The sequence below is a fragment of the Lolium perenne genome, chromosome 6 (genome assembly GCF_019359855.2).
Source record: "Lolium perenne isolate Kyuss_39 chromosome 6, Kyuss_2.0, whole genome shotgun sequence".
In the NCBI taxonomy this organism is placed as follows: Eukaryota; Viridiplantae; Streptophyta; class Magnoliopsida; order Poales; family Poaceae; genus Lolium; species Lolium perenne.
The window spans coordinates 63,199,041-63,271,129 of NC_067249.2; the positions used below are offsets into that span (position 1 = coordinate 63,199,041).

General features: G+C 44.1%; 1 protein-coding gene and 2 long non-coding RNA genes across 3 annotated transcripts; 2 read left to right on the top strand and 1 right to left on the bottom strand.

The window, feature by feature from the left end:
• The first annotated feature begins 34,036 nt into the window (after window positions 1-34,036).
• Window positions 34,037-36,519, top strand: LOC127308174 (uncharacterized). Its single transcript, XR_007856315.2, has 2 exons — window positions 34,037-34,938; window positions 35,322-36,519. It is a non-coding gene; the product is annotated as an uncharacterized lncRNA (long non-coding RNA).
• Window positions 36,520-67,280: 30,761 nt separating this feature from the next.
• LOC127308176 (uncharacterized) lies at window positions 67,281-68,555 on the top strand. Its single transcript, XR_007856316.2, has 2 exons — window positions 67,281-67,667; window positions 67,766-68,555. It is a non-coding gene; the product is annotated as an uncharacterized lncRNA (long non-coding RNA).
• Window positions 68,556-68,847: 292 nt separating this feature from the next.
• On the bottom strand, window positions 68,848-71,394 carry LOC127308175 (uncharacterized). The gene is made up of 5 exons (XM_051338943.1): window positions 71,033-71,394; window positions 70,778-70,877; window positions 70,449-70,548; window positions 69,453-69,532; window positions 68,848-69,371 (listed from the first exon to the last, which is right to left on the bottom strand). The coding sequence occupies exons 1-5, from the start codon at window positions 71,331-71,333 to the stop codon at window positions 69,041-69,043; spliced, it is 912 nt and encodes a 303-aa protein (XP_051194903.1). The 5' UTR covers window positions 71,334-71,394; the 3' UTR covers window positions 68,848-69,040.
• Between the last annotated feature and the right edge of the window lie 695 nt (window positions 71,395-72,089).

A 72,089-nucleotide genomic window follows, 5' to 3' on the forward strand; every position in this document is an offset into this window, starting at 1 on the left:
GTGATAGAAACAATCATGCATCTTCCTTGTAAGCACAAACAGTTTTAACTTCAGAATAAAAAGCTATGAGCTAACAAGAAAGAAAAACAATGAAACATCTACATGTATTTCTCTTTTCTACTTAAACCTCAAAGTGTTGTTGCTATTGACCAATGCTAAGTTTGCCAAAACCAAATAGATTTATTCAATGCTCCCAAAGTGATACCAATACTAACAACAAGGTAAATCATATGATAGAGATTGCAACCTAGAATAAGATGTGCAATATGTAAATGATAAGACTTCTCATTAATATTCCATAACGATAACTCACACCAAGGGATACATAGATAACCAACTAAAGGAGAGATACTTCCAAACTGCAACCCATCTTATATGATAACTTCCCTACTCATGATATGACACTACTTGACAATAAAAGTAAAAGGTAGTGATGATGTGATACCGCGGCACTCCCCCAAGCTTGGAACAAACCAAGGGGATGCCAATACCGATGATGAATTACTCCTGCGGCGATGGTGGTGATGAACTCCCGTCATCAAACTTCCAAGGAAGAGGCTCTCCATCAAGAAACGACATCTTGGTCTCGGGAATCCTGAAACTAGCAGCACGGCTTATGTATTTAAACCTGTTTTCATACTCACAGTTCTGATTCTGAACGTCATAGAGTTGTGCTTGGAGTTTGTTGGTGGTGTCGTGAAGTGAGAGGATGTCGCTCCAAAGCTTTGCAGTTTCCTTCTCATGTTCAGCAATGAGTTCAGACACAATCCTGTGGAAAATATCCACCTCACGCTCAGCCATCTTCTTATATTTGAAAACCTCTTGTTCTAGCTTCTCCATCCTGTCTTCCAAGCTTCCTTCTCCTTTAGGACCCTGGACATCCTTGACCCGCAGTTCTCCTTCAACAAGCAGCAACTCCTTGGGGTGCATCCTCAGCTCCTCCATGTACAAGTTGCCAACATCCTTGCAGGAGCTGTCCTTCGGAGTTTCCGACGAAGACATGATGGCTCTAGATCCGAAGCAAATCCTGGCAGAAACAGCTCGAAACAAAACACGTCGAGAAAACGATATACGGACCTCCAGGGGTCCGGGGAATTATATAGCAAAAAATTTCACGACAAAAGGAAAGTACCAGATCGAACCAGAGTCGGAAAGGGGCGACGAGGCGGCCAAACCATAGGTCGGCGCGGGCCCAGGTCAGGCCGCGTTGCCCTATGGTGGCACCCCCTCGTGCGTCCTTTCCACTCCGTTTCGAACTCGTAATTTTTCATATTTTCCAAAAACAGCAAAAATATTGTTCGGAAAGTAAATTGCGTACTTTTCATTACCGGTACTGTTACCTATTCAAAGTCGAGTTCGGGCGGACTATCAATTTTCCCTTTGATAAAAGCCTCCGGTGTTTCCACTTGAATAATATCAACATCAACATTATAGGAATCACCTGAGATATAATGCTTGAGTCTTTGTCCATTCACCACTTGCGTAGCATTGCCTTGGAGAGAGCTAATTTTGATTGCTCCTGAACGATACACCTCCTCGACAACATATGGTCCTTCCCATTTCGAGAGTAATTTCCCTGCAAAGAATCTGAGACGAGACCGATACAATAGGACTTTATCCCCAATATTAAATTCTCTTTTGATAATCCTTCTATCATGCCATTTTTTAACTTTCTCTTTAAAGAGTTTAGCATTTTCATAAGCTTCACTTCTCCATTCATCTAGAGAACTTAATTGCAACAACCTCTTATCACCGGCAAGTTTAGGATCTTTATTTAATTCTCTAACAGCCCAATAAGCTTTGTGCTCTAGTTCTAAAGGTAAATGGCAAGCTTTCCCATAAACCATTTTATAAGGTGACTTTCCCATGGGATTTTTATAAGCAGTTCTATAAGCCCATAGTGCATCCTTCAATTTACTAGCCCAATTCTTTCTAGTTTTATTAACAGTCTTTCCCAAAATAGATTTAATCTCTCTATTTGATAATTCTACTTGACCACTAGTTTGAGGATGATAAGCGGAAGCAATTCTATGATTAATACCATACTTAGCAAGAGTTTTTCTAAAACCTCCATGAATAAAATGAGAACCTCCATCAGTCATAATATATCTAGGCACTCCAAATCTAGGAAAAATAATGTCTAAAAGCATTCTTAAAGAGGTCTCACCATCAGCACTTTTTGTAGGTATTGCTTCCACCCATTTAGTAACATAATCAACAGCAACAAGTATGTGAGTGTTACCTTCTGAAGACGGAAAAGGTCCCATGAAGTCAAATCCCCAACAATCAAATGGTTCAATAACAAGAGTATAATTCATAGGCATTTCATTACGTCTGGAGATATTACCAACCCTTTGGCATTCATCACAAGATAAAATAAACTTTCGCGAATCCTTGAAGAGAGTTGGCCAATAAAAACCTGATTGTAGAACCTTTTGCGCGGTTCTTTCTCCGGCGTGATGTCCTCCATAAGCACTACCATGACATTTACTCAATATCTCTTGTTGTTCATATTCGGGAACACATCTTCGCATAATACCATCCACTCCTTCTTTATATAAGTGTGGGTCATCCCAGAAATAATGCCTCAAGTCATAAAAGAATTTCCTCCTTTGCTGAGCTGAAAAGGTTGGAGGCAAGTACTTGGAAACAATAAAGTTAGCATAATCAGCATACCAAGGACTGTCTCGCGAGCTCACCTTTATTACAGCCAATTGTTCATTTGGAAAACTATCATTAACAGGAACAGGATCATAAGCAATATTTTCCAATCTAGACAAATTATCAGCAACAGGATTATCAGCACCTTTCCTATCTACAATATGTAAATCAAATTCTTGCAAAAGAAGTACCCATCTAATAAGCCTCGGCTTAGCATCTTTCTTTGTCATAAGGTATCTAATTGCAGCATGATCAGTATGAATAGTAACTTTTGAATCAACAATATAAGATCTAAATTTATCACAAGCAAAGACTATAGCTAATAATTCTTTTTCAGTTGTAGCATAATTTCTTTGAGCAGCATCAAGAGTTTTACTAGCATAATGAATAACATTCAGTTTTTTATCTACTCGCTGTCCAAGAACAGCGCCTACAGCAAAATCACTAGCATCACATATAATTTCAAATGGTAAGTTCCAATCAGGAGGTTCAACTATAGGAGCAGTTGTTAAGGCTTTCTTTAGAGTTTCAAAAGCTTCCTTACAATCATCATCAAAAACAAATGGTACATCTTTTTGAAGAAGATTAGTAAAAGGTTTTGAAATCTTGGAGAAATCTTTAATAAATCTCCCATAAAACCTAGCATGACCAAGAACACTACGAATACCTTTAACATCCCTAGGATAGGGCATCTTCTCAATTGCTTCAACTTTAGCTCTATCAACTTCAATACCTCTCTCAGAAATTTTATGTCCCAATACAATTCCTTCATTGACCATAAAGTGGCATTTCTCCCAATTAAGAACAAGGTTAGTTTCTTCACATCTCTGCAAAAATTTATCAAGGTTTCGCAAGCAACTATCAAAAGAATTCCCATAGACGGAAAAATCATCCATGAATACCTCTACAATACTCTCGCAAAAACCATGAAAAATAGCAGACATGCATCTTTGAAAAGTAGCAGGAGCATTACATAAACCAAAAGGCATGCGTCTATAAGCATAAGTTCCATAGGGACAAGTAAAAGTGGTTTTCTCTTGATCTTTAGTTTTAACAGCAATTTGTGAAAATCCAGAATAACCATCAAGAAAGCAAAAATGAGTATTTTTAGACAATCTTTCTAGCATTTGATCAATAAATGGTAAAGGGTAATGATCTTTCTTAGTAACTTTATTAACTTTTCGAAAATCAATGCACATTCTATACCCTACAACTACTCTTTGAGGGATGAGCTCATCATTATCATTAGGCACAACAGTCATTCCTCCTTTCTTGGGAACGCAATGCACAGGACTAACCCATCTACTATCAGCAATAGGATATATAATACCAGCTTCAAGAAGTCTTAATACCTCATTCCTTACCACTTCCTTCATCTTCGGAATTAGACGACGCTGATGTTCAACAACAGGCTTTGCATCATCTTCCATATTAATAGCATGTTGGCAAATAGATGGAGAAATCCCTTTCAAATCATCAAGAGTGTAGGCAATAGCGCCTCGGTGCTTCTTCAATATTTCCAATAACCTTTCTTCCTCAATCTCTGAAAGCTTAGAACTAATAATAACATGATATATTTTCTTATCATCAATATGAGCATATTTAAGATTATCAGGCAAAGGCTTTAAATCAAAAACAGGATCTTCCTTTGGTGGCGGTGTTGTACCCAAATCTTCCACCGGTAAATCATGCTTGAGAATAGGTTGGCGAAGAAAAATTTCCTCAAGCTCATCTCTTTCTTTCCTAAAAACTTCACTCTCGCTATCCTCCAAATGTTGCTGCAAAGGATTATTAGGAACAAGAACAATAGATGCACACTGTTCCATTTTAAAATCATCACTAGGCAAATCAGCTTTATAAGGAGTTTTGGTAAATTTAGAGAAGTTAAACTCATAAGATTCACCAGCAAATTTAGTCAAAATTTTCACTTTCTTGCAATCTATAATAGCTCCACAAGTATTTAGAAAAGGTCTACCAAAAATAATAGGACAATAATCACTAGCAGCAGAACCAAGTACCAAAAAGTCAGCAGGATATTTAATCTTACCGCATAAAACTTCCACATCTCGAACAATACCAATTGGAGAAATAGTTTCTCTATTAGCCAGCTGAATGATCACATCAATATCTTCAAGTTCACAAGAATCAATTTCGTGCATAATCTCCGTGTAAAGCTCATAAGGAATAGCACTAACACTTGCACCAATATCACATAATCCATAATAGCAATGATCACCAATTCTAACAGATAGCATAGGAACACTAGCTTGTTTGGGTTTATTAGGATGTGAAACAATATTAGAAGCATCTTCACAGAAAATAATATGACCATCCTCCACATTTTCAGTCACAAGATCTTTAACTATTGCAACAGCAGGTTCAACTTTTATTTGTTCTTCAGGTTCTACGGGTTTCTTTTCACTTTTATGAACCGCACTATTTATAACAGAGTACTCCTTCATTTTAGCAGGGAAAGGAGTTTTTTCAATATAAGCTTCAGGAATAACATGATCAGCAGTTTCAACTACAACGCATTTATTAATAGATGAATCAATTTTATCTTTATACGGTTCATGATACTTATCAAAATTCTTCTTTGGCAATTCATAATGAGAGGCAAAAGCTTTATAAAGATTTACAGCAACTTGAGAATCAAGACCATATGTAGCACTCATATTACGAAATTTATCAGTATCCATAAAAGCTTCAATGCATTTATAATCATAAATTATACCTGATTCTCTATCCTTGTCGTTCTCCCAACCTTCAGTATTTTCTTGGATCCGATCAAGAAGGTCCCTTTTAAACTCTTCTTTGTTGCGTGTAAATGATCCAGAACAAGAAGTATCCAGCAAGGTCTTGTCTTGAAAAGAAAGTCTTGCATAGAAATTATCAATAATAACATTACCAGGAAGCTCATGAATGGGGCATTTGAGCATTAAAGACTTCAATCTCCCCCAAGCTTGGGCAATACTCTCTCCATCATGAGGCCAAAAATTATATATGCGATTCCGATCCTTGTGAATTTCACTTGGAGGATAGAACTTAGAATAAAACCGGGGCACAATATCATTCCATTCAAGAGAATCCCCATTATCCAGTAATTTATACCAATGCGCCGCTTTACCAGACAGCGATAAAGAGAATAGTTTCTTCCTCACTTCATCCATAGCAATACATGCACACTTGAATAAACCGCATAATTCATGTAAGAACAATAAATGATCTCCAGGGTGGACAGTTCCATCCCCTTCATAGCGGTTATCCATGACACGTTCAATAATTTTCATAGGTATTTTATATGGTATTACTTCCTCACCTGGCACCTCATCCACTACCATTGCAGTAGTAGTAGATTTCCCAAATAGAAATTGAAGAGAAGATCTCTCCATAGTAACTTATAGCAGCAGGCAGAAATAAAATCAGCACAAACAGTAAAGGGTTTCCTTACCAATTCCACTTACCAATAGCGCTTCACTCCCCGGCAACGGCGCCAGAAAATAGTCTTGATGACCCACAAGTATAGGGGGTGTATCGTAGTATTTTAGATAAGTAAGAATGTCGATCCCAACGAGGAGCAGAAGGTGTTGACAAGCAGTTTCGATGAAGGATTCACTGTAAATGCTCACAGACAAGTATTCAGGGGGTTTTGATGTAACAGTTGAATAAAGTACGAGTAAGTAAAGTGCGAGAGTAACAATTGCAGCGAGTGGCCCAATCCTTTTTAGCACAAAGGACAAACCGGTTTGTTTACTTATAATGACCAAACGTTCTCGAGGACACACGGGATTTTAGTCTAGTGCTTTCGCTACATACGGCTAAATAATCTTCATTGTTATGATAAGTGTTGTGTGGGTGAACCTATGCTAATGTACCGCCCTTCCTAGGACTAATACATACTTGTGATTATACCCCTTGCAAGCATCCGCAACTACAAGAAAGTAATTAAGAATAAATCTAACCACAGCCTTAAACTCTGAGATCCTGCTATCCCTCCTGCATCGATATACCAACGGGGGTTTAGGTTTCTGTCACTCCGGCAACCCCGCAATTGGCAAACGAATACAAGATGCATTCCCCTAGGCCCATAAATGGTGAAGTGTCATGTAGTCGATGTTCACATGACACCACTAGAAGAATAACACCACAACTTAAATATCATACCATTGAATATTACTCAACCATAGTTCACTACTAGCATTTAGACTTCACCCATGTCCTCAAGAACTAAACGAAATACTCACGAGACATCATATGGAACATGATCAGAGGTGATATGATGATAAATAACAATCTGAACATAAACTTGGTTCAATGGTTTCACTCAATAGCATCAACAACAAGTAGAGATCGATACCGGGAGAGTTTCCCCTATCAAACAATCAAGATCAAACCCAAATTGCTACGGCGGTGACGGTGTCCAGCGGTGGAGACGGCGGTGATGATGGTGGAGATGATGATGATGGTGATGGTGATGATGTCCAGCTCGATGACGATGACGATGGCGTCGATTTCCCCCTCCCGGAGGGAATTTCCCCGGCGGATTCCTGCCCGCCGGAGAGCTCTTTTCTCTCTGGTGTTCTCCGCCCCGCAGAGGCGGCTGTAACTCTTCGCGAGGTACCCTCTGTGGCTTACGTTTTCGGGACGAAGGGTTTCGCGAAGAAAAGGAGGCGAAAGGGGCTGTGGGGCCCCCACACCACATGGTGGCGCGGCCAGGCCATGGGCCGCGCCGCCCTATGGTGTGGGCCCACCCTGAGTCCACCTGGCTCCTCCTTCTGGCTTCCTTCGTCATCTTGAAAAATAGGATTTTTGGTATAATTTCCTTCCACAGTTGATCTTCCGAAATATTGCGTTCTGACGGTGCTTTTTCCAGCAGAATCCTGGCTCCGGTGCTTGATCCTCCAATAATGATGAAACATGCAAAAATAGATGAAATAACATAAGTATTGTGTCCCAATATGAAATATATCAATGAATAATAGCAAATTATGATATAAAATAGTGATGCAAATTGGACGTATCAACTGGTTAGGACGAAATTAATAAGCATAAGTCTATCTCTGTATGAGAGAAGCTTCCCTTGCCAGCAACCAAACTTTCGTTCAAAGCGGTTTTCTACTGGATTCCATTCCCTATTGAGAAGTTTTCTATAATGGACCGGGACCCCCATGTAACGTAAGGGGAGAGAACCAGCTTCATAACCAAAGATTTTCTTATATTGGTTCTCCTCATTCTTCGCCTTTCCAAAACAGAAAATCTCACTCTTATGGAAATTGATCTTAAGTCCAGATAATTGCTCAAAGATGCAAATGATTAACTTGATGTTAACAGCCTTCTGAAGTTCATGTTCGATGAAGAAGATAGTATCGTTTGCATATTGTAGAATGGATACTCCCCCACCCCCTCAACTAAATGTGGGGTAAGACCACCTACCTGGCCATACTATTTTGCTCTTGCAATTAGGATTGCCAGCATATCAACAACTATATTGAAAAGGATAGGTGATAGAGGATCTCCTATTCTCCTTGCCTCAACCCCTTCCTATTTTGGAAGTAATGGCCAATGGCATCATTGACCTTTACCCCCACTGACCCTCCCTGAACAAAGCTAGCCACTAACTTATACCAAACAGGTGAAAATTCTTTCATGCGCATAGTTTGTTGAAGGAAAGGCCAATTAACTTTATCATAAGCATTTTCAAAATAAATTTTGAAGTACTCCATCCATTTTCTTCCTATGAAGTTCATGAATGGTCTCGTGAAGGACAACTACTCCTTCAAGTATATGTCGTTCTGGCATAAAGGCAGATTGTGTAGGCTTAATAACCTTGTGGGCTATCCCGGTTATTCTATTTGTACCTACCTTAGTGAAAATCTTGAAATTCACATTTAGTAAGCATATAGGTCTATACTGTTGGATCTGGACAGTGTCTTCTTTCTTAGGGATTAAAGTAATTACCCCGAATTTAAGCTTAAATAACTCAAGATCCCCTTGTTGTAATTGCGTAAAAAGTTTCATGAGATCGTGCTTGATAATCTCCAGAAATGCTTGTAAACTCGGCTGGAAACCCGTCTGGTCCAGGAGCTTTATTGTGTTCCATTCGAGAAATAGCTTCAAATACTTCTTCCTCAGTGAACTTAGATGTGAGGAAAGAGTTTTCCTCAGGGGAGATTTGGGGTATATCCATACCAATATCTTTTCTCATATAAAAATTGTTTTTTGTTGGTTTCCCAAACAGTTTCTTATAATACTCAGTGATGAACACTTTAAGATTTTCCTCACCAACTATTATCCCTTCGTCTTACTCTAACTGAAATTTTTCTTCTTCCTATGTTTTCCATTAGCAATCAGGTGAAAATCCCTCATGTTATTTCCCCTTCTTGTACGTGCTTTACTTTTGCACGTTGGGCCCATTTAGCTTCCTCGTCACGTCTGAGTTTAGCTAGGCTATCATCAGCCTTTCGTAGGGCAGCACACTCGGCTTCCATCAGGGGAACCGTTTCCACCTTAATGTCTAGAGCATCAATACGTGCAATTAATCTCTCTTTTTCTTTTTTATACACCCCGCTACGATTTTTTGCCCAACCCCTTTAGAATCGTCTAAAGTTTTGCCATATTTCAATAGGGCTATTTCCCCAAACAACCACACCCCATTCTCTTTTAATCATATCTTGAAAACCATCATCGCTCAGCCAAGATTGTTCAAAAGAAAGAAAAAAAGCCTTATTGCCAAGGCGAGCTTGTTCACCAGAATCAATAAGGAGGGGAGTATGATACAAGAGGAAATTTCTGCTCCCACTCCTTAAAAATGGGGAGAATTTCAGTTCCCAGCCTCTCCTCCAACTAGGGATGAACACAACCATTAATCATGAGTACTAAGATTTTTAATCTAGGTGAAGATTAAAGCATAGTCCTTAAGATAAATTGCATAAGTAGCAAGTCTAGTCTGGACCTTAAGTATAAATAGGAATCTTAATTCGCGTCCGTGAGATTTTGAACTCGGGTGTTGGGTTTGGAACACGGATGCTTAAGCTATCAAGGCCTCAATGTGCTTCAAGTGATGCAAAGGCGGAGGATACTTCTGGACATACGTTCTTGTATGGTGATTTTGAACGCAGGTTTAAGCTACCACGGTTTCAATGTCCAAATCACCATGTGAAGTAGCAGAGTGAGCATCGGGTTGGGCTGATTTTTCGGGTATAAACTGGGTCTAGTTACAGTTGTGTGCTAGTATGCCCTTGGATAATAGATATATAACACTCTAAGCGGCCAAGACATGGTTTGTCATTGGTGGCATGAAGGTGTTATGGACGTGGTTGCCATGACGGTCATCAGTTGTGAGGTTAGAGTGCACCGTTATCTTCGATCCAAATGGTGACACGAGGAAATCCAAATGCCCGAGGCCCTAAACGCGTGAACAATTGGTGCTAAGAACTCTTAGCACCGACACTAGCCATTGCAGCACGGTAACGCTAAAGAAAAATTCTTAGATTCACCTATGGTCTAAGAATCAGGAATACCTTATGCCAAAGCTAGCTTCCCATATTGGTTCACTACCTTTCCTCATGCATCTCCACTCTACCACAAGAATATTAATATAAAAAATTGGTAAAGTTATAGGTAAAAGACTACATTTCTTCAGACAGATAAGCATCACTAAGAATGAACTGCAACAGAGGTCACTCAGTCAGACTTGCTTCTAGGAATTTTGTTAGAACCATCTCACGTTGCTCGTGGCCTTTAGGTCAACACTGATTCATGATTGTACTCTAGAAGTTTACTTGCCGCGCTTGTAAACCGATGATGGTGCATATTTTTCCATGACGTGGCGTTTTTGCTCCAGCTCCAGATTTTTAAAATGGCTTTTAAACATATTTTAAAATGTAGAAAAAATTCGACACAAAATGCGGCACATACATCTTTATGTTCTTTTGTTCTCGCAAAGTTGTTTCACAGAAAAATCGACATTTTTTGTGCCATGTGTAAGAAAAAGATAGACTTTGGTACTAAGAAAGCTCTTCACAAGAATATTTTTTATCTTTTTTTGCACAGCACATAAAAAATGTCGATCTTTTGCGCAACTTGGCGTGCGGGTACAGAATGTCGTCATGTACGAGCGAAATGTTTGTTCAGAATTTTTATTGACATTTTAGAATGTATTTTTAGATAGCAGGAGCATATGCACCTTAGATCAAGTTTGGATTTCCGTTTTCCACGGTCTAATATGTTGCTTTAGTCGGTACTTGTTGCACCTTAGATCATCAAACATTATGATATTAGGTCCTGTCAAGCTAAGCATCGTTTGGTAAATTACAAGTGAAAGTTAAGAACGTTCAGTTGCACACTTGTAGGAAGTCGTATGTATTTTCCTATTTGGAGTACAGGGCTATAATATATCGAAAAAATGCCAAAGGATAATATATCAATATTTAACCTTTGCAAATTCCAGTCTCTTGAAATTACACACAACTGACCTAATTAAAGTCGTAATCTTAAAACAATGCCAAAACTACTGACCCTAATATCGTTATTAGTCTAAAGAAATTTCCAGTTTAGAACTCACTGCCGCAATTTTAGTTCATATGTCACATACACAGAGTGGGTGAGAATATAATTAATGACGATGCTTGGCTGTTGATCCATCCAAATGCCAGCTAAAAACTGAACAGTATACAATCACCTCAAAAAGATATAAGTATATGCCTAGCTTATTCTATGTAGTCCAGCGTTACGATATACCGGAAGGTGCAGGCATTATCGTACATCAATACATCCACCTAGGTCATAAGTATTAGCCGAGGAGGCAGGTCGGTGCACGTGGCAGGTTATATTGGCCTTAGGGGGGGGGGGGGGGGGGGATGGAATGTGCAAGTCGATGATGCACATTATAATTACTTATTGGCCTCGCTTTTTCTCAAGATTAAGAGAAAGCTATGCCTCTAAGTATCTGTATTTCAGTGCGATGAAATGCTGAATGTACACGTGTTTTTTTTACCCAACTCCGACGTAGAGAATATTAGCCTCAGAGAACAATACGGTGTTCGTGGCAGGATCAGCTAGGATTAGCGTGCGAGAAATCGAACAATGCATAATAATACTAAGAAATCAACTAAGATGTACCTGAATCAATAAAATTGGCGCAACTCTACCGTTAGAAGATTATACACCTCCACTATCCATATGGTGATTCATCTGGTTTAAGCTATCAAGGCCTCAATTTGCATCGATTGATGCAAAGACGAAGAAATAACACAACTGCATTTTACAAATAAGGTTGCTGCCATTAGAGACCAGCGATAGAACACTATGATTGCCCCAAGACATGGTTTGACATTGGTGGCATGAAGGTGTTTTGTGATGCGGTTGCCAAGACGGTCATGAGTTGTGAGGCTAGAGCGCACCATGTTCTTCGATACAAATGGTGACATGATGAAGTCCAAACTCCAGAGGCCCTAAGAGTGAAAAATGTTCATTAAAATTGGGTGTAAGAACTCTTAACACCGACACTAGCTACTCCAACGCGGCAACGAGGCAAGACTACCCCATGCTAAAGCTAGATGGCCATATGCATATTGCTTCACTACCTTTTCTCATGCATCTCCCCTCTACCACAAGAATATTAAAGATCAGGGAAGTTATGTGTAGAAAAAATGTCCAATTTAGTAGACACTGACGCAAGTTAAGACAGTTTGGTTGCACCACTTGTAGGAAGTCGTGTGCATTTGGAGTTAAGAGGTATAATATATCAGATTTTGTGGTTACCCCAATGTCGTTAGTCTATAAAAAGTATAACTTAGTACTCAATGACACAATTTTAGATCGTATGTCATACACGGAGTGGGTGTGAGAATATAATGATGCTTGGTTGTTGATCCAAATGGCAATAATAAAATTTGGGACTAAAATTTTTCAGTCACTGAAAAATAAATTCTACTGTACTATACAATCCCTCAAAAGGACATCAGTACATGCCTAGCTTATATCCTACTTGAAATTCGATACCAATGCGCCAAGCTAGGTGCGTGCATGTTGGTTAGTTGTGCACCACACGCTGGCTGCTCCATTTTGTGCTAGCATTTGACAGTGCACGACATGTTGGCTGTTCCGTTTTTGCCAATCTTTTGCCTTCCTGTTTCGGGATCATGTGAGCCGTTGGCTACCGTATGGTAGACAAGGATGCCAACGCCAACAGCTTCTTACTATCGTAGATACTAGATAGGGGATATTGTTTTCCATTATCTAGTTTCAGAAAACCATATGGTTTTGCGTGTATGCCAGAATAAATTCTGCCCCAAAAAGTGCATGATAACTCGCTTGAAAGAGGATACAAATGGTGACATGATGAAGTCCAAACTTCAGAGAGGCCCTAAGAGCGTGAACAATGTTCATCAAAATTGGGTGCTAAGAACTCTTAGCATTGAAACTAGCCATTACAACATGGCAACGCTAAGAATTTTTTTTTCTCAGACTCGGTTAATTATGGTCCAAGAACCATGTTCAATCTAGGGTTGACCAGGGCCGGAGACAAGAATACACCATGCCAAAGCTAGATGCCCTTGCATATTGCTTCACTACCTTTCCTCATGTATCCCCCCTCTACCTTTAGAATAGGAAAGATTGGGAAAGCTATGTGTAAACAAAAATCTCCAATTTAGTACACACTGACGCAAGTTAAGACAGTTTGGTTGCACTTCTTATAGGAAGTTGTATGTATTTGGAGTAAAGGAGTATATATATCAGATTTTATGGTGACCCCAATGTCGTTAGTCTACAAAAAATGTCCAACAATGACGCAGTTTTAGTCGTATGTCATACACAGAGTGGGTGTGAGAATATAAAATGACGATGCTGGTTGTTGATCAAAATGCTAAGAATAAAATTTGGGACTAAAACTTCTCAGTCAAGTAAGAAATGAACAATATGGAATCACACCTAGCTAGGTATATGCCTAGCTTATATCCTATTTCAAGTTCGATACCAATGCGCCTAGCTAGGTGCGTGCATGTTGGTTAGTTGTGCACCACATGCTGGCTGCTCCGTTTTATGCTAGCATTTGACCGTACACCACATGTTGGTTCTTCCGTTTTGGCCGATCTTTTGCCTTGTTTTGGGAGCATGCGAGCCGTTGGCTACCGTATGGTAGACAGTATGCCAACACCAGCAGCTTACTATCGTAGATACTAGATAGGGGATATCGTTTCCCGTTATCTAGTTTCCGAAAACTGTATGGCTTTGCATGTGATGCGTCTATGCCAGAATAAATGTCAACACAAAAAGTGCATGATAACTCGCTTTACAAAGATATGATAAAATGTCTCCGCACTTGCCCCTTGTGCATGCTGTGGGCACTCGCTCCTGTTCACTGATAATTCGCACTCGTCCTCTCCATATATGTACAGCTCAAATCAGTTCGGAGATGACGCCGCGGCAGAGCTGAACCCCGACAAAGAACACACAAGAGCAGAGCTGAACCCCGATAAAGAACACACGAGAGCTCAGGCTCCTAAAATACGAGAGATAATGAGAGGATTATGTTATTCCATTTCCATCCTATTGCTGGAATCGAACTCTCGCAATCGCAACAAACAGCGTGGACACGCCATAGATGTAAAGCTCAAATCAGTTGGGAGATGACGCCGCCCGACCGAGGATCGCTGGATCGGCTTTGCGGCTGCCGGCGCGGTGCGGCCGGTCCATCTCGCGGTGACCGGAGCAATGACGAACCCACGGCTTTGGCCGCTAGCTCACGGGCAGGTTCCTTGCCCGATCCGAAGACTCGCCGAGGTGGCCTCCGTGTCTCACGCTTCGTCGCCATACATGCTTGTCCGTTTCGGCAGCGACGAAGATCAGTGATTCTGGAACACATCGCGAGATAGCTGTGGAGACCGGCTAACCAGCTAGAGCTAGCTCGTCGGTGTCGACCTTCTAGATGGATGGAGGGGATCCCAGTTGGATACTTGGATATGCTTGGCTTGGTCGACCGCGACGCTGGCCTTGTCCTGTAACCAGCTAGTTGCCTGGCTAGGTGTAGCACGGGATTTTGCCATTTGGGCGGTTAGCGCGAGAAAGCAGATGTTGAGAGCCTTCCATCTGAGATTACCGGATCACAATACAACACAGAGAATACATGAAAAACTGATGTTGATAACTGCTCATCTGTTCACAACAAAATATAGAAAAGACATGAAGAAAACACAGTGAAGCTTTCCTGGCCTGGTTGTCCAGAAGAGTAACCTAGTCCACTTAGGGATGTAAGCAGAATGAATAATTTCCGCCCAAATACGATACATGATATAGTATATCAAAAAGGATCCAATGGGTTTCCAAGAACTAAATAGAATTATCCAATGGTTTTAAACAAAATGTTCTAATTTGAGGCAGAAAAATGTCTAAGCTAATCTATCACAATTAGTAGATAGTAAGTTGCGGAGTTCGTCTCTTAAACAATTGAGAACAATTTTGTTAGGCTACTGGGATATTGGAGCATGTTTGTACGGTACATTAGCTCCTGTGTTTGCATTGGTGCATTCATATGAACCTATTTTTGTAAATGTGGCCATGCTATATTTGCTCATTTCATTGTTATATCATTATTTGTTCTACGAATGCTAGTTTGATACTCAATTTTATTTATTATTTTTTCTTGTATGATTTTCTGATCTATTATTCCCGTACATGTCCGATTACTTTTGTTTTTGTTACAAGTCTACTCTGGTTTTCTTTGGAATCTGGAGCCCGATATATCCTCATTCGATTGTGCAACGATATCTCCACCAATAGCCAAAAAATTATGTTCAGAGTTTACATATCAATCATGCTATTGGGGCTGCCGGCATGTGTTGCTTGCCAAATTTGGTGGAATGCCCTAGTGGCAGCCCCCAATAGAGTGGCCCATGGGTGGGAAGAGAAAAAGACTACACCGGGAGAGAAAGCATCGGTTGAGATGCCGGCTAAATTATTAAGAGCGTCAAAAAAGCTTTGAAAAAATTGAAACCGCCGATGGAAGCAATTTTTCGTCTGTTGCCCAATAGCCTACTAGGAGGACTATTTAGGAGGACCAATGGAGATGTCTTTACATGTTATTACTTGCTTTGGTCTGAATCTCATGAGAAAATCTAACCTGATTAGATCTCTACATCCAGCCATGTGGTGCCAAAGAAACCTCAACTTGTCCATCGAAAAGCAGTGTCACTATCAGTGGCCTGAATAGTGCTTTCATACGTCGGCCAATGCTAGAAGAGAGACGATGGGAATTGGTCCATTTGCATCTAGTAGCCTCGTTACATTTCTACGTCTAACAAACTTTTTTAAACAGTGCATCTCGGGGCGTTGCTTTCTCTCTCTCTTCCGGATACGACAGTGGAGAAAACATTGCTTGTGTTTCTCCTGCTGCCTGGCGGGGTATAGCACGGAACTCGGGCGCGCGGTTAGCCACGAAAGCAACACTACTACTACACTGGAAATTTGAGGTTTCTTCTGGCTGTCCACAACATTGATCCATGTCGTGCGATCAGAAGACATCATGTGCCAACATATACTATCATATATCGCCTTGGACACAAGCAGCGCGCCAGCGTAATTATGCGCTGATTTGTTGGCAACAGATAGTAGAAGAGAAACCATGTAGAATTGGCCCCGACGCAGCTCGGGCATTCCGCTTTATCAGCTCGGCCACTTCCTTGCTGGGTCAATTAAAGCATACGCTTTGATTTTAGGTCGAAAACTTAGTAAGTGGACGAACTTATAGGTGGAGACCTTTTTAAAGAATTCTCTAGTCTTATGATATTACGGTTTAGGGTTTATGGATCCGTGTCAAAACATAAATTGTTTAAGATTTGTTTCAACTGTTGTTAGTGGCCCAAATTAGATTTCAGTTTTTCCTATAAATCTCAAAGCCCACATAGTGGCAGCCTTGTGAGTTTGAGCCCAAGTTGGTGGCAGCTCACTAGGGAGTGGCAAGAGGTGGGAAGTTTAGTCCCACATGGAAAGTTGGGAGGAAGTTAGACCACCTTATAAGGTGGGTTGTTCCACCACTAGTAAGTGAGTGAGAATAGGAGTGCTACACGCGCGCTCCTCCTCCTCCTCGCTCGACTCGACTCGACTCGACTCGACTCGACTCGACACGTCCCGACGCGCGCCGCGCTCGTGGTGAGTGGATTGAGCCTCGAGCCGAGACTTTCCTTACTTTTTGTAGCTCAGGAAAACGAACAGAGTCCTAGACGGACGCGTCGCAGTTAGTCGGTTCGGGTCGCTCCAGGATCGTGGGCTATCTGTAACCGACTCGAAACGTTCGTGCGACGTGGGCGTGGCCCACGCACGTTGCCTAGGGTTTCCCGAGCCTATATAATCTCCTGCCCGGCTACCGCAGAAACACATCCAATACACGAGTTAGAGTTTCCACCTCTCTCTGCTTGTGCCGCCATCGTAGCCTACTCCATCCCGCTCGCCGACGTGCATCGGTGAACGGGAGAGCAGGTCTCCGGAACCACTCGTCCTTGCGATCCTGTACGGGAGAGGGCGAATTAGGTTTTTGGGAAGCGCTCTGCGCGACTGCTCAAGTTCTTCATCACGGGTCGCCTTCCGTCCAAGTCGGGCGGTGCTGCCTACCGTCGTCTTCAACGCCATCTACTTCGACCCGTCGTCAACAACGTTGTCATCAACAACGTTACTGCAGCGACATCATCTGCTACACCTCCACCGCCACCTCCACCAGATCGGTACGTGCGACATATCTCGATCTGTTTAGCGATGGATGTTGTACTGTTTGCTATGCTACTGTTCATGTTGATCACTACATCTAGTATGTTCGAGTTTCACATGTTAGTAGTTACTGTCGTCATGCTTAATATTCTGGAATTAATCATGGAAATTGTGCCTAATTATCCAACAATCCAAAAACCTAATTGTAGGCAATTTCCTGAGTTAACAATGGCTGGTTTTTCCGATGCACTGAGGCCGGATAAGTTTACCGGTGTGCACTTTAAGAGATGGCAGTATAAGGCCATGCTCTGGCTTACTCATCTGAAAGTGTTCGATGTTACTGATGGTTTACCTGAAGGAACTATATCTGACCAAGATCAGAACAAGTTCAAGGAAAACAATACTCTCTTTGTCGGATGCGTTCTGAGTATTCTTGCTGATCGTCTGTGTGATGTGTACATGCACATAACAGACGGTAAAGAGCTCTGGGAGGCACTGAATGCTAAGTTCGGTGCAACCGATGCAGGCAGTGAACTGTACATCATGGAGAACTTCCATGACATCAGGATGGTTAACAACCGTTCTGTAGTCGAACAAGCTCATGAGATACAGTGCATTGCGAAAGAGCTTGAGCTCCTTAAGTGTGCCTTACCTGACAAGTTTGTGGCTGGATGCATCATCGCTAAGTTGCCCCCTTCATGGAGGAACTTTGCCACAACTCTCAAACACAAGAGACAGGAGATATCAGTTGAAAATCTGATAGCATCTCTTGATGTTGAGGAGAAAGCTCGGGCTAAGGATAATACTGAGAAAGGAGAGGGTCAGTCTAGCGCCAACATGGTGCAGAAGAAACCCTACAGCAAGAACAAAGGGAATAACAAGCCCTCCTTCAATAAGCCTATGAAGACTACAACCTTCAAGAAGAAGAAGATGATAAACAAAGCAGATCTGAGCTGCTTTACATGTGGAGAGACTGGCCACTTTTCTAAGGACTGTCCAGAGAGGGCAGACCGCAAGAAAAAGGCGAGGCAAGTCAACACGGTGACCGCTAGCAATGCTGATGGGTACGGTAATCTCTTTACTGTTCTTTCGGTATTTCAATCTCCATGTTGGTGGATTGATACAGGTGCTAATGTTCATGTGTGTGCTGACATATCCATGTTCACTTCTTACCAGGTCGCCCGGGATTCTTCCGTCTTGATGGGGAATGGGTCACATGCTTCTGTTCGTGGTGTTGGCACGGTAGATCTGAAGTTCACTTCGGGAAGATCGTGCGGTGAGGAACGTGCAAGATGTCCCTACTATGAACAAGAATCTCGTTAGCGGCTCCCTTCTATGCAGAGATGGGTTTAAGGTTGTTTTAGAGTCGAATAAAGTAGTTGTTTCCAAGTTTGGACAATTTATTGGTAAAGGCTATGAGTGCGGAGGCTTGTTCCGCTTTTCGCTTTCTGATTTCAGTAATAAGTCTGTGAACCATATTTGTGGCAATGTTAGTGATGATACCAGTGTTTGGCATTCTCGTTTATGTCACATTAATTTTGGTTTAATGTCTCGGCTATCCAGTTTAAGTTTAATTCCGAATTTCACCATTGCCAAAGGTTCTAAGTGCCATAGTTGTGTGCAATCAAAGCAACCTCGGAAGCCTCACAAGGCGGCCGAGGAGAGAAACCTGGCACCTCTAGAACTCATACATTCTGATCTATGCGAGATGAATGGTGTGTTGACAAAAGGTGGAAAGAGATATTTCATGACATTGATTGATGATGCGACTAGATTCTGCTATGTTTATTTGTTGCAAACTAAAGATGAAGCTTTAGACTACTTTAAAATTTATAAAGCCGAAGTTGAAAATCAACTAGAGAGAAAGATCAAGCGTCTTAGGTCGGACCGTGGTGGCGAATATTTTCCTAAAATCTTTGATGAATTCTGTGAGGAACATGGCATTATTCATGAGAGGACGCCTCCCTATTCACCCCAATCAAACGGGGTTGCCGAGAGGAAAAACCGCACGCTGACTGACTTGGTGAATTCCATGTTAGCCACTGCTGGTTTATCAAAGGCATGGTGGGGGAGGCTTTGCTGACTTCATGTCATGTCCTGAATAGAGTTCCTAACAAGAATAAAGATAAAACCCCTTACGAGGAGTGGGCTGGGAGAAAACCATCACTTTCGTATTTGCGCACATGGGGATGTTTGGCGAAAGTCAATATTCCAATTACTAAGAAGCGCAAACTTGGACCAAAGACAGTGGATTGTATCTTTCTAGGATATGCTTCGCGGAGTGTAGGATATAGATTTTTAGTAGTTCAATCCGAGGTACCTGATATGCATGTTGATACTATTATGGAATCTCGTGATGCAACATTTTTTGAGAATATGTTTCCTATGAAAGATATGCATAGCATTGCTAGAATTTCTACTGAGATAATTCCTGAGTCCAGTACATCTAATGAGTATTTTGAACAATCACATGAGAATGTTACTGAGAAGGATGACAATGAAGCTCCTAAACGGAGCAAGAGACGAAGGATTGAAAAATCCTTTGGTGATGATTTCATTGTGTACCTTGTGGATGATACTCCCACGTCCATTGCAGAGGCATATGCATCTCCAGATGCAGATGACTGGAAAGAAGCTGTCCATAACGAGATGGACTCGATCCTTTCTAATGGAACTTGGGAGCTATCAGAACGACCCCATGGATGCAAGCCTGTGGGCTGCAAATGGGTGTTCAAGAAGAAGCTAAGACCTGATGGTACTATTGAAAAGTACAAGGCGCGGCTTGTAGCGAAAGGCTACACACAGAGAGAAGGCGAAGATTACTTCGACACCTATTCACCTGTCGCTAGACTTACCACCATTCGAGTACTACTATCCATGGCTGCCTCCTATGGTCTTATCGTTCATCAAATGGACGTAAAGACAGCTTTCCTTAATGGAGAGTTGGAAGAGGAAATCTATATGGATCAGCCTGATGGGTTTGTAGTAAAAGGTGAAGAAAGAAAGGTGTGCAAGTTGCTGAAATCCTTATATGGCCTGAAACAAGCACCTAAGCAATGGCATGAGAAGTTTGACAGAACTTTAACTTCTGTAGGCTTTGTTGTCAATGAGGCTGACAAGTGTGTTTACTATCGCTATGGTGGGGGCGAAGGTGTTATACTATGTTTGTATGTGGATGATATTCTGATCTTTGGTACAAACATGAGAGTAATACACGAGGTCAAGTCTTTCTTGTCAAAGAGCTTTGATATGAAAGATCTGGGAGAAGCTGATGTGATTCTGAACATCAAGCTGATTAAGAACGAGAGTGGGATTACTCTAACACAATCCCATTATGTTGAGAAGATCTTGAGCCGGTTCGGTATATTGATAGCAAGCCTTCTTCAACACCTTACGATCCCAGTGTGACACTACGCAAGAACCGGAGGATTGCCATAGATCAATTGAGATATTCTCAGATCGTTGGCTCACTCATGTACTTAGCGAGCGCGACTAGACCCGACATCTCTTTTGCTGTTAGCAAGTTGAGTAGGTTCATGTCAAACCCGGGTACTGATCATTGGCATGCACTTGATAGGGTCATGCGCTACCTATGTGGTACAATGAGTTATGGGATTCACTATTCAGGGCACCCAGCTGTGCTTGAAGGATATAGTGATTCGAATTGGATCTCAGATGTAGCTGATCTGTACGCCACAAGTGGGTATGTATTTACCTTTGGAGGTGGCGCAGTGTCATGGAGATCTTGTAAGCAAACCATATTGACGAGGTCAACTATGGAAGCAGAACTTACTGCTTTAGACTCAACCACTGTTGAATCAGAATGGTTGCGTGAGCTCTTGATGGACTTGCCTGTGGTTGAAAAACCTGTTCCGGCAATCCTTTTGAATTGTGACAATCAAACTATAATTGTCAAAGTGAACAATTCTAAGGATAACGCGAAGTCATCAAGACACGTCAAGAGACGTTTGAAGTCTGTCAGGAAATTGCGAAACTCCGGAGTAATAACTGTTACATATATTCAAACAGACAAAAACCTGGCAGATCCCTTTACAAAGGGACTATCACGTAATGTGATAGAAAGTGCATCGAGGGAGATGGGTTTGAGACCCGTTGATGTTACACCATAGTGGTAACCCAACCTTTGTGATCGGAGATCCCGTGAATTAGGACCTGGGAAGAACAAACTAGTGGTTTAATTGAGGAGAGTATTATGTAACCCTCTCTATGTGAAGATGCACAACTCTCAGTTGCTGTAAGGCAGGTTGGCAACAAGCCTTAATGTGTTTATGTTGGCTATTTTAGCAAAGATGTTGTCCTACAGAGCATTCTTGAAATAACACACCTATATGAGTCCGATTGTTAAACGTCGCGCGCAATCTATGAGATTTGGGTGATCTCTAGTAAACTCATGAAGAGACCATGAAGTATGACGCATATGCTTCACCCGCGGGGTAGGCTACTGGCAGCCATGTACTGGTCATGACTTTGAGTGAAACCCTGTTCACGCAAAACTTGCAATTCAAGGCTTAGTCCATTGTTCAAGTGTGAGTGGATGTAGCTTAAGGTTCTAGGCGGAAGTTCAACTTAACAGTCTCCGCTGAAACACTGGTATATAAACAAGCAGTGAGTATTGGTAAATCTCTAAATGGGGATTTGAGATCTGGTGGGGGATTGTTGAAATATTGGGCCCACTTTTAGTGGCCCAAATTAGATTTCAGTTTTTCCTATAAATCTCAAAGCCCACATAGTGGCAGCCTTGTGAGTTTGAGCCCAAGTTGGTGGCAGCTCACTAGGGAGTGGCAAGAGGTGGGAAGTTTAGTCCCACATGGAAAGTTGGGAGGAAGTTAGACCACCTTATAAGGTGGGTTGTTCCACCACTAGTAAGTGAGTGAGAATAGGAGTGCTACACGCGCGCTCCTCCTCCTCCTCGCTCGCTCGTCTCGACTCGACTCGACACGTCACGACGCGCGCCGCGCTCGTGGTGAGTGGATTGAGCCTCGAGCCGAGACTTTCCTTACTTTTTGTAGCTCAGGAAAACGAACAGAGTCCTAGACGGACGCGTCGCAGTTAGTCGGTTCGGGTCGCTCCCGGATCGTGGGCTATCTGTAACCGACTCGAAACGTTCGTGCGACGTGGGCGTGGCCCACGCACGTTGCCTAGGGTTTCCCGAGCCTATATAATCTCCTGCCCGGCTACCGCAGAAACACATCCAATACACGAGTTAGAGTTTCCACCTCTCTCTGCTTGTGCCGCCATCGTAGCCTACTCCATCCCGCTCGCCGACGTGCATCGGTGAACGGGAGAGCAGGTCTCCGGAACCACTCGTCCTTGCGATCCTGTACGGGAGAGGGCGGGTGGGTTTTGGGAAGCGCTGCGCGCGCTTGCTCAAGTTCTTCATCACGGGTCGCCTTCCGTCCAAGTCGGGCGGTGCTGCCTACCGTCGTCTTCAACGCCATCTACTTCGACCCGTCTTCCCCGTCGTCAACAACGTTGTCATCAACAACGTTACTGCAGCGACATCATCTGCTACACCTCCACCGCCACCTCCACCAGATCGGTACGTGCGACATATCTCGATCTGTTTAGCGATGGATGTTGTACTGTTTGCTATGCTACTGTTCATGTTGATCACTACATCTAGTATGTTCGAGTTTCACATGTTAGTAGTTACTGTCGTCATGCTTAATATTCTGGAATTAATCATGGAAATTGTGCCTAATTATCCAACATCAACTAGGTGAAAATGAGCAAAACTTTATCAGGTATCCTTCTCAATTTGAATCATGATCGTTTCAACCGTCGTTCGTCCTCGATCACCTTCCTAGTGTGGCAGTGTCGTCACCGATCCCAGCGACGTGCCCCGAGCTAGCACCTCCGCTCCATCCAGGGTCTACGCGTAGCCTAGATTAGGTAGCCAACACCTATCTTTGCGATCAGGTAGCACAAATCTACTTCTACAAGGCAAGGCACCTACTCTGGCAAGGCATGTCACCTAGAGTGTGGCGTGTGCGAACCAAGGCGGTGTTGTGGGTGAGCCTGGCGGCGGCGTGTGGGAGCAAGGTGGCGATGCCATGGGGGGGGGGGGGGGAGCGACTTTGCATGTCTTGCGCGACGCGAGCGAGGGGTAAACGGGGTAAAACGACGTGGCGTGTGGTTTGTTTGCGTCGAGATGCAGACACTAAATCAGCCACGTCGCACCTATTGGTTGTTTCATTCGGGCCCTTCCCAGCGAGGCAACGCATTATTCGTTTATTTTCATTGGTAGGAAATATAATTTACATGGTTTAAAAAGGAAGAAAATATTTAAAATAACGGGTCAAGAGTCAAGACCCATGCCTATTCTATTGGTCGTCTTGCGTGAGGTCTCTATCTCTGGCATCGCCCACATCTAGTTGGGTGCCCGTGCTGGCAGATGGTGAACCGGCAGTGGAGGAGGCGACACTGCTGCTGGTGGCTGCTGCTGCTCCCATGGCCATTTAACGCCCACGAAAGCTAAGGGTACGCTGTTGGAGGAGGTGGAGTATAGGTTGGGGCTGGATCGAGCCATTGCTCCCACGGCGATGGTGACGGTGGTGGTGCAGGACGTGTTGGTGTGCGCGAGGCCTCTATGGCCACCCTTAGGGCCTTGTCCTTGGACATACCCACATGCATGACCTCGGTGGCTTAGCGAGGTGGGGCTTGTGGTGGCGGAGGCGCCTTCTACTGCGAGGCCTTCATGGCGAGCATCACTGCCTCCACCTCGTCCACGCCTTCCGACATGAGTGTGAGTGTGTCCGCCATTTCCACCTCATTGGCTTTCTCCGCGACGTACGCAAGGTAACAGATGAAGTCGTTGATGTCGTCCTGCTCCTCCTCTCCGAGGATTTGGTAGCCATTGTACACCTCCTCCTCCTCCTCATCATCATCTTCTCCTTCCTCCTCCTCCTCCACCTTCACTGGTGTAGGCGGAGCATCGTAGTTGTACTCTTCGTCGTCGAGGAACCCCGATTGGCGTCGCGGATCCCATTTGAGATGGTTTAACGAGTCCCACAAAAGCGAGTTAATGCCATAAGCGAGGTCGGCGAGGAGGTCTGGAGGCAGAAGGGAACGCTTTCAAGTGATCTCATGTCGCCACTCCCGGCCATGCCGCGGCACCGGCCATATCGGCACCCTGCAAAGGCTAATTAAGGAGCCAGCCACCAGGAGGTGGATGTCGTTCACCCTGGAGCGTACAACGTGCGGTCACGATAGAGGGGCCGGTCCACGTCGACGGTGACGGGGATGCGGATGCACGACTTCTTCTTATTTTTCTTCGCCATCGATGACCTGGCATCTTGGTCGTTTTTTGGCTTCCTGAATGGCCACCCCTTACCCATGGTCATGGTTGCGTTGCCTGTTCTCCAAGAAATATAAAGGGACGATGGTGGAGGCGAGCTCGGCGAGATGTTGGCAATGGCAGACAATGACGATGCCCTTAAAAGGGGCGGGGACGCGGATGGATTATGAAGGACGCTGCTGGATTACAGGCGTGTGCCATTGATGACGGCGCAGAAGACCAGCCGCCACCCGCCAATCCCGACGTAGAATCCGAAGCATGTCATTGATGGCGCCACAGCGACCAGGCTTTCTTCATCTAGCCAAAGTGATGAGTTCCAGAAGGCTCCGACAACGAATGGAATAGTGCATCTTTTGCCTGGAGTTCACATGATCGGGTGGTATTCGGTCGCGCACACCCATGCTTTTATTCCGATAGTTTGGTTCCGGAGGGAGCGGCGTGAAGCTCTGTTCTGTGCTGACATCAAGAGACTTTTGCTTCATGGTGAAGTCAGAAGTAGAGAATATCATGAAAACAGGGTTGGGCGATTAGCTAAAGAAGTTCCAAGTCTTCGCGATGTTGAGGAACTTGCTTGGTGTTCCGGGATTCGCAGCAGTGGTATTAAAGTGAGGGAAACAGCACAGGTGAAGTTCAGAGTCCTACCTTTCACGGTGAAAACCCAAGGTCTGACCATAACTGGTTGTGTCAGGCAATGACCTTGTTGGAGGCATTGTTTTGGAGAGCGGGGACTATCTTCAGAATGAAAACATAAGATCTTTGATCGGGCGACGACGGCGCTGGTGCACTGTTCCCTTCTTGAAGGCGTCGCTTTTGGAGAGTCTGTATTTCAGGTGTTGTCTTGGTGGTAAATGTATTGCTGTGCTAGACCTGGGATACTATTGCGGGACTTTTATTTCTTAGTTTCTTTTATCTTTTTTTGGTTGTGTGCATCCGTACAGTCATTAGGGTGTTGCGTTGTTGCAGAGACTAGGTGTAAGTGGTATCTTTTGATATTAATATATTCCTTTTATCCAAAAAAAAAAAGACAAAACGGCTTCGTCGGAGGCCAAATGTGGGGCGAGTGGAGATGCTACATGAACATGACTAGCGCGAAAAAAAAACAGTCTCTTTCAACACTCAGCTGCTTTTTTTTTTTTTTTAGCATATCAACACTCAGCTGCTTGGTAGCCTGAGATAAGGTCTGCGAGCCAATCAAATTTGGTGGGCTTGGTGTCTTGAATCTAAAACGCCAGAAGGCTATTGTTACAGAAGAAGCGGCAGGGATGCTGGACTGGGCTTAGGCTACAGATCGAACCAGAGAGGTTCAGGCAATGTTCTTCCATGGCCTCGAGTTGTTTTTTTTTTTTGACAGAAATGGCCTCGAGTTGTTGGGGGCTGCTTTACACCGACCTAGTCGGTAGCCACACACCCCCGGTCGTTGTTAGGCCCAGCCCACTGTCCCGGCTGTTTCATTTCGCTGCTCCGGTGTGGCTGCGGTGGCTAGCTGGGCCGCGGCCCACTAGAAGGTAATTCTCCTTTTGTTTCCTTTTTTTCTGCTGTTTCTTTTTTATTTTCCATAATCCGGCTTTTTTCGGAAAAATTTCTATTTTTCACAAACATGAATTTTTTTAAAAAAGAATATTATTAAAAATATAATTTAAAAAATTAGAACAGTTCTCAAATTTGAAAGATTTTTAAGTTTGAACGATTTTCAAGTTTGAACGATTTTTAAGTTTGAATGATTTTCTAATTTGAACAATTTTTTATTTTGAACTATTTTTATGTTTGAACGATTTTTTGAATATGAACAAATTTAAAATTTGAACAATTTTCTGATTTGAACATTTTTTGAATTTAAACGATTACCAGATTTGAACAAATTTTAGATTTGAAATTTTTAAATTTTAACAAAAAGAAAATCTCTATCTCTACCATCTAAAAAGGAAGAACTTCCTCTGTTTCCTCCGGTCAGAGGTTTCGTCAAGCATATTTTCTCTACTCCGGAGATAATGACCCTTTCCTTATGGTTAGCTTTTCCTCCACTCCGGAGATGGCAAGCTCCACAACCACTTCACAAGCTCCACGAAGGAGAAGCCCGGGCCTCTTCACAATCTTCCTTGAAGAGGTCATCGGAGCACCAACCGCCAAGCCAACTAGGAGGTCTCCCTCCAAGAGTAACAAGCTCACGGTCTCTCACTCGAACTAATCGTGGTGGAGAGCTCAACACTATGCAATGATGCAAAGCACGAACACTAGAGGTGTTCAAATCCTTCACACTCAAATCCCACCAAAGCAACAAATGCTAGGATGAGATTAGAGAGGAAGAACAAAGAGGAATCAATAAATGACTCCAAGATCTAGATCTAAAGAGTTCCCCTCACTTAGAGGAGAGATGGATTGGTGGGGATTGTAGATCTAGATTTCCTCTCTTAGATCCCTCAAGAATGAACAAGAATCATGGGGGGAATCAAGAGATAGGGCAAGTTCTTCAAAGGCAACAATGGAGGAGAGAGAGTGGAAGAATTTATCCAGCCCAAGGTGGAAGAAGGCCTATTTATAGTACAGGGAGAAATATAACCGTTGGGAGAGTTTCAGCTCAGCACAGTGGAGGAGGCCGGTCAACCGGGCCAGGCGCCGGGCCATCCGGTCCAGGCAGTCGAGACGGGCGAGAAACCAGGCCAGCAGGAAAACATGTTATACAAAAACTGTGATAACTTTGGAAAGATAACGATGAATAGAACCCCAACAAAAACTGGAAATATGGAGACTCCTCACAGGATATTTTTAGATGTTTTTAGAGAGGGAGTCTCCCACCGTCAAGAAACGGTGAAGACGTCCAAACTCGAAAACGCAATAGAAGATGCATGCGGATTCCGTTTTCGATGAATTTGGGCTTGTTGTAAAGCTAGCAACAAGCTCAAGAACATCTCACAGAGAAACACTAAGAAGCAATAGGGATATAAAAAGTATGCAAAGGATTGAGCTCCCTAAGACGATGTGATCAAGTTACCCAACCGAAAGCCCCTCTTGATAGTGCGGCTATCTATCCTATAATCCGGTCTCCCAAAAACCACCTTGAGACCGGTAAAAGGAAAACCTAGCAAGGCCATACCTTTGTCTTGCGCATCCCACTTGATCTTGATGATAACTCGATCTTCAAGCTCCACTCAAGCCGGAATGCCTTACTTGATCATTGTTGCTTCGTGAAGACTCACAAATGCTCCCCCATACACCATGATGGGAAATCTCATTTGATGCACATCTTCACATGTCCATTATCACCAAATGGACTGCAAGCTTCAAGCATATGACCTTCTTGAGATGCTCAACTTAAACTTGCCCAACTCAACCTTGATGACGATCACCACTTGATGTCATCCTCTCATGGGTTATATGAAATATCACTTTTGATGCATGCCCATGGAAAGATACCTAACCCACATAGACAACACAAGGGAACATATATGATGTGTTAGTTCATAAAGCATGATTGACACGGCTTACCATAACACATGACTTCTCGTGGCACATTCTTCATGCTTCATGTGTTGACCAAACTTGAATCTATTCTTCACTCTTTGTATTGGTTAACCTTGTATCTTCTCATGCTCTATCATAATATCTTGAGGTGCATAAAGAATTCTTCATTTGTTTGCATGCTCTAAATCTTAGTCAATCATAGCTCAACTTATGAGACTATCATGGCACTGTCTTAGAGCCATAACTTGAATTCTCCACTTGGAATCAAGCACTTAAGATCTTGATCATTCATTGCTTATCACATAAGCTAGAGCATGGCTAATATTGAGTTCCACATAAGAACTCCATCTTCATTTCTTCTTCTTGATCATATCACATATATATCTTCAAATCGATGATCTTGATGCCAATACACAAGGTATATATTTATCTTCATGGCATCCATACTTGAATCCACAAGGTATATTTATTTTCTTGGCCGTCTGGACACACTAAAACGCATGGCAAATAAGTTTAGATAAAACGCACGGCAAAGACGGTCGGCATGACAAACGACGGCAAAAAGCGCTATGGCAAAGAAAAGCGTACGGCAAAGGAAACAGGACGCGCACGGGAAATAACGCCCGCACGGTAAAGAAAAACCAAAGTGCACGGCAAAGCCACAAAGCATTGTCGGCATGACCGGACGGCAAAGAAAATAAATATACCTTGTGGATTCAAGTATGGATGCCATGAAGATAAATATATACCTTGTGTATTGGCATCAAGATCATCGATTTGAAGATATATATGTGATATGATCAAGAAGAAGAAATGAAGATGGAGTTCTTATGTGGAACTCAATATTAGCCATGCTCTAGCTTATGTGATAAGCAATGAATGATCAAGATCTTAAGTGCTTGATTCCAAGTGGAGAATTCAAGTTATGGCTCTAAGACGGTGCCATGATAGTCTCATAAGTTGATCTATGATTGACTAAGATTTAGAGCATGCAAACAAATGAAGAATTCTTTATGCACCTCAAGATATTATGATAGAGCATGAGAAGATACAAGGTTAACCAATACAAAGAGTGAAGAATAGATTCAAGTTTGGTCAACACATGAAGCATGAATAATGTGCCACGAGAAGTCATGTGTTATGGTAAGCCGTGTCAATCATGCTTTATGAACTAACACATCATATATGTTCCCTTGTGTTGTCTATGTGGGTTAGGTATCTTTCCATGGGCATGCATCAAAAGTGAGATTTCATATAACCCATGAGAGGATGACATCAAGTGGTGATCGTCATCAAGGTTGAGTTGGGCAAGTTTAAGTTGAGCATCTCAAGAAGGTCATATGCTTGAAGCTTGCAGTCCATTTGGTGATAATGGACATGTGAAGATGTGCATCAAATGAGATTTCCCATCATGGTGTATGGGGGAGCATTTGTGAGTCTTCACGAAGCAACAATGATCAAGTAAGGCATTCCGGCTTGAGTGGAGCTTGAAGATCGAGTTATCATCAAGATCAAGCGGGATGCGCAAGACAAAGGTATGGCCTTGCTAGGTTTTCCTTTTACCGGTCTCAAGGTGGTTTTTGGGAGACCGGATTATAGGATAGATAGCCGCACTATCAAGAGGGGCTTTGCTGGGTAACTTGATCACATCGTCTTAGGGAGCTCAATCCTTGCATACTTTGTATATCCCTATTGCTTCTTAGTGTTTCTCTTGAGATGTTCTTGAGCTTGTTGCTAGCTTTACAACAAGCCCAAATTCATCAAAACGGAATCCGCATGCATCTTCTATTGCGTTGAAGTTTGGACGTCTTCACCGTTTCTTGACGGTGGAGACTCCTCTCTAAAAACATAAAAAAATATACTGTGAGGAGTCTCCAAATTTCCAGCTTTTGTTGGGGTTCTATTCGTCGTTATCTTTCCAAAGTTATCACGCTTTTGTATAACATGTTTTCTGCTGGCCCGTTTCTCGCCTCCGACTGCCCCTGACCGGACGGCGCTGGCCCGGCTGACTGCCTCCTCCACCGTGCTGACCTGAAACTATCCCAACCGTTATAATGCTCCCCCTACTATAAATAGGCCTTCTTCCACCTTGGGCTGGATAAATTCTTCCACTCTCTCTCCTCCATTGTTGCCTTTGAAGAACTTGCCCTATCTCTTGATTCCCCCCATGATTCTTGTTCATTCTTGAGGGATCTAAGAGAGGAAATCTAGATCTACAATCCCCACCAATCCATCTCTCCTCTAAGTGAGGGGAACTCTTTAGATCTAGATCTTGGAGTCATTTGTTGATTCCTCTTTGTTCTTCCTCTCTAATCTCATCCTAGCATTTGTTGCTTTGGTGGGATTTGAGTGTGAAGGATTTGAACACCTCTAGTGTTCTTGCTTTGCATCATTGCATAGTGTTGAGCTCTCCACCACGATTAGTTCGAGTGAGAGACCGTGAGCTTGTTACTCTTGGAGGGAGACCTCCTAGTTGGCTTGGCGGTTGGTGCTCCGGTGACCTCTTCAAGGAAGATTGTGAAGAGGCCCGGGCTTTTCCTTCGTGGAGCTTGTGAAGTGGTTGTGGAGCTTGCCATCTCCGGAGTGGAGGAAAAGCTAACCATAAGGAAAGGGTCATTATCCTTCGTGGGTGTGGCTCGGAGAATAGGGTGAGCCTTCGTGGCGTTGGGGAATCCTTCGTGGGACCTCCACTCCTCCAAACGTGATGTACCTTCTTGCAAAGGAAGGGAACACGGGAATACATCCTCGTCTCCGCGTGCCTCGGTTATTTCTATACCCGAGCTTACTTTCCTTGTGATAGCCATCGTGTTTGAAGTACATATATCTTGCTATCACTTGTGCTTCATATATCTTGTGCCTATCTTGCTTAGCTCTAGTTGTTGTTGTTGCACTTAGTTGAGCCTAGCATATTTAGGGTTTGTGCTTGTAGAATAAACATAGTTTAATTCCGCATTCTTACAAGCCAAATCCGTAAGAGTTTTAAAACTCCTATTCACCCCCCTCTAGGCGCATCTCGTCCTTTCAGATTCCGATGCTCCGACGGTCATTCCCCCTCGAAAACAACGGTATGTGTGCCCCGGCGGGTATACCCCCTAGATTTCTCTTCGCGAGGTTCCACCAATGTATTTTTTATTGGTTTTGGTTTTTTTAGGCCATTGACACATTGAAAACCAGGTTTGGGACCATGTTGCACATTCTAGCCCCCGATATACCTGCAGCAGGACACTTCCGCCTACACGTCCATGAATCTTCTAAGTGTCGCTCGAATGTGAGGAAGGTCACACCGGGGAGCTATGTCTTGCACCATTTGGTGAATCACACCTTTCACCACACGTGCACACATATCCTGGGTCCACATGCAAGATTTGGTGGGATTCTGTTGCTCCGGCGGTCATCCCCCCAACAACGATATGTGTGCCCCAGCGGGTCTACCCCCTAGATTTCTCCGCGCGAGGTTCCACCAATGTACTTTTTCATTTTTTTTATGTTTGGTTAGGCCATAGACACATGGAAAACCAAGTTTGGGACCATGTGGCACATTCTAGCCCCGATATACCCGCAGCGGGACACTTCCGCCTACACGTCGGAATCTTCTAAGTGTTATCGCCCGAATGTGAGAACGGTCACACCGGGGAGCTATGACTTGGACCATTTGGTGAATCACACCTTCCACCACACTTCCACACATATCCTAAGTCCACATGCAAGATTTGGTGGGATTCCGGTGCCCCCTCCCCCAAAAACAGCGGTATGTGTGCCCCGATGAGTCTACCCCCTAGATTTCTCCGCGCAAGGTTCCACAAATGTACTTTTTCACATGGAAAAGGACCTTCCCACAAATTTTCTCCTTACTTTTGTCACCATTTTCTTTCACCCATATTTCATCTATAGTATTCCGGCGCTCCGATGGTCTTTCGCCAGCGAAACACCGGTTTGCGGGCCCCGTCGCTCCTCTAGCTTTGTTTGTACAAGGGTCTCACCTAGGAGCTATACATTGCTTTTATGGATATTTCACCACACTTATATGCATATGCTAGGGCGACATGATAGTTTTTGAGTGATTCTGCCGCTTCGGCGGTCTTTTTCTAGCGAAATCCTAGTCGAGGGCCCGACAGATCTAGTTCTCTAACTTTCTCCATAGGAGGGTTGACCAACTTTTGTCTTTATTCTTGCTAGGTATTGATAATAGATAGAAATAAAAAATTAAAACTAATTGTAAACATAAATTAATTAAATCAGGTGTTTGTCGTGTGGTAACAGTAACACACGACAAAGGTTTTCTTTGCTGAGCACTTTTGAAAAAATGCACGACAAAGATTGCAGTAATACGGGCCATAGGATCACGCTTGTGTTGAACGGCTGAGATAGATAGTCACCTGGATAGATGACATGGCACACACTAACCCAAACCCTGGCCCCACCACCACCCAACTATATTTTCCCTTTCCCACCCGTGATCACGCCACCCTCTCTCTCTATTATCCATTTTCTCTCCATCGCACACACACAACACGAGCAGAGCGCCAGGAAAACGGAGCAACATCGTGAGGGCGGCGCCGGCAAGGAGCGCCACTGACAGGAGGCCGCCGAGGCGGAGCGCAGCGAGCAGGAGGTCCAGATGGTGCTGCAGCACCGTCGCCGAGTGCGTGGCCATCGGTGGCAGGGACGCGCGTCGGCGCCTGGCTCTCCGCACGCGTGGCCACCGGAGGACTGGCCGTCCTGGACGCCGTCGTACACCTCGCTGCCTGGATGTGAGGCCCGCCTGCACCGGTATCGACGCCCGACTGCGCCACCACTCCGCCCGATGCTTCACCGCCGGCCTTAACGCCCTCCTCTGCCGCCAGCCACCGCACCTCGCCCATCTGAGGGCTTACCCCGACCAGCTCCATTCGCTGACGGTCAAGATGACGTCCTCGCCACTGGCGGCTTGCCGGCGCTTGCCCTTTTTTAAAAAAAAAATCTTGAATTTCTTTGTCGTGCATCGGGTTAAATGCCACGGCAAAGAGGTAGGGCTTTGCTGTGCGGGTTTAGAACGGGCGCACGACAAAGAGGGGACACATGCAGCGAGTATGCCGCACGGGAAAGAAGGCCCGCACGGCAGAGGATATCGGCGCACTGCAAAGCGGACGGCGCACGGCAAAGCCTTTGCCGTGCATTTTTGGTGGGTGTACCGGAACGACCGCTTTAACGGGCCAAACGTTGGCAAAGGCTTTGCCGTGCGAATTGTGCCCTTTGCCGTACATTTTGCTTGCACGGCAACTGTCGTCTTCTTCTCCCGTAGTGTATGAAAGCTACTATATCATGTGTTGTTGGGCTGAGAAACATCTGGAGATGGCGGTATAGGTTGCAGGGCGTTGTTCTTTCTATAGTCGTAGGTCGTGATAGCCCATCACTTGGCACGACTGTGTGACCGCATGCCATTGATGCTGGAATCGATGTACCGAAGCATGTTCAGGCTTTCTTCATATGCAATGAATCTTTGCGTGTTCGGGAAAAAAAAATCCTTTTTCAGGATTCACAATTTACTTAAGTGTGCTTGTGAGGTATTTATGCATACGATTTGCTAGATCTCAGTAGAGGAGCTGACCGAGATGCCACACCCATCCCGTGGAGCAGGAAGCTCATTGTCTTTTTGTTCGATAAAGGATGTTTTATTACTTAAAAGGTTTAAGTATTATATTTAAGGTTTAAAATAGCGCGCTATTTCTCTGCTAATAGCACACTATATCATATTTGGGGTGCTCACGCCAAATTTTAATAATTTTGCTCGCTATGGCGCTATTTGCGAAATAACATGCTATGCCGCGTTAAAACTTCATACCGTTAGCGTGCTATTTTTTCAAACTAAGTTGATTTTACTTTTTCGTGGTGATGAAGCTACTATATCATGTGTTGTTCAAAAAAATAGCAGTTCTAAGACTGGTCAAGGGGCCCTTTGCAATCTGTCTTCACAAACCAGACAACTATAAAGTACAACAACGCTTAGGGTGCTATTGCGTGAATGGTTAAGAAGACCTCCAATTTGGACAACTATTTAAATAAGAATCCGCTGACCGCTGCTTTTGTTTCCGTACTGCGATGTCTGGAAGATAACTATTATGCCAACTTTATATGTGACACTTTATCACGCGAACAGGTACCCAGGACTGTGTTCATGTGATCTAAGAAACTCTATCAACCTGGAGTGCATGCCATGTGATGAGGAGTTTAGATCAGGAAGAACGGGTGGTTCAATACGTAGTAGTGTTTTCAGTTAGTCATTAATGCGGTGTGCTACAAACTAAACCTGAGATTTCTACATCCATAATCTCGCCTTAGTCTCCAAACAGAAGTTGTAGATAATCTTTTACGCTTTCTGTAGCGTATTTGTTTGCACACTTTGGTTGGGCGGTTTGTGAGATGCAGTCAGTAATTCAGTATTGATTTACTGACCAAAAAACGACATTTCTGTGAGAAGTGAGCTTGTGAGCTACTTCAAGTCCTTTTAGACCCCAAAGTCCAAACAATAAATTTATAGATTCAACACAAAAGTTGTGGGGTAGGTTTTCTACTTGCTAAAGCACGTATTTTTGCTAGATTACATGTTAAATTTTAATTCATGTTGGATAGAACTGAAAGCATGCTCTCTTAAATAATTTTATGTTATGTTTTGTAGGATTGAGTTTGAATATTTGGCTGGGTTGTTGTGATCCAGAACTATTGGATACAATACATTGCAGGCAGAAGTAAGCAATATAAATCAAACAGAGTCCCGCGAGAACGAAAATGGATCCAGACGCTTACCTGTTGATTGTGTTGCTGTGAGTATGCAATTCATGCTGTCATTCTTCTCTTAAATGTTCAGGCTGACTTTCGTGCTGTGAACTAATATTCTATAATTTCAAATTGCTTCAAACTATGAAACTACTATTATAAATTGTTACTTAGAACTCAAGAGCACCATATTATGTATTTGGAATTAACCAGTGGATATCTCAAATTGTATCCTATTGTTGACTGACATTTTTATTTATGATTATATTTCTCTTTACGACCATTCTTATCTGGTGTCTTTTTTAGACCGACTCCTTTTTGGCTCATATAATGATTCCTTCTAAACTTAATAATTTTATATGGTCATATTTCATGCTCACCAATTTTTGTTGCATACAATTTTTTCCTCTTTGGTGTGTTGTTCATTTAGGTATCAACTTTGTGAGATTATCTATAGAAATACTGCAAGATATCTATATGAGTTCTATCTCATGTTCTGAGCAATCGTGAGATTAATCCGTCCAGACTCTCTGTAAGGTCCATGCCTTCTTTCTTGTCCTGCAATAACATGTTGGGTAAACAATACTTATCTTAGGTTATATAGGTTGATATTTATGGTGTGTTATTGTATAAATTGTTTGTCTATGAAGACCACCGATTTGGACAATGTTTAGATGACCACCAGTACTTTTGTTTATGTCTTAATATATGGAGGATAAATCTGTTATGCAAGACTATATATACACTGTTGATTGCACTAGAACTCAATGCTATGCTACTTTTTTTTTCATGGAAACATCACTATTTGAGATAATAGCTGACTAACCGGGTGCTCAACCTTAGCGGTTAACTTTTCAAAAACAATGTGGTTTTATTTTCTAAATATCTCTACTATAGATGTTGTTTGATCTCCTTCCAACATATCCCAAGAATAAGTTTTGTTCGGTACCTTCCATTGTCTTCATTATTTTGAGCCTCTCTTTTTTGGAGGCTATTCAAATTAATGCCTTAGTTCTCTTACATTTCATTGAACTGCATCCATTAACACTGCCATATTTTCTAGGATTCTTGAACTTAGGTATGATAATGAGGTGTTGGATGTCTATCTAAATAGTAGTTTCATTTTGAATTATCTTAATTAGACCAACAGTAGTTTATCATATACATGCTTTGGAGTTTGGATGCCTGTTCAGGACCAGCAAGCACCTGGGTTGGTTGGCTGGCAAGTGCTATTTTATCTACTCATTACATAGGTGACTTCCACAACAGTGACAACTGATGCTGCCGCCGCCTTCGTCATCATGTCATGATAGTAATCATCAATCATGTTCTTCGGCTCAGTGTACCCATCAAGATTCTACTCTTTAGAATCTGGCTTCAGAAAGGATGATTGATTCCTCACGTACTATAGTCAAGAACCTGACCAAATATCAGGGAAGTGTGTTGGATGATGAATTCATGTATATGTGTGGTTTGCCTTGCAACCTATGATCTTGTGCTGAAAATGAGAATCATCGTGTCAAGCATTTTTCCTCCACCAATAGTTGCTGTAATATATTCTCTCTAGCTTCCATGGACGTTTCTCTGGTTGTATATAAATGTTTCTAAAAAAAATGTTTGTTACTTCATTTATAATTTCTTATGATTTACTACGTTTTGTAAGACCTAACAAAAGTATAATCGCTTTCCCATCTATAGACGAGCCCCACGGGGCCGTGCGCCAAGGCGCACTTCAAAATCTAGTTGCGAGAAGAGGTAATTATTCACCGCATGTTTCACTTAAATCTGTAATGCACTATGTACGAGGGATTGCATATTTATGAAAAATGTGTTACATACCATTCATATAATAAGAAGCATCTAATTTAGATTGTACATGTGAAATCCATAAAGTACTTGCTCTTTTCATAGAGAAATTATAGTTTTACTTGTTTCAAGTAAAGGTGTTCATAAATTCTCAATGGCAGAAAAAGCAAACAAGATTAAAACCTTGTAAGATGCTAAGTTTGTTTTGAATTTTCATAGTGAGTTGTGAATTGTGTATTGAGAAATAAAATTTGAGTACCCATGGCAGCGCATGGGCATTTGTACTAGTAAATAGAAAAGAAACAAAAAAAAAAAAAAAAAAAACAGAAAACAGAAAACAGAAATAAATGTGAAATGGGCCGACCAGAAAACAGAAAACAGAAATAAATGTGAAATGGGCCGACCAGGCCGGCCCATACCGCACGCGCGGGGTGTGCGACGCGCGGTAACCACCGACCTGATCGGCGTATAAAAATTACCCGAATTGTTTCCGTGTGGCAAAACTATCTGGAAGATTTGGGCTCCCGCGAAGTGCAAAATCCATATTTGGCTTGCAAAGTCGCATCTGGAGTAACCTGTTACCTGCATACACCGAGAACATATCTAGTGATACCACACCTTATTTGATACCATGATACCACTCTTTAAAATTTAAGTTGTAAATGTCAAAAAATTCAAAACTAAAATTTTGGGTGTTCACAACATGTGTGTTTACATACCTTGTAACTTTAATAACCAAATTTGAAATATCCTTAGAGAAACAAAAAAGAGAAATCTAGCATGAATAGTGTCACATAAAGACAAAAACTCAAAATGCCACTATTCACACAACATTTGTCTTTTTTGTTTCTCTTTGTGTACTTTAAATTTGGATGTGAAAATTTTAGACAATGTAAACATACATCTTGTGAACAGCCACAAATTTATTGTAATTTTTTTTGTCACTTACAAATTTAAATTTTGTGAAGTGGTATCATGGTATCATGTGAGATGTGGTATCACTAGATATTTTCCCTGCATACACCCTCACACCTGCAGACCTGCTATCGATGCCATGTTGATTGAGTTGTGGCCAGATGAGCGTCGACTGGCACCCCCAGATCGGCGGAAAGGCTTCAATACACTCGTCCGGCTCATCGTCTCATCGTCTGGATGCTTTTGAAGGAGAAGAACGGCAGGGTCCTTGAACGTGCTGCCGTGATAGACCCTATGCTTTGCACGAAAATCTCCGACGAGATCGGGCTATCACTACCGGAAGAAAGGCCACTGCCGTGAGCGAAGTCATTGCCGTGCGCGGCTCCCACGGCAAAGCCAGCTTTGCCGTCCGGACACACTAAAACGCATGGCAAATAAGTTTAGATAAAACGCACGGCAAAGACGGTCGGCATGACAAACGACGGCAAAAAGCGCTATGGCAAAGAAAAGCGTACGGCAAAGGAAACAGGACGCGCACGGGAAATAACGCCCGCACGGTAAAGAAAAACCAAAGTGCACGGCAAAGCCACAAAGCATTGTCGTGCACTTCCCTTTGCCGTGTGCGAAGCCGCGGCGCACGGTAATCCCGCCTTTACCTTGCGTATTGGCCTTTGCCGTGCCCAATATGCCATTTTCATTTTTTTAACTTTCTTTGTATTTATCTTAATACTTATATTTATTCTTTAAATTATTTTTAGTTTTTAGTGTACTTTTTGTTGACTATTTACCAGTGTTACTTAACACAATGTGTATACCCATAATTTTTGTGTATGCCCATAATTTTTGTAATACGATAAGTCCTGTATATCTTCATCCCCTACACATATATCAGGTTTTGGAGGAAATCGCGCTTCGAAGAATCTGCTAAGTGTTATCGTCCAAATATAAGGAAGGTCACACTTGGGTGATGTGTATTGCACCATTATATCTTCCACCACACTTGCACACATATTCTAGATCCGCATGCAAGATTTGGTGGATTATGTAAGGGTATATTGCCCCTATGTGTGGTTTTGGTAATTAGTGACAATCCCTATGGTCTAATGTTTTCATTGAGTTTATATGAAGGAATATTCCATAGGTACTACTTGTAGTCCATGTGTTGGATTCAAGTATGGATGCCATGAAGATAAATATATACCTTGTGTATTGGCATCAAGATCATCGATTTGAAGATATATATGTGATATGATCAAGAAGAAGAAATCAAGATGGAGTTCTTATGTGGAACTCAATATTAGCCATGCTCTAGCTTATGTGATAAGCAATGAATGATCAAGATCTTAAGTGCTTGATTCCAAGTGGAGAATTCAAGTTATGGCTCTAAGACGGTGCCATGATAGTCTCATAAGTTAAGCTATGATTGACTAAGATTTAGAGCATGCAAACAAATGAAGAATTCTTTATGCACCTCAAGATATTATGATAGAGCATGAGAAGATACAAGGTTAACCAATACAAAGAGTGAAGAATAGATTCAAGTTTGGTCAACACATGAAGCATGAAGAATGTGCCACGAGAAGTCATGTGTTATGGTAAGCCGTGTCAATCATGCTTTATGAACTAACACATCATATATGTTCCCTTGTGTTGTCTATGTGGGTTAGGTATCTTTCCATGGGCATGCATCAAAAGTGAGATTTCATATAACCCATGAGAGGATGACATCAAGTGGTGATCGTCATCAAGGTTGAGTTGGGCAAGTTTAAGTTGAGCATCTCAAGAAGGTCATATGCTTGAAGCTTGCAGTCCATTTGGTGATAATGGACATGTGAAGATGTGCATCAAATGAGATTTCCCATCATGGTGTATGGGGGAGCATTTGTGAGTCTTCACGAAGCAACAATGATCAAGTAAGGCATTTCGGCTTGAGTGGAGCTTGAAGATCGAGTTATCATCAAGATCAAGCGGGATGCGCAAGACAAAGGTATGACCTTGCTAGGTTTTCCTTTTACCGGTCTCAAGGTGGTTTTTGGGAGACCGGATTATAGGATAGATAGCCGCACTATCAAGAGGGGCTTTCGGTTGGGTAACTTGATCACATCGTCTTAGGGAGCTCAATCCTTTGCATACTTTGTATATCCCTATTGCTTCTTAGTGTTTCTCTGTGAGATGTTCTTGAGCTTGTTGCTAGCTTTACAACAAGCCCAAATTCATCAAAAACGGAATCCGCATGCATCTTCTATTGCGTTTTCGAGTTTGGACGTCTTCACCGTTTCTTGACGGTGGGAGACTCCCTCTCTAAAAACATATAAAAATATCCTGTGAGGAGTCTCCATATTTCCAGTTTTTGTTGGGGTTCTATTCGTCGTTATCTTTCCAAAGTTATCACAGTTTTTGTATAACATGTTTTCCTGCTGGCCCGGTTTCTCGCCCGGTCTGACCGGCCCCTGGACCGGACGGCCCGGCGCCTGGCCCGGTTGACCGGCCTCCTCCACTGTGCTGAGCTGAAACTCTCCCAACGGTTATATTTCTCCCTGTACTATAAATAGGCCTTCTTCCACCTTGGGCTGGATAAATTCTTCCACTCTCTCTCCTCCATTGTTGCCTTTGAAGAACTTGCCCTATCTCTTGATTCCCCCCATGATTCTTGTTCATTCTTGAGGGATCTAAGAGAGGAAATCTAGATCTACAATCCCCACCAATCCATCTCTCCTCTAAGTGAGGGGAACTCTTTAGATCTAGATCTTGGAGTCATTTGTTGATTCCTCTTTGTTCTTCCTCTCTAATCTCATCCTAGCATTTGTTGCTTTGGTGGGATTTGAGTGTGAAGGATTTGAACACCTCTAGTGTTCTTGCTTTGCATCATTGCATAGTGTTGAGCTCTCCACCACGATTAGTTCGAGTGAGAGACCGTGAGCTTGTTACTCTTGGAGGGAGACCTCCTAGTTGGCTTGGCGGTTGGTGCTCCGGTGACCTCTTCAAGGAAGATTGTGAAGAGGCCCGGGCTTCTCCTTCGTGGAGCTTGTGAAGTGGTTGTGGAGCTTGCCATCTCCGGAGTGGAGGAAAAGCTAACCATAAGGAAAGGGTCATTATCCTTCGTGGGTGTGGCTCGGAGAATAGGGTGAGCCTTCGTGGCGTTGGGGAATCCTTCGTGGGACCTCCACTCCTCCAAACGTGATGTACCTTCTTGCAAAGGAAGGGAACACGGGAATACATCCTCGTCTCCGCGTGCCTCGGTTATTTCTATACCCGAGCTTACTTTCCTTGTGATAGCCATCGTGTTTGAAGTACATATATCTTGCTATCACTTGTGCTTCATATATCTTGTGCCTATCTTGCTTAGCTCTAGTTGTTGTTGTTGCACTTAGTTGAGCCTAGCATATTTAGGGTTTGTGCTTGTAGAATAAACATAGTTTAATTCCGCATTCTTACAAGCCAAATCCGTAAGAGTTTTAAAACTCCTATTCACCCCCCTCTAGGCGACATCTCGTCCTTTCAGATTCCGATGCTCCGACGGTCATTCCCCCTCGAAAACAACGGTATGTGTGCCCCGGCGGGTATACCCCCTAGATTTCTCTTCGCGAGGTTCCACCAATGTATTTTTTATTGGTTTTGGTTTTTTTAGGCCATTGACACATTGAAAACCAGGTTTGGGACCATGTTGCACATTCTAGCCCCCGATATACCTGCAGCAGGACACTTCCGCCTACACGTCCATGAATCTTCTAAGTGTCGCTCGAATGTGAGGAAGGTCACACCGGGGAGCTATGTCTTGCACCATTTGGTGAATCACACCTTCCACCACACGTGCACACATATCCTGGGTCCACATGCAAGATTTGGTGGGATTCTGGTGCTCCGGCGGTCATCCCCCCAACAGCGATATGTGTGCCCCAGCGGGTCTACCCCCTAGATTTCTCCGCGCGCGGTTCCACCAATGTACTTTTTCATTTTTTTTAGGTTTGGTTAGGCCATAGACACATGGAAAACCAAGTTTGGGACCATGTGGCACATTCTAGCCCCGATATACCCGCAGCGGGACACTTCCGCCTACACGTCGGAATCTTCTAAGTGTTATCGCCCGAATGTGAGAACGGTCACACCGGGGAGCTATGACTTGGACCATTTGGTGAATCACACCTTCCACCACACTTCCACACATATCCTAGGTCCACATGCAAGATTTGGTGGGATTCCGGTGCCCCCTCCCCTGAAAACAGCGGTATGTGTGCCCCGATGAGTCTACCCCCTAGATTTCTCCGCGCAAGGTTCCACAAATGTACTTTTTCACATGGAAAAGGACCTTCCCACAAATTTTCTCCTTACTTTTGTCACCATTTTCTTTCTCCCATATTTCATCTATAGTATTCCGGCGCTCTGATGGTCTTTCGCCAGCGAAACACCGGTTTGCGGGCCCCGTCGCTCCTCTAGCTTTGTTTGTACAAGGGTCTCACCTAGGAGCTATACATTGCTTTTATGGATATTTCACCACACTTATATGCATATGCTAGGGCGACATGATAGTTTTTGAGTGATTCTGCCGCTTCGGCGGTCTTTTTCTAGCGAAACCCTAGTCGAGGGCCCGACAGATCTAGTTCTCTAACTTTCTCCATAGGAGGGTTGACCAACTTTTGTCTTTATTCTTGCTAGGTATTGATAATAGATAGAAATAAAAAAATTAAAACTAATTGTAAACATAAATTAATTAAATCAGGTGTTTGTCGTGTGGTAACAGTAACACACGACAAAGGTTTTCTTTGCTGAGCACTTTTGAAAAAATGCACGACAAAGATTGCAGTAATACGGGCCATAGGATCACGCTTGTGTTGAACGGCTGAGATAGATAGTCACCTGGATAGATGACATGGCACACACTAACCCAAACCCTGGCCCCACCACCACCCAACTATATTTTCCCTTTTCCACCCGTGATCACGCCACCCTCTCTCTCTATTATCCATTTTCTCTCCATCGCACACACACAACACGAGCAGAGCGCCAGGAAAACGGAGCAACATCGTGAGGGCGGCGCCGGCAAGGAGCGCCACTGACAGGAGGCCGCCGAGGCGGAGCGCAGCGAGCAGGAGGTCCAGATGGTGCTGCAGCACCGTCGCCGAGTGCGTGGCCATCGGTGGCAGGGACGCGCGTCGGCGCCTGGCTCTCCGCACGCGTGGCCACCGGAGGACTGGCCGTCCTGGACGCCGTCGTACACCTCGCTGCCTGGATGTGAGGCCCGCCTGCGCCGGTATCGACGCCCGACTGCGCCACCACTCCGCCCGATGCTTCACCGCCGGCCTTAACGCCCTCCTCTGCCGCCAGCCACCGCACCTCGCCCATCTGAGGGCTTACCCCGACCAGCTCCATTCGCTGACGGTCAAGATGACGTCCTCGCCACTGGCGGCTTGCCGGCGCTTGCCCTTTTTTAAAAAAAAAATCTTGAATTTCTTTGTCGTGCATCGGGTTAAATGCCACGGCAAAGAGGTAGGGCTTTGCTGTGCGGGTTTAGAACGGGCGCACGACAAAGAGGGGACACATGCAGCGAGTATGCCGCACGGGAAAGAAGGCCCGCACGGCAGAGGATATCGGCGCACTGCAAAGCGGACGGCGCACGGCAAAGCCTTTGCCGTGCATTTTTGGTGGGGTGTACCGGAACGACCGCTTTAACGGGCCAAACGTTGGCAAAGGCTTTGCCGTGCGAATTGTGCCCTTTGCCGTACATTTTGCTTGCACGGCAACTGTCGTCTTCTTCTCCCGTAGTGTATGAAAGCTACTATATCATGTGTTGTTGGGCTGAGAAACATCTGGAGATGGCGGTATAGGTTGCAGGGCGTTGTTCTTTCTATAGTCGTAGGTCGTGATAGCCCATCACTTGGCACGACTGTGTGACCGCATGCCATTGATGCTGGAATCGATGTACCGAAGCATGTTCAGGCTTTCTTCATATGCAATGAATCTTTGCGTGTTCGGGAAAAAAAAATCCTTTTTCCGGATTCACAATTTACTTAAGTGTGCTTGTGAGGTATTTATGCATACGATTTGCTAGATCTCAGTAGAGGAGCTGACCGAGATGCCACACCCATCCCGTGGAGCAGGAAGCTCATTGTCTTTTTGTTCGATAAAGGATGTTTTATTACTTAAAAGGTTTAAGTATTATATTTAAGGTTTAAAATAGCGCGCTATTTCTCTGCTAATAGCACATTATATCAAATTTGGGGTGCTCACGCCAAATTTTAATAATTTTGCTCGCTATGGCGCTATTTGCGAAATAACATGCTATGCCGCGTTAAAACTTCATACCGTTAGCGTGCTATTTTTTCAAACTAAGTTGATTTTACTTTTTCGTGGTGATGAACTGCAATCTGTTGGTTCCTCTTCTGGATCACAAGATAATATCGCTAATACTGATGATTTTTAATAAATAATTTATACTATGTTGTTGCCTTATGGAATGCTGATGTTAGCCTTCTAAAAAATTGGAGATCTATTTTTTGTATGTGGTTATGTATGTATGATTCAGTTATCATTGGACAATATATCCAAATAAATAGCGAAATCCTTTATTTTAGGCTATATTTGGTATTTTTTAAACGCTATTTAAAATAGGGATTTCTATTTTCGTGCCCTCGGATTCTTAGTTGTGCTCAGTTTTCCCCAGCTCCTTAATTTTCCTCAGTTTTGACCAAGCCCTTGTCTGAAACCATCACACGTGCTGTAACGACCGGTGGCCCGACGGTTGACCATTATCTTCTGAATAGTGGGGCCACGTAGAGCCCGCAAAGACACGTCAGACCATCCATCTTTTTTTGACCGTAAGCATCGCTGTCTCCCTGACCAAAACGTGAATGAGTGGGGCTTCGGTATATCGAATGACAAGTGGGGCCATGACGCTGATACAAGGGGCAATACACGGGTAGGATCAGATTTTTAAACGGAGCTCTACAGTGATGGCACGGAGGAGGTGGCCTACGGGGTGCCGAGATGAGATCGACGTCCACAAAGAACTGCATGAGGCGAGACCAGACGCATTAGATAGATATGAACTAGACGCGTTTAACCATGAAAAGAAGAGAAGAAATGGTCGAGGACATCAACGACTACCTCAAAACTTGGACTGACCGTGTCCCGAGCAATGTAGAGAAACTAGTGTCTCTCCTTTCTGGCGTGTATAGATGGGTGCTAGGAGAGTGTGGTGGCGAAGGGAAAGACCTCGCGGTGGTCTGTGGCGTCCAGCATAACGGGGCGGCATGGCCGTGCCCACAGAGACGTGCATGCATATTCGGCATTGGCATCAGCATGTACGTTCGGTATTGGTCTCGGCGGTATCTCTGGTGTGTCAGTGATCGAATGAGGGTACGGGATTGAGAGTGCATCCCGACGGTGACCTAGCAGTGGCAGCGAGCATAGCCGTTCTGACCATGCCGATATAGGCATGGCATCGTTTGGAGGCTGTGGTGTTCAAATCAAGGTGGGATTTGTTTCTTGTACGCCAAAATGAATTTGAAACAAGTTTCATGTTGAAGATTAGATAACGAAAGTTTGTAACTAAAAATTATACTAGCGCCACGGTGAGGTTCTTTTTGATAGAGCTATACGGTTCGGCAAAATTTTTTGACACTTTTTAGATATTCCTTGTTGTTACACATATGACATCATGTGTGCCAAATTTGGGGTCATTTGGAGATGTTCGAAAAAATCATTTTGCTTAAGCGCATGCCGTTTCATCTCACTAAAACCAGCTTTTCTAACAAGGTGATTTTTTTTCTACCTTCTCTAAATGACCTCAAATTTCATATAGATGATTTTCTATACATAGATAGATAGATTGTTTCGTTTGTACATTTTCGAACTTTTTTATTTCCCTTTATAATACCCAATTGATTTTCAGGTCAAAACCTCGAAAAACAGCATCATGTATGGCATCATTTTCACCCTAAATTTCAAATTTTGTGAAACTTTCCCTTTTAGATATTCCTTGTTGTTATAGGTATGGCATCATGTATGCCAAACTTGGTTAGGTCTCACTGAAACCAGTTTTTGTAATAAGTTAGGTTTTTTCGACCTTCTCTAAAGGGATTTTTTTCTACCTTCTCTAAATGACCTCAAAAATCATACAGACGATCTTCCATACAAAGATAGGTAGATTGTTTTGTTTTTAAATTTTTTTGAACTTTTATTTCCCTTTATAATACCCATTTGATTTTCAGGTCAAAACCTCGAAAGTTAACATAAGTAGATGGTGAACCCTCCCAAACTTCAAATACAGAGATATATAGATTGTTTCGTTTCTCATTTTTAGCGTGAGTAGTAATGGCTACAAGAAATCGGTGATGGTTTATCATTTTTTGCGTGAAAAGTAATGGCTACAAAAAATCGGTGATGGTTTATCATTTTTTGCGTGAAAATTAATGGCTACAACAAATCAGTGATGGTTTGTCATTTTTGGGGTGAAAAGTAATGGCTACAACAAATCGGTGATGCTTTATCATTTTTGCGTCAAAAGTAATGCCTAAAAGAGTTTATATTTTTTAGCGCGTGAAAAATAATACAGAAAACCGCCCTTTAGCATACTTAGACGGTGGAAGCTAACCGCCGACAGAGATAGAAAGGGTGGTGGCCCCGATCAGAGAGGGAGAGAGAGGGGTTATCCTGCCCGTTAGATCATATGATCAACGGTCGGTGGGCACGATCCGCGTGACATGGGCTAGACCAATCAGAAGAATGTTGCACGTCTGTGAGAATTTGTGAAGGGAGAGGGCAAAACTGAGTAGTATCAAGAAACCAAGGACACCTGATTAGTAAACAAACTAAGGGATTCAGATATGAGATTTAAAAAATGGAAAATGCGTGTTTTGTACAATGAAACCCATCTTGGCCTACGTCAAACTATTTGCAATACAAATATACATGAGTGTGAAAATTGTGGCCTCATTTAGACAAAGTATGTTTTGGGGAAAGCTGTTTTGGGAAGGGCTTATTGTGGAAAGCCATGCATCTTCAAGATTTGAGAAGTGGCAATTTATGGTAAAACTTGATTTATCTATGATTATTATGGCTCCCAATATGGCAGGTCGCGTAAGAAGACTCCATGAGTAAGTGCCACTCTTTTTCGGAATTTTTTCCACATTAAATAACTCATTTAACTAGTTAATCCCATTTGTTGACTCTCTGTTGACCAGCCACTTGAGGGTAAAACTGAGTATATTTCACTAGCCAGTATTAGCACTCAAGGGAAAAACTGAGCATTAAAAAAATGTTAGTATAAGACTCGAGGGTATACCTGAGTATTTCTAAATATCCAGGGTTAGACTCGAGTACGCGTGTTGCGGTGCAGAAGTGGAAGACGTGCAATTGTTGACGCATAGACGCGGGTCGCGGTGCAGAAGTCGAAGACGTGCAATCGTGGACGCGTGTCGCGTTGCAAAAGTCCAAGACTTGCAGACGTGCAATGGTGAACGCGTAGGACGCGGGTCGCATTAACCACCCCTCGCCTTTATAGACGCCTCCTCGCACTATCTTTGTCGCTCTCACTCGCTCACGCAACGCCGCCTCTCACGTCCCATCATCTTCTCCAAAGCAAAAAAAAACCCTCTCCCTCTCCTCTGCCGGCAAGATGGACAAGGAGAATGCGAATCCCATCGTCCACGACGCCATCTGCTCCAAGCGCGACGCCTCCCTCTTCGACGTTGTCCCCTCAACGGCCGTCGCCGCCGCTGGTGCATCGGAGGCTGCCGCCGGTGGCGGTCAGATCCCGCCGGTATGGGACCCCTATGAGGAGGTCCCGTACATCTCGCCCCCGAACCCCTACGACACCTGCATGGACGATCCATGGAACGAGGTAACTACGGTTTGCTCCCTTTTTTGTTCCTCATTCCTTTTTGAACCCTATTTTTGTTGGTTCCCTAGTAACTATTAGTGTCGATCTGTAGATGGATGAGTATTGAGTTCATATTTGCGCCAATTTTATTCCATTTTCTTTTGATCATTTCTTGATTTCGTTTAAGATTTGGGGTTCGGTCGTTCGGTTAATTTATGCAAGTAATAATGGGATCTCAATCAGTTAATTTATGCAAGTAATCATGGGATCTCAATCAGTTATTTTATGCACGAATCAAAAGATATCAACCGTTTAATTTTGCAAATAATCTGGAATGTGTTCAAATTCAGATCTGGAATCTGTTTCTTTTCCTATGATGAATCGTTGGGCACATTTTTTACAGGGAGGGTTCAGCGAACCATTGCTGTGTACAAATCTGTTGTGCATGAGCTTTGGTTCGCTAACACCATCCCTGTAGATATATAATCGTGTCCACTCTAACTGAGTCTGACTCTATTTTTCCTAACTTTGTTGTAATGCACGTTAGTCAACATTGCAACTCATTCACTCGTAGTTTCGATTTGATATGGATCAAGTGTCTGGCAGCGATGACGAGGACCAGCACACCGAGACTCAGCAGGTGCTGCGGAGGCTGCAGGTCGTCCAGTACATCTCCTACTGTTGTGGGTATACTTTATGGGTATATCAACGGCATGGCCTAGATCCGGCAAGCCCGGGTGGCCCATAGTTGGTGGTGAGGCATGTGGCCCATCTGGCGGCCCAGTTGCTGTTGATCGTGAAGGATGAAGTCCAGCCCAGGAACGAGGAGCCGGATCTCAACCGACCAACGAAGGAGGCCGGATCCGTGACAGCCCATGAAGTATCCGGATCCAGCACGTATTTGGAGGAAGGCGGATCCTTGACGTACACGGCAAGACATTGTACCGTAGTTAGGCAACTTGTATTCCGGCTAGGACTCTCCATGTAAACCCTAGATCTGTGCGCCTTTATAAGCCGGATCCTGGGAGCCCTAGAGGCACAACCACAACTCATTGTAACAACGCGAAAGCGCCCAGATAATTCCAGACAAGCAGCAGTAGGCCCTGTCATCGTGTAGGTGTTCCGAAGCTGGGTAAATCGCGTACCACCGTCCCGTGTGTACTCCGCCCTATGGCCCCTACTTCTTCTCCCCCTCGTGAGGACCCCTCCTCCGAGGTACCGTCGATTAGGCAACGACAGTTGGCGCCCACCGTGGGGCCTGTGGCGTCTGGAGGCCGGAACCGGGAGGGTTCCGCCATGGGAAGCTTCGACGACACAATCGCTGTGGGGCGTGTCCTTTACGCCGGAAATCTGCCGATCGTCCCTCCGGATGAGTGTTGGATTCCGGCTAAAACCGACCCCGTCAAGCTCTCCATCGTCCCAATTGGCTACATACACATCTTCATCGGGGAAACCGTCGATTCCGACGGAAACCCACTGGTAAGTAACGCTGACGCGACCGCCGCTGAGCAGAACGCAGTCGCGAAGATCCGATCTGAGTCGCAGGAACTTCTTAAGAAGGATTCCGCCTTAGATCTGAAAAAATCAAATCCCACCCAATCCGCCCCTGAGCAGGAAATAACGGTGGAAGACCAATGCAGATCCGCCTGGGTCTCCCAGGTGTTAGAGAAGCAAAGGTGTCACTTCGTGCACTTCATAGCCCATACCGCCGGAGCCGCCCCTCAAGAGATCGGAGCTGGCCCCGTGCAGGATGAGGCGCCGGAAAACGCTGTCGCTCCGGATCAGCAGGAGGCTGTCGAAGAAAACGACGCTCCGGGTCCAGAGGGTGCCGGAAACACTGAGGAATCAATCCTTGGCAACCTAAGCCCAATGTCCGGGGATTCCATGGACACCGAAGAGTTCGATCGGAAGGTAAAGGAATACAGATACGGTGAACAGCCCGACGTCGAGTCCGCCCAGCCCATGCAGGTTCTCGCAACCGTGGCACAGCCGGATCAGCAGGAACCCGAGGACGAAGACACCGCCTCCGATCTGGGACCGTCCAATATAGGATCTCCGCTGGATCGGGGACTACCGTACGAGGATGTCCTGTCCAAGGAAGAAATAGTTGCACAAGCACGCATGGATTTGGTCGCAAAGTCAGACGTCCTCAACAAGCCAATAACGCCTGGCGACGCCGCAGATCCGGAGGCTTTAGAGGCCACCAGAAAGGAGATGCTGGCCATAGCCAAGAAGTTTGCCAATACCGCAGCTGCTATATTGGATGAGAGGGAAGAAGCTGCGCACCTCATGGACCGTTTCGAAAGACAGGATCGCGAAATCACCGCAACACTCGAGCAAGTCAAGAGCATGAGAAAAGAATGGGAGGTGAAAATGACCTACGCACAGGCGGAGGCTGATAGAATCGTCAGAGAAGCAATCCCTCCCCGGAGGATCAACTTCGCAACCCCTGTCGAGCAGCAGCCGCTCGCAACTCCAAAGGATAACATGCAGAAAGCGGCGGAAATCTTGAATAAAAAGGACGAAGAAATTGATATTGATTACGTCCGCAAGCTCGTTGCTTCGGCAATGCAACAGCAGAGTAAGGCCGATACTTCGCGCAAGTTGGAATCCAATCCGGATCACTGTGTATCCACCGCGCAGAAGGACGCCCGTATCAATCGCCACCCTGATGATGAATCGCGCACCGGATCCACGGAGCGCAGAAGAAAAGCAAGGGAGCACCCGAACCCAATCCCGGTACCGTCGAAGACGCCTCCGTCAGACCCAAAGAAGGGAAAGGATGCAATGTACACTGGTAGGAACAAGTACCGGGATCCGTCACCTCCGCCTAACGGGTACCCGCGTCCCCCGCCACCTCGCCGCCGCAGTCCAGCCGGAAACACCAGGCCCTATGGGGCTGGTGGAATTAACATCCGCGACAATATGCCGCCACCAAGGACCAGGGCGCGCACGCCGGAACCACGTCGGAACCAGAACAACGATCATGAGCCCGAGCCCAGAAGGGGCCGGAACAATGATCGCGAGCAGGAGCCCAGGAGGAACCGGAACGCGGAACGTGAGCCAGAGCCTCGCAGGAGCCGGAATGACAGAGGAAACTATCACCAAGGTGAAGGTAGCCACCGTAGTCGGAGCGAACCTCGGGAAGACCGCCGGGATTCAGACGGCGGAAGCAAAAAATCTTACAGGCCCCCTCGCAGGTCCCCTTCACCGCCACCCAGCGGCGGAGGCGGAGGCGGAGGCGGTGGCCGAAGATCCCGCTCCCGCTCAAAAACCCCAGGCGGCGGCCCACGCGACGCCCGAGAACGCCTCAATGAGTACAGATCTGACTACATTGGCCCAAAGTGCTTTGGCAGGATGATCCGAGAGGAACCAATGCCAAGGATGAACCTCAAGCTACCCGGAAACCTGAAGACATATGATGGTACCGAAAGGCCGGACACCTGGGTTGAGGATTACTACAATGCTGTAACCTTCGCCGGAGGAACCCCTAATATCGCATGCCGCATGCTTCAGTTGTACCTTGTAGGTCCAGCCCGGATCTGGCTCAGCGACCTCGAAAGGAACTCCATCTTTTGCTGGTTCGACCTGAAGAACGCCTTCAAAAAGCACTTCAGGGGCACCTACAAAAGACCAGCCACGATAAGCGACTTACAGGCATGTATCCAGAAGAAGGGAGAAACATCAAGAAACTTCCTCACCCGATGGCTAGCATGCAGGAACGAGTGTGAGAACGTCGATCACACCACGGCTATGCACGCCTTTATAGGAGGGTTCCAGCGAGGAGGGTTGCTGCGGCACAAGCTCACATGCTTAGCTAACGCAAATAAACTGACCCTGGATGATATGATATCCATTGCCAGTGATCATACTGCCGCCGATGACGACGCTGGTGGAGATCTAGCAGCCACAGCAATCCCCCTGCACCAGCAGAAAAAGAACCGTGACAACGGTAACAGTAGCGGCGGCAAGCGAAAAAATCCCCCTGATGACCAGAAGAGCGGCGGATCCGAGATGGTCGCCATGGCGTTCCAACGCGGAGGTCAAGGAGGCGGAAGAGGACGCGGCCGCGGAGGCGGAGCCGACAGGGGCCAGCAGCGTGACGAAGTCACCGCAGCCGGAACCCGCGCTCCCCAAACCTATGAAGAGTACAGAGACATGCCCTGCCTGGCCCACCTGGATCCGGCTACAGGGAAGTCCACTCACACCAATCGCAACTGCAAGTGGGTCAACGATCTAAAATCTGACCCGGAAGCAGGTTACAAGCGAGCCCGGAAGCACCGCCCACGCGGCAAAGGAGGCAAGGGCAAGAACAAGGACAAAGAGGAAGACAGTTCCGAGGCGATGGATGAGGATGACAACTCGCCGGACCCCAAGGCAGGGCCCGCAGGTAAATCCAACCCATTCGATTAGGCAACGACACCTACTTCGCCAAGGGTGTCTACAGGTGACCCTTCTGCACTAGGAGACTCGGCGGCACCGACTTCAACTACCTCCTCACGCATGCCGAGGACATCGGAAGGACCTTTCCCAAGGTCGGCGCGACGGTGAACGTCTACTCCTTCCGCGCCAAGCACAAGGCGCTCGACATTCACCTCTGCAACTTGCAGCGGGTGGAGATCTCCGCCGGGCGCATGCCTCCGCTCAAGCCCAAGGTGCCCAAGGGGAGCAACAAGTGGAGGCAGAGCCAGATGGGGTAGGCGGAGTCCTGGACGTGTGATGCTGCTGCAAAGCAGCTTCTATTTTGTTGTTAGCTAGGGATCCCTTGTTGTGATGTTGTTAGTATGATGGTGTTGTGAAGAACCTCAAACCTGTTACTATGTTGGCTGATGTGTATGCAGCTTATTATCTAGGAAGCGATCCCTATTATCTATCCCTATTCTACTATATTTTATTGGCCCTACTTTGTTTTCTCGATTTACTACGACTGTGAATTTATCGTACATTACCCTGGAGATTTGCTTCTAGATTTAACTACATACATATGGACCAGAGGGAGTACTAGATTTGCTGCCATATTGGACAAACAACGAGGGGCTAAAGGCACAAATAATTGAAGAAAGACAGAAATGCAAGCTTCTCTAGATTTGATACTAATTTGGTGAAAAAAGACAGAGAGAAAGAGGGGAAAAAGGTGCTCTTAAAAATGCCAATTTGGGCCGAGAGAGACAGAATCCAGCTCCTGCTCATGTACAACCAAACGCGATCTCGTCCTATCCCACGCGGTCCCTTTCTACCAGCCCCACGCGACGCGGCCCCACACGTCAGCATGGAACGATCAACTAAACGGGAATCCTCCCGTCTGAGCTCCTTCTGCGGGTTTCAAACAAGGGCTTGGGGAAAACTGAGGAAAAACTAAGGAGCTGGGGAAAACTGAGTACAACTAAGAACCCGAGGGCACGAAAATAGAAATCCCTTTAAAATATAGCACGCAATTAGCACAATTTTAGTGTCCACAGCGTTTGAAGGACGCTGCCGCTATTTCATTTAGCACGCTATTTTAGACCTTGATTATATCCGGCCTCCACATAACTAAGATGTACACAGTTGATCAACATCCAAACACTGAAACTCATAAAATGGTAAAATGCTCAATACAAGTATAAAATGTGAAACTATATCGACGCCTAGCTAGGGTGATGGAGGGACAATCTTAAGATTCTGCTACCACCCATATTGGATAATAAAATCCCTCACCGTATCCTCCAACCGTGTAGATACCTCCGTAAATAGGTCGATGTTCTCCAAACATTGAAGAGATGGTCATGAACGGAGCAAACTGGTGCACCCGTAGATAATGCATAAGAGACGAATTTTTATCATTGAAAAACTTATCATTTCTTGATAGCCAAAGGGACCTATAATGGAAAAGCACTCCCACCCTAATAAGTATCTTAAACCTATTAGCCACCCCACTTAGCCGATTGTCAAAAATATTCGCAACGCTACAAAGCAGGTATAAGGTGGAACCTATTTAAATGATTGACCATATAGATCTAGCAAATCAACATTGAAATAATAAGTGTTTTATAGTCTCTTCTTTATTGCAAAAGACACTATGTGCTCCTAGCCAGTTACGCTTTGCAAGGTTATCCGTAGTGAGAATTACTCCTCGTGAAGAAACCACACGTAAAAACCTTAGTCTATAACTGTATCTTAATTTTCCAAATCATTTGTTATTAACACCCAGTTCCATAGGCTGGATCAACGCTCTATACATAGAATCCATAAAAATATTACCATTCTCATTTAGATTCGAATGAAACTCTTCATAGCCTTACATCAAATGATCAAAGTCAAACGTTGAAGCAATGCATTCCAAGACGCAAGAAGAGGCCCAACATGATCTCTTAGGAAGTCACATTTTGTGGAGAAGATTAATCCCCTTACCTAAAGTGTCACTTTTGTGATCCACAATGTTGTACTGAGCTGGTTACTGTTTCCGGAGCATGGTATTACCTAACTACTTATCCTCCCAGAATCGTACCCATCCTTAATAGACAAATGACTGTATGGGAACACCAGTAAAGAATAGCCTGCCGCTCGCGTGTGGAATTTGACTACCAGTCGCGGGCTCCCACCCGCGAGTGTACCTCGCCAGTGGTAAGGTCCTACTAGTCTTGTGCGTACCGGACACACGACTAGTCGGGTGCGTACCTGGCACACTGCCAATAAAATATTAGTCACGTGCGCTGGTAAAAAGAAGTTGGAACCAGTACCTGGTTGTCCATGTGATTTTACACAAAACACCCTAAAAACTAGAAAAAAATAATCGAGCCTGCAACGCCTCTTTGGTTCGTTGACAAGAGGAGAGCAGGTCGCCGGAGCAGGGCATAGATTGTGGAAGATCATGGCATCGAAGTAGGTAGTCGGTGGTGGCGAAGAAGCCATCAGAGGTGGGTGTCGGAGCAGGTAGTTGGCGGTGGCAGAGCAAGGCGTCGGAGGTGGTCACCATCATCGAAGAGGAGGTTTACTTGTCACCAGAGAGGAGATGGTTGCCGGAGGTGGTGGTTATCTTTGAGGATAAGGTGGATAAGTGGAAGAGAAGGGAGGAAGAGGTGGAGAAGGGGAAGAGGAGGAGGAGGGGAAAAGGTGGAGAAGTAGAAGAGGAGAGAAAGAAGGTGGAGAAGGGGAAGAGGAGGAGGGGAGAAAGTGGAGAACGGGTAGAGGAGAGGGGAAACTAAGGAAGGATAGAGAGAGACAAATTTTAATTTTTTCAGATTTGAATTTTTTGCATCGAAATCTAAAATCTAAAAAAATGGTTCGCTTTCTTATTCTCATGATTCTAAAAAAATCGGTAAACAGCCTACGGTCGTTGAATTCGGATGTAACTTTTATGTAGATACATTTTCATATAATATTTTTTTTCCATCGGAGGTCGTATGCAACCTCGAGAGCCATTTACCGAAAGATGGTGCCATTTTGCAAAAAAAAATCAAAATTCATGTTTGCTAATTTTCCTAACAATTAGAGTGCCGCCGCACCAACAAGGTGGTCGGTACCATGCTTGTTGTCGTCGAGCGTGTGGAAAAAGGCAAGATCCATGGAGTTCATTGTCCGGTCTACTACCTTAGCGAGGTCATCTCTCCAGCTCAGCAACGGTATCCACACTACCAGAACCTGGCGTACAATGTTTTCAGAACAACACTACGGCTGCGACACTACTTCCAAGAACACCCGATAATGGTGGTCAGTGAGGCTCCATTGTCCAATATCCTTAATAACCCCAACGCATGCAACGGGAAGAGTCTCCCTGTGGGGCATCGAGCTCCACGAGACATCACATACGAGAACTGAAGGACATCAAGTCTCAGGTAGTACCTGATTTCATCTGTGAATGGATCGAGGTCAAGACTCCAAGTCCGCCAGATATGTCGAGCTCTTGAAGGATGTATTTTGATGGTTCTAAGAGAGACGAAGGTGCAGGAGCAGGTGTCGTCCTCATATCTCTAGCGGTGATAAGATGCGATACGTCCTACAGATGATTTTTTGCGATGCCTCCAACAATGATGGCTGAGTATGTGACCTTGTTGCATGGAATGCACATGGCTAAAGCATGCGGTGCTACTAGCGTCATGATCTATGGAGACTCAACCTCGTCGTGCAGCAAATAATGAAGCAGTACGATGCAGGCAACGAAAATATGATTGCCTACAACGACATGTATAACCTCCTCAAGGGCACCTTCGATGGTTGTGAGCTTAATCATGTAGGGCACGCAAGCAATTAAGAAGCGGATACATTGGAAAACAACGGATCCACACAAGCACCCATTCCGGATGGGGTCTACCTTAAGCAAATTCATGAATGCTCTATCAAAGTGAAACCTCCAGCATCAACTCAGCAGCCGACAACACACTCGGGGTTGCGCCCGAGCCATCTGCAGCAGAAGGCGAGCAAGATATTCTTGAAATTCCAGCACAAGTGTTACTGATCGATTCAATGTGGATGAACCCGTACGTCACTTATCACATGCGACAAGAGCTTCAATGTTGGCATCCGCGCTCCACGGCCTATCAGGGTATCAATGGTGAAATGTAGAAACAGAGCATATCTGGCATCCTACAAAGATGCATTAATTGCATCCGAGGATGGAAAGAACATCCTAATTGACATCCACGAGGGTATTTGTGTTCACCACGCCAGTAGTAGCCGAGCGCTCATTGTTAAAGCTGTAGGGCTGGATTTTACGAGCCCACAACTATGCAAGATGCCAATGACCTCGTCAGTAAGTGTGATGCTTGTCAATGTTTTGCAACTAAACCTCACACACCTGCTGCATAGCTAAATACAATTCCTCTCAAAGGGTGATGATGACCTTGAAGGGAATAGGGATGTAGACCCTGGCGCCAATGCAGATGGGGATGACGGTGGCGTAGAACTTGACAGAGAGCCGGGTGGCATAGCTGCGGTCAAAGCAACTTGACGGAGAGCCAAGCAGTCTGGAGGTGGTATAAACAGAGGGCATGGCGGAAGCTCATTGTTAGACGATGGATCGATCGGGGTGAGGTTTGACAAAAAAATGTCAGCCTCGAACGGATTAATAGTATTTTCTTTAAAACAAGGAAAAATGGGTTTTCTATTTTTGTTGATTAAAAAATATTTAGAGGCCTTACAAACCAAATCTTCAACCACAAAAGAGTGGACAAGAACACAACACAAAGTCTACTCTCGCCAAATTATATTACTTCAAAATTTCGCCCAAGCTAGACTCCACATCGCCACCTCGTTTTTGAGTTTTATCACAAGCATGCTCAGAGTAGATAGATTTCGGAAAACTTTTTCATTTATTTCTGTTCAAATTTCCCAACTAACCAACATATTAATAGTGAAATATTGATGGAAAACTAGCAATTAATAATGAGACATCAGAACTGTTTTCTCTAAAAGAGGGGCAACCATCTATGCTCTACAGATATACACACCCGAATTGTGAATATACTCCTACTCCCTCTATCCCAAAATAAGATGTCTATAATATTTGAATAAAGTAAAACTTATCAAAGTCTGACCAACTATATAGATAAAGGTGTCAGCATTTATAATACGAAATTAATATTTTTAGAACCATCATGAAACATATTTTCATATTACGTGCATTTAAAATTTAAGATGTTGATATTTGTTGCATATAGTTTCTCAAACTTTTAAAAGTTTAACTTTTTTACTGAAAACTATAGGCATCCTAATTTCGGAAGAAAGGAGTATGATACAATATCGATGATCAAGGCTGAATAAAATGTAATACAAAAGTAAAGAAGGAAAAGTAACGGGTGATCGATATTAGAGGCTGATCTCATTGATCTACTGTAAATGGTAAACCTACATTTTCTAGTTCTGATGTTTCTTTTATTTTCTACAAAAAAAGTTCTCCCTATTTTCATTTCTTTGTAAATACATGCATTTAATAGATAGGCCAAAAAAATATAGAGTCACCACGATAGCCATATCTATGGCTTTGATGGCCCAATAAGCACATGAGACGGCTGTCCGTAGAGCAGCGCACCAAATATCATTGATGGATCAAGGGCCCAAGGCCCTTGCCATGGGAGCCTTCACATATACAAGTCCAGGTCTAGTTACGGGAGATCCTAGGCAAACCCCTTTTACCACCGACAAGTGAATGGGCCCATTAGCTCTAGCAACAAGGTTTTCTAGTGTGAACAATGGGTTTTCCCGCCGTTTTCCAACCTTTCGATTTTGCTTTTTTGTGTTCCTCTGGTTTTCTATTTGGGACTTCTGTTTATATTTTGAAGATTTTTTCATGCATATTTTGTTTTTGTTCTTTTTTCCCAAGCTCTTTTCTGTAAATACATAATATTTCAGAAATCACATAATTATTACACTTATATCTACCATGAACCATTTTTTGTTTATGAATATTTTATGATATGTATAAATGACTTCCTAACTTGTGAAAAACTTTTTAGATATATGAAAAATTATATAGAGGTACACCTGAATTTATATAGTACATACATGTGAAAATCAATTTTAAAAACTTTAAGCATTTACAATTGTATTTGGTACAAAAGTAATTTGTCAAATATATGTTTGATTTACAAACAATAAAAAAATAGTCGTGCCGAATACATAACATCACTCATAGCGACGTTTGTGTGTCCATCACCCGTGAGGCTCCTAAGTGAGTTGTATTTTGTCTGTGGGCCGTTGTTTCTTTTAAAAAAATCATTCTCCATAAACTTATAATATAGTAGTAGTGTGTATGTAACGAAATATAATTATAATAACATTGTTGATTAAAGTACCCTAGATTATGGAGAACATAATGGTTTTAACAACATTCTTAAGTATGTTTGTATAAAAAATGCTACTCGTGGGCGCGGGCACCGTTGTTTCCGTATGTGTACCCTCCCGGTGGTATGTTTCCATGGAATCAATCAGATGCGAACGGATAAAAGGTTTGCCCCAATCTATAAATTTAGAGGAAGATAACAACCTAATTACCTGACCATAATTCCGGGAAAACCGTCACAACAAAACCACACGAGGACTACTCTTCCCAGGGGCGGAGACAGGGGGGTGAGCAGGGGCCAATAGCTTAAGTCTTTTTTTGTCGAGGCCAATCTCCTTCCCCAATTTCAGATCGATATGCCATGGCGCTGCCGCAGCTCGCAAACCACGCTAGCCAGCTTTCGGAAACTCTCTCTCGATGCCATCGTGGTTGATCATGTCGACTGCCGCGGCGCCTCTCCGTTTAAAAGAAAAGCCTGCTGCGGCGCCTCACCATCACAGAAGACGTCTACCTCCCAGTTATATAGATCCAACTCAACACTCAAATCTAAGGTATGTTGGTAGCTTTACGCATAATTTTTTTCTGACAATCATGTACAGATAATTGATCAATTGTCATTGAGTATGTGTATGCACTACTTCCAATCCTAGTAAAGTGCTAGCCGATCAGCACTACCTTCCTGTTCAAACTCGGTAGAAATTCTAGGGGAAATTTCAAGCATGTCTGCAAAACTGATAATAAACTTCAAATTGATAGTCCATAGGTATTATATTAAAGTCTCTAAATTGGTGATTTGTTCACTAATGATAACTCCACAATTACTAGAGGATTATATGAGAAAAAACCCACCAGTCGTTTGCTCGAACACCGAATAATTTTTTGACTTCGCCTGCGCCTCGCCCCCCCCCCCCCCCTATGCCTGAATCCTGGCTCCGCCCCTGACTCTTCCCCACCGTGTAGGGAGACAAACAATCTCTTCCAACATGCTACAGCATGGATCACTTCATCGCAAAATAAACCCCACAAAAAAACACATGACAAAGTCCTCGGAAGTGAAAGCCTGAGAACTATCCATCAAGCATCTGCACCCGCATTCATTGTGGCGCCACCATTTATTTATTTTGCTCTTGATAGATTGCTCCACCTTCTTGATTAAGACCCTCAAAACCTTTCGATGCCGGCAATCTGCTTTTGCTAGATCCAAGCAGTGACGGAGCTTCAATATACGATTAATGGGTATGCAAAATAGGTACTGAGCTCAGATCTCAAGATAAATGAGAAAATTGAAGCCTATACATTCCATATACTAGAGGCATGGTGCAGGGCCATGCATGGCTTGTTTTCTTTCAACGTAGCTCTGCAGCTGGATCCAAGGGTAGCCACCTTCAAACTAACGAGTAAGTTGCAAAGCATTTTTACAAAATAAGACTCGGAATTTTACAAGCACATGTCCCCTTAACCCTGTCACTCAAATACGTCGATGGCGGTATGGAAGCTACCGCAGAACAGTCCACCTTTGGATGCACCATGAGTAGCAATGTTGTCGATCGAATGTTGCAATCCTAATAAATCTGGAGTGTTCAATTCGTTTGTTGAATGTTAGCCACTCCCACCAATCATCACCTGGCGCCCAGTAATATCTTAGAGCAAGTACAATAGAGTCCAGTCAGCTGACTATAAGACATTAAATAATATATTTTAGATGAGTTGGAAGAGAGAGAAGAGGAGAGAGAATGGAGGTGGGCTACTATGCAATAGCCAGCTCTTGCACGTGCTCCTAGGCACTTTATGAGAGTGAAATGTGGGCCATATATTAGTAAAATACTTCATTCTTATAGCCAACTATTGTACGTGTTAGCTATATGGTGACTACAAATAACATGGCATCTTGTTATAGCCAGCAGTTGGCTATAGTATTGGAATTGCTCTTAGAGCATTTCTAGTCGATCCCATAAATGTTGGCCCTTACAAACATGTATAAAGTTCACTGTAAATGTGATTTAAGGGTTGAAAGTATATCGTGCGGAACAGATCATGTAAAACATAACTGTAAAACAACTTACACAGGCCAACGTGCTTCCCCGACTTGGACGGAGGAGACTGAGACTGAGACTGAGAAGAGTAGCCCACTGCCGCGAACGGCCTCCGTCGGAACAAATGCAAATCAACGCTAGTTTGGGAGAAATTTGGACGAATTTGGTGTTCTGGCGAATAGTCCGGTGAGTTCTAGGGTGGGGCGTGAGCTGAAATTTCCCAACTGTCAGACTGTCAATTTTGTTTAATTTTACCTCCGAAGCTTTAGCTACAAGCTCGGGGTCGTAGATTCTCAGTGTCCTGAAAAAAAGTCTTATGGATCTGGCTAGTTTACGAAATCTGATCGGGACACATTTCTCGATTAGAACTGTAAAAGTTCATTATTTTACAAGTTTGATCACTTTTACAAGATGCGCTAGAGTTGATCTTAAAGAGAGCGCCAGCACTCCTTCATATCCGTACGTTCTGCACGGATGGTGCGTTCGTGTATGCATGTCTGTGCCGGCAGCTCGAGCATGAGATTTGAAAAACCCCAACGGGGCGGCGGCCGGTCAACCGGCCACATCTCGCCGGATAAAGCTACGAGTAATGGAAGTCGCAGCGCGAGGTCTAAAGGCGTACGGTCAAACGCCACGCCGGACGAATTTAGCGGCACGACTCGAGAAAAGTGAGCACCCGCGGGCCTGCCTGCACCTTCCTCGTCTCATGGCCATCATCACTGCCGTACTAGATTACCGCCTAACGGCTTTCATTTTCATGCAAAATCAAATGGCTTTTGCGACGATAAAAAGCTCGAACGCTTTTCCACTGCCACACCAAAGTCTAAGCTAAGGATGGCAATCAGCGGCGGACCTAGCTTGAACGAAATCTTTGAGAGGGCCAAATTGCCGGATGACCTGCAACGTATAAACGTGTCTAATTGTAAAACAATGAGATATTAGGATTTGTCGACTGAAACTTCACACCATAAAATTGATTTTTTAAAAAACTTTTTTTGAACAAAAATTAACAACTACCTTGCTAATTACCTTCACAATCATCTTCTTTATTTTGTATGATGAGCTAATGACTCTATATATAGTTTCTCGTGCGTATACAATGTTCATGTTATAATCACTTCAAGTAATAACGAAGAACGAACAAGAAATCATAGCGGGAGGCACAATATTTAACGTGAAAAACTCTTCCAACACAGAGGGGGGAAACACGGGCGTGAGCCAACAAAATTTCACAATATATGAAGTATTTATAAACGTCGTGGGTTATGTTATAATGTGATAAACCCTAATTAGCGGCTTACAAGATGTATATATAGGTGGTGATGAAGATCCATAACGGCGACGGGCTTTGCTTGGCTCGTCAGAAGTTAGCCTCTCTTTTATATGAATTTGGATCACAACATACAAACTCTATCTTGACACAAATTTTATTTTGTAGCATGAATTTCAACAATCTTCTATACAACAAATTTAATACTTTCGGTGCCAAACAACCACTGGGGCTAGATAGTTATACCTTCCAAGCTCGAGCAAAGCTCAAACTTGGTAAATAGGAATCGGCTTTATCATCATATCAGTATGATCATCATGAGTACTGACATTGCATACCTTCAGTTTACCTTGTGCAACAATATCGCGAACATCATGGCACTTGACATTAATGTGCATCGTCTTCTCATAGAACATCTGATCTTTAGTAAGGTATATGAAAACTTTGACCATTACAAAACAAGACAGTCACAAAATAAATTAAAGCAAAAAATTATCTCCACAAAGATTACTATACAAACCTTTTAACCAAACAGATTCTTTGCAAGTTTCAACAATAGCCATTTATTTTTTCTCGGTTGTAGATTGGACAACAAAAGGTCGTAATGCTACCTTCGAACTATAACATATCCACCAAAGAGTAAACACATAACCTATAAGGGACCTAATCATATCCAAGTCGGGAACAAAATCCGAATCCACATAGCCAACGAGTCTCTCACTGGTGTTGCCAAACTTCAAGCAAGCTTTGGATGTGCCACGAAGATACCTGAAAATCCGATGAACAACTTTCTAATGCTATTTACATGGATTAGCCATGTATCGATTGACCAAACTCATGGCATGTGACAAATTAGGACATGAACTAACCATGTCATACATCAAGGAACCAACGACACTAGAATATGAAACTTCTGTCATGTACTTAAAATCTTCATCAGTACTAGGACATTGCAATGCTAGCAATTTGAAGTGAGGAGCAATAGGTGTACTAGACTTTGCATCATGCATATGATGATGGACTTTCTTAATGTAATTTTGCTAACTAAGAAATAAGAAACTATATTTTTTGTCTCTTGTAATTTTCGTACCTAGTATTTTCTTAGCAACCCCAAGATCCTTCATCCCAAACTCACTACTTAATTCTGCCTTTGAAGTAGTGATCTCTTTCTTGATCTTAGCATGAATCAACATATCATCAACATATACTAACAAGTATATAGGTTATTCATTAACAAATTTAATGTAAACACAACTATCATATTGAGATTTCTTAAAATCATGTGCGGTCATAATTGAATCAAAACTTTTATACCATTGTCTTAGAGAATGTTTCGGACCATAAAGAGATCTCTTTAACTTGCAAACAAGATCATCCTTACCGTGCACAAGAAAGCTTTCAGGTTGGTTCATGTATATCTTCTTCTCGTTTTCCATGCAGAAAAGTTGTCTTGACATCTAACTACCTAAACTCAAGATCATGCATAACCACAATACCAAAGAATGCAAGAATTGAACTATGCTTCACAACCAGAGGAAATACATTATTAGAATCAGTACCCGAAATCGGGCTGAAAACTTTTGACCTTGCCTTAAACGTTGAAGGCTCATTAGGAGACAAACATTTCTTTCTTTTAAATATCCACTTGCAGCGGGCGGCCTTATTTTGTTTGGACAAGTGCACAACATCTCATGTGCCATTTTTCTCAAGCGACTGCATCTCCACTTGCATATCAGAAATCCACTTCTCGCGGTCAACAGATGCAACGACCTCAGTATATGCAGAAGGTTTAGAATCAGTCTCCACATGTTCATCACAACTCAAAGCATAATGAATTATATTACTTTTGAATTAACCGATGGCGTGGATCTTTATTTCACCTATGTCTATCAACAACACTCAAATTATTTGTTTGCTGCAAAACAAATCGTGAACGTTGAACATCATTGTTATAATTTTCCTTTTCAGCAACTTTGTCCTCCACATGCATCACCTGCACACTAACCTTCTGTTGCTCATCATCTGAAACAGAAAGATCAAAAATATTAGAAATATATGTAGATGGACTATCATTAAACATAACAATCTCATTAATAACAACATTCATGCTCATCATAAACCTTTTACTTTCAGGATTCCATAACTTATATGCATTAACTCATGAACCATAACCAAGGAACATATACTTAACATCTTTAGGCTCTAACTTTTCATTATCAACTTGTGCATAAGTAGTGCAACAAAAAAATCTCAGCAGTGAATAATCAGCAGGTGAACCAGAACATACTCAATGAAAGTTCTCTTATCAAGCGGAATGCAAGGTGCTGCTCACTGACGTGGCAACCTAGAAAGTGTGGGCCAACCAATGATGCAAGTCTAACAGATCATATTCCTGAAATCACTAGTGGGTAGACAAAAACTTTTCATTTTGCTTGTGTGTGTGCGTGGGGGGTGGGAGGGGGGGGGGGGGCATGGTCAGGTTGGTCCCTCATAAGGTCTGCCAGTGATGACAATGGTATGATACAAGTAGTATGGAGGAATATCGTACCTACCCGTATATATATAGTTAGTGGGCATAAAACTCTACCCACACATTACTACAACAGTTACGGCTGTTGAAAGTCCTGAGCGCTGAGCACCGGCTCACCTAAGTTTGCACAGTAGATAAAAAAATAAGTTTACTTGGAAATAAAAAAATACAGTAAAACGAGAAGAGCTCTCAACATATACCATATGGATATAAAGCTTTACCCACACTCGTACCTCATGAGATATCCAATGGGTACATCTAATAATATAGAAGTTATTCATAATTTTTACATTCATGATAGCACATCTGACAAAAGAAAGAATTTATCTCAAGTTAATACCAGATAACTGAGAATATAATAATTATTAAATTTAGAAATCACTATCTCATACTCACAACTCATAAGTCAATAAAAGTAGAAGAGTCTTACAACAAACTAACAATGGATGAAAACTTAACATAGATACAAACACTCAATAACTGGGCTACTCATCTTCGTTGGTTCACGTATAGCTGTATTAGCTGGTGGCACTGGCGGAGCTATGTGCATGTCAGGGGGGGGGGCAGTGGCCCCCCCAACTTTTGACCATTCTCTGAAGATTTTTTTTTGGGGATAGGCTTAAATGGGATTTTTTTAACCTTTTGTCCCCCCAAACTTAGAGATTTTACATTTCGCCCCCCAGCACTTCTTGCCTAGCTCCGCCACTGGCTGGTGGGCTATCCAAAACATACCTGCTAGGGTACATGCACTATTCATAGGCATAAAAGTGTGTCTAGACATTGTTCATCGTGTGTGGGTAAAATTGTCTTCCTTTATCGAAACCTGCAAGTTAACTTACGACTTTGGTATGTGCTGGTGGACTGAGAAATTTTAAAATCTCAGCCACCCACGAGAAAGCGTTTCAGCTGTAATTAACACTAGTTCACTTTTGACAGAGATTTTAGAAAATCTCAGACAACTGAGAGACAGACAAACACCATTTTGCAGAGAAAAATCAACATCTTAAAATCACTGTATCATATAAAAGGTGGGAATTCTTTCCACGCACCATACGTGGGGCACTGGGCTGATAGGTTTATGCGACTATGCGACGGGAAGGTGTACGGCGGACACAGTACGCGTGTGAAGCGCTGAAGGCCTGAGGGTCTGTTTGTTTGGGCTGCAGCTTTTGAGAAGCAGCTGTAGCTGTTGAGCTGTGGAAAAGCAGCTGTGAGAAGCAGCTGTGAGAAGCAGATATTTGATGTTTGGCAGGAGTGCTGTTAATAGCTGCTGCAGCTGTGATGAAGGATGAAATCTCCGAAATGCCCCTGAATTCTGAAGAAGTAGTTTAAATGCCGATTTGACACGAATCAACTATTTCGACTTGTTCATATTAAATATAAAACATTACACATATTCAAGATAATACGAGAGTGTTGTGACATTTATATTACAAGACACATCCCATCAACCCGAAAGAGCAACAAGTTTTTCACTTCTTCACATGTGCCCAAAAGAGATGTTGTACAAATGCTATTTTGAACAAATTAGCTATTTCTGACTATTTTCTTACATAATTATAATGTTTAAGAGCTGAATTGCCTAAATTTACCGGTTATTTTTCTAATATACGAGATTGTTACGATAATTTTGAATTTATTTGTCAGGATTTTGGATTTTTTCTTTTGGCCTGTAAGTCGATTTTTTTTGTGGCAATTATATTACAAATGTATGCAAATCTACCTACATATCCTTGCAGATTTTCAATTAACACTACACATAAACAATAGCTCAAGTAGCAAATAACATGTCGTCGGCCGCTGCAGGGGAGCAGATCGGAGCAGGTCGGCGGCGGCCGCTGCAGCAGGTCGTCGGCCGCTGCAGGGGATGGCGGCCCTGGCGGCAGGGAAGGGCGACGGGAGGGGAGCGGCCGGAAACGGGGACGGGAACCGAGCGGGGGACGAGCCCTGGGGCGGCGGCGGGCACTGGTGGGGATGGCGGCCGGAAACAGGGGCGGGAGGGCGTCGTCCGGCAGGGAGGCGGCCGCCGCGGGCGAGGTGCTGCGGCTGGTCATGGAGGCGCCCTCCTCGCTCGCGGACAAAGGACGACGAGGCAGCAGCTCCTGTGCTCTGCGGCCGACGGGGATTAACTGGAGGAGGTTGCTGCACCAGAGCGAGGAGATCGGAGCAGCGCCTCGAACACCTCCAATCGCTGGCGCGAGCTTGAGGAGAGGAATGGCGGCGCGCCAGGAGGATGGGAATTGAGCGGGGGAGGAGTGTTGGGACGGCGGGAGCTGTTGCTGGCGGCCACGGCGGCCGGTAACAGCCACGGCGGCCGGGAAGGGAAACCTAACCCTAGGCTGCTATGGAAACGAGACGGGAGGAGGGGGGAAATGAGCACGGGGGTCTCGGACCGGGCCACTTTGCGAGGGCAGGTCGCACATATATGGGATGGCATTTTTTCCGTAAATATTTTGAAGCGTAGGGGGCAGTCGTGTCCTTTGCTATCCGGGAAGCTGGGGAAGCTCGGGAAGCAGGTCACCACTCGCTTCCGGGTTGGTAGTTCATTTCGCTGCCGCGCTTCGAACAAGCGCTTTCGTATTTCTTGCTGTTTGTTTGGTTTGCCTGCTTTTGTATCTCAAAAGCTGTAAAAGCAGAAGCAGAAGCTTAAACAAACAGGGCCTGAAGCGTAGCCGCGGGCGACGTGCGGACGCGCTGCGGAGTCCTGCAAAGCAGCGCGTGCCGGCGTCCGTCGGTAGCCGCTGCCGCGAGGCGATCCAGACATCATCCAGCAGCTGCTTGCCTGCTTATGCTGCATGTTCTATGTGAACATCCTCCATATTACTGGTCATAAAAGAACTTCTGAAAAGGCCATTATTCTTCGCTTTACATGAATAACGAAAAAGAGTACGGGTGGATGTACAACAGGCAAAGTTTGCCTGGATGATGTCAGAGCATTACGACGTGACAAGCTGCCGTCAGTGCAACCTCGATCGAGAATGTTTCAGTCAGATGTCACTACTTAGACACTACACAACACAAAGCACAGGAGAGAAAAGGTTAAAACTAGCGTGAGATCCAAAGGATATCTCACATCTCCTTATCGCAAGAAAGGAATAGCAGGAGCTAGCCGGCCAGGCGGTGGATATGCAGATCGCTACGTAATCCATGACCGACCGCGGACGCTTTTGCATTGGCGAAAGATTCAGCGTTCAACAGTTTGAACGGACTGAATTTGTTCCCGATAACAACACAAAGCATGTAGAAAAGCGGTTTAGCCAACTGGGATCACCGACGTGCGTCATTTGGTGCATGCTTTGCTCCCCGGCCAAGGAACAAATTAACACTCCCGGTTTTACTTTGAGTGCCTGCTACTTCAAATTCACTTTGCGCAAAACCTATCTGCTGAATGATTTCTGGGACGTAATAGGGTAGCACAGGAAATGGACACCGCAGATTTGCAATACAATGTCTCCTAGTACCATGCTCAGTTTAATCTTCTTGGTGCTAGTAGTACTCTGCAGAAATAACCTGTGCTTTCACCTAGTACGAATGAATGGTTGATCACTCCGGAGTCATCAACTCGTCACCAATGACACAGAATCTGACTTTCAGCTGGACAGAGCTAGGACCAAACCCACACTGTGCAGCAAGCGTCAACTGTCAAGTTGTAAGTTGTACAGTATAATAAGCGCTCAACCATCCTCAGAATAATACATGTACCCGATTTAGCATAGCCGAGGCTGGTCACCTCGAATTATTTTACAGGTTCTCCACAGGCAAGCACACACAACAGTCACAAACCGGTCAAACTGAGCGTGTAAACCCAGACGAGAAAAGCCAGATTTGGTACTTGAGAATCTAGAGGTTGTTGCAGCCTAACGAGATCAAACCTACTCCATTTCCTCCCTCCATTTTGTCAACTCCCATCCTTCCCTCCTCACGCGGCCGCGCGCACATTCAAAGTCCTTGCCGCACACGCCTATCTCATCTCGTCACCCCCACCCCGCATGCTCCGTCTCCCCTCCATTTAAGCATCCTCCTAGCTTCCTCCTCTAGGCCAACACGACCACTCCAACCAACACCTGAACTGCTCGCCTGATCTCCTCCTGGACATTCTTCTCGACGAGCGCAAAGGCGTAAATCGGGCACCTTCTACGAGCGGCGCCGCGCAAGGATGACGAGCTTACGCGTGGTGGTCATCGTGGTGGTCTTGCTCCTGTGCGCCTTTGCTCTGGCGGCAGAGTGCTCAAGGCCCTTGCGCAATCATGGCGGAGGTGGTGGGCTGTCGCCGGCAGTGTTCGTCGTTGCCAGAGCTGGGCCAAGCCGACGAGGAGCCGGTCACTAATGGTTCTCTAGAGACTAGGTAGAGGAGGCCAAAGTCTGCGTCTCAAATCTATCAAACTTATCATCACACCGATGGTTGCTCTCTTCTAGTTCCTACTTTTCCTCTTCTTCTCCGGTTGTTCCATTTGTTCTTTCCGATAGGAATTGTAGGCAATAGCTCGTGAAGTCGTGCTATTGCCATGTGACAATTACTGTTAATATTTTTCTTTGATGGCTACTTAGCGTCTTAACTTTTTTTCCCCGCTGTCTTGGGCTCGTCTTACATGTAAGGTGCTAATTAGTTTGCCTAGAAGCAAGATTCATGAGATTTGACCAAGACTGGAATGTTTTTTTTACCCATGTTGGCTGTTTCATTTTACTGGTTTGATGATCATGCATGGTTTGCATCGGCAGGGCTATGGATGCCTGCCTGTAGCAAACTTTACTCCGAAAATCACAAAATGTTTTCTGAACTTTTTTTTGTCGGGGATCAGTTGTCTGTTATGCAACAGAGACACAGTTCAGACAATAAATAAATATCTCATTGCACTGCACAACGATGCCCATCAGATTTCGGGGTACACCAATTCACGGCACACTTATGTACATTGAACTGTAAGGTCACCTAGGCTACTCTAAGTCGCGTGGAATCGCGCCTTCTCAGCACATTATTCAGAAAATAAAGCAGCAGATGTCAGATAAATAGCACTCTGCGTATCATTTTCTCTGGGCCTTCGGCTTTTTGGAAGACAGCCATTTCCCCAGGCTTGATCGACTGCCTTTCTTATCGCAAGAGGATTCGTTCTCTGAATGTGTTCTCCTGTTAGCCCTTAATCTGGAGTACGAGAACAAACCGCGAAAGAAACTTCCCTTCTTGTGGTCTTCCACCATGCACTCCTCTTGTTGTTCATAAACACAAAAACCATCATCCAAGACACTGGTGGAATGCCTAGTAGCAGTAAGCTTCTGCTCGTCATCGTCTTCTTCAACCAGATCGTCCATCAAACTCCTTGGTCTGACACCAATATCATCCACTGAAGTCCTTGACCTACCCGTAAGAAATTAGAGGCATTAGGATCAACTACACAAACGGCCCTCTTACATGTAGAGGCATTAGGATCTGACATACCTTCCGTGAGATGCTGCCCTTTGACTCTTGGAGCTCTTGCATGGGCTGTAGTCAACAGACAGATGCTGGGCGAAATGAAGCTGCATGACAGGAGATAGTATAAGAGACCGTGCTAGGCATGTCCAGGAAAGCACATCTCACAACGAAAACTTGAATATAATTTCTGATTACTATAACAAATAACTCAAACGGTGCATGAAATTACGAATGACATTAAACAGAAGTAACTAATACTCCCTCCACTCCATCTTACAAGACGTTTTGGCAAGCTAATTTAGCTCCCAAAACATCTTATATTACGGAACAGAGGAAGTAGTTATACAAATGCATTATGTTAGCATAAGTATCAGACTGACTTGTAGGACCACAGGTGACACAATTAGAGCTAATAAGGAAACCAAAAGACAGTGTATTTAGTATCCAGGAGAAGGTTGTCTACAGGCAAAAGCACTGAACCAAATATAGACTAACTACAGACTCGGCTAATCTAGTAACCTACTGAAGGAATCGCAGTCAGATACGAGCTGAAATTTCACTTATTGTCACTGAAATCCAGCAGCTCAGTAGGAGTTTTGGCCTTTTTCATACTCGGTACGTTAACCACAAAGCAAACATGGTTGCACATCCGTGTGCAAAAGAAGTGTTTACATGGCAGGCAGGATTGCTCTTGGTTAGATCAATTCATTTTTACATGGCAGAATTGCAAAATAAGTGTTTACATGGCAGTCAGGGTTGCACATCCGTGTGCAAAATAAGTGTTTACATGGCCAGAGAGCTCCTTCGTTGTTACCACAAACAAATATGAAAAAAAAATTATGTAAAAATTTCCTAATATTAGGGGCATACTATGTGATACATGAACAAGGAGTAAATGAACAATCAACCGACATTATCATGTTGCACAAGCAGGATAACTAGTATCCTTACTGATCTCATGAAACAGAGCAGAACTAAGATGCACATACAGCAAATCACAGAGCAGAAAAGTGCACTGACCTCATCGCCATCTTTTATACCAAACACACGCAATGTTGCCTTGTCATCCGTCAGTTTTTCGTCCTTGAAGCACAGGCAGAAGTGGCTCCAGACGTGCTGCCTACAACAAGTAAAGCAAGAACCTTAAATGGTAAGTTCCCACTATATTCAGAGTCGATTTTCAGTCTGAATTGGCCATTTTCTTCGTTATTTGTCACAAAAAAAAAACATGTATCCGATTATTCGAATTGTCCAGATGACATCGCAGCGCAATTGAAAAGCAAACAACTTGGCAAATTGCAGAATCCATCATCGCATCTATATCTGTTGTATATGTGTAGGTGCTTTACCAGGTGATAGCGTTAGCCATGTCATCGTAGAGGCCGATGAAGAAGCCTTCGATTGCTGCCTTGAGCTCCCACACAGCGGCCGACCTCGCGATTTGCACATCTACACGATTTCAGCAGCAGCGCACACAGTGTCAGATGACTCGAAATCCCCACGTCGCGTCAGGATTTTTAATCTAGGGCAAAATTAAACCCAACCGGCCAAACAAAACATTACAGGGGAATCAAATGGAGAAGGGGCAGACAAGGGTTTGGTACCGAAGTAGGAGTCGTCGAGTTTGCGGATGACGAGGCGAAGGCGCGGCTCGGGGAGGCGGTGGTAGGAGAAGCTGGCGCGGCCGCAGGCGAGCGCGCCGATGCAGGCCGCGTCGGCGGCGCGGGCGACGTCGTCGAGGTCGAGGTCGAGGGCGAAGTCAGAGTCGCCGGCGCGGTGGGACGCCGAGCAGGTGGTGACGGCCGCCGGCATCGCGGAGACGGAGGATGTTGCAGGATCGGTGGTGGGGGCGGCGCTCTGGTTTTCTCGGCGAGGCGGTTGCGGATTGGCCGCCGCGTTGCGCATCGGGAAGCGCGACGGTGGCCGTTGGAGTGGTTTCCTGGCGTTTGGGTTAGTTGGGTTGGGCCGCTGAGTTGGCGAGTAGAAGCAGTGGTTTCAGCCGTTATCGGGTATGGGCCGTGTCCATTAGCCAGGGCGGATGGCAACTGATCATTCTTTTCATTTCCTATTTTTATATTTTCTAAAAATAAGGTACGGATACATATACGGAAATCTATCTATATCTCTTATAAAGCAAAACACTACTATAAGATCATTTAAGTTGTCTATCATGACATGCAGGCTACCCACATCATCGCATCACCACAACCATTCGATTCTCATCTCCAGCCATCCAGTTGTTGTTTCATCGTGACAATGCTCATGCCAACCATACAACCATGCCCCAACCATTCTCATGTATTGCCCCATGTGAAAAGAAGGAAATAACTGAATTGCCGGATGAAGTTCGACCATAATTCTGACTGTCTTCTACCCTTCCCATTCCACTGGCACGCATATCTCTTCCACTTCTCTAGCTTTTCTAGGGAAGGCACCTCTGCTTCAGATACTGAAAAGGAGACCTTTATCTTTTCTAGGGAAGGCACCTCTGCTTGGTCAACTCATTTCAAGCCTGATGGTTCTATTATCAACACTGGTAACATACTTGCAAAGTGGGCAGATTTCTTTACTGCCAAGTTACTCACTCTGAAGATTTTGAGTGGACCAAGAGCATACTGCAATCAAAGATTTGGCATCTTCTTAGTGACATGGAATTTTCTT

Excerpts from the sequence above, each read along its gene's own strand:
- LOC127308175 (XM_051338943.1), bottom strand. The coding sequence starts at position 71,333 with ATGCGCAACGCGGCGGCCAATCCGCAACCGCCTCGCCGAGAAAACCAG. Across the intron at positions 70,878-71,032 it reads ACTCGACGACTCCTACTTCG|ATGTGCAAATCGCGAGGTCG; the intron begins GTACCAAACCCT and ends GAAATCGTGTAG. Across the intron at positions 69,533-70,448 it reads GTATAAAAGATGGCGATGAG|CTTCATTTCGCCCAGCATCT; the intron begins GTCAGTGCACTT and ends CCTGTCATGCAG.